Source organism: Aethalodelphis obliquidens, unplaced genomic scaffold, assembly GCF_003676395.1.
Source record: "Aethalodelphis obliquidens isolate GAN/ISIS:26980383/991018 unplaced genomic scaffold, ASM367639v1 scaffold4, whole genome shotgun sequence".
Taxonomy (NCBI): Eukaryota; Metazoa; Chordata; class Mammalia; order Artiodactyla; family Delphinidae; genus Aethalodelphis; species Aethalodelphis obliquidens.
In genome coordinates this window covers 53,080,914-53,153,002 of record NW_020837948.1, presented here as the reverse complement: position 1 = coordinate 53,153,002, position 72,089 = coordinate 53,080,914, and the positions used below count along the sequence as shown (strand labels likewise).

At 38.8% G+C, this 72,089-nt stretch overlaps 3 protein-coding genes across 5 annotated transcripts in view; 2 read left to right on the top strand and 1 right to left on the bottom strand.

Moving 5' to 3' along the window:
• Positions 1-3,889, top strand: part of CKMT2 (creatine kinase, mitochondrial 2) — a 12,639-nt gene extending 8,750 nt beyond the window's left edge. The window contains exons 8-9 of the mRNA XM_027100713.1: positions 762-887; positions 3,624-3,889. Of these exons, the coding sequence (XP_026956514.1) occupies positions 762-887; positions 3,624-3,743 (246 nt within the window). The 3' untranslated portion in view covers positions 3,744-3,889. The remainder of the gene's footprint in view (positions 1-761; positions 888-3,623) is intronic.
• Positions 3,890-21,335: 17,446 nt separating this feature from the next.
• Positions 21,336-30,554, top strand: ZCCHC9 (zinc finger CCHC-type containing 9). Of its 3 annotated transcripts, none has more exons than XM_027100711.1 (6): positions 21,336-21,715; positions 22,851-23,257; positions 25,910-26,060; positions 26,368-26,460; positions 28,417-28,485; positions 29,763-30,554. In XM_027100711.1, exons 2-6 carry the CDS (start codon positions 22,874-22,876, stop codon positions 29,879-29,881), a joined length of 816 nt encoding a protein of 271 aa, XP_026956512.1. In that variant the 5' UTR covers positions 21,336-21,715; positions 22,851-22,873; the 3' UTR covers positions 29,882-30,554. The 3 variants fall into 3 exon arrangements, with proteins under 3 accessions (XP_026956512.1, XP_026956511.1, XP_026956513.1); XM_027100710.1 differs by having other exon boundaries at positions 22,820-23,257; XM_027100712.1 differs by lacking the exon at positions 21,336-21,715 and having other exon boundaries at positions 22,548-23,257.
• Positions 30,555-39,290: 8,736 nt separating this feature from the next.
• ACOT12 (acyl-CoA thioesterase 12) lies at positions 39,291-67,826 on the bottom strand. Its single transcript, XM_027101255.1, has 13 exons — positions 67,794-67,826; positions 65,515-65,616; positions 61,177-61,312; positions 56,507-56,663; positions 54,831-54,950; positions 53,818-53,968; positions 53,264-53,319; positions 52,915-52,978; positions 52,156-52,239; positions 43,076-43,209; positions 41,206-41,334; positions 39,706-39,832; positions 39,291-39,440 (listed from the first exon to the last, which is right to left on the bottom strand). The coding sequence occupies exons 1-13, from the start codon at positions 67,824-67,826 to the stop codon at positions 39,291-39,293; spliced, it is 1,443 nt and encodes a 480-aa protein (XP_026957056.1).
• Between the last annotated feature and the right edge of the window lie 4,263 nt (positions 67,827-72,089).

Sequence of the window (72,089 nt, the reverse complement as noted above, 5' to 3'; positions counted from 1 at the left end):
TCCCCTTAGCGTGGTCACAGTCAGGCCTCACGCTCTAGCCTGTGGGAAGGCGAGAGAGCACGTGGGAGTGTCCGTGTAAAGATTTAAGATCTAGGCCTGGCAGTGGCACCCTTCACTTCTGCTTGTTCCATTAGCAAGAACCTAGCCAGTGATTATTTCCTCAGCTCTCCTGTGGAAGAAAGGAAAAAGGATTCTGGTGGGCAACTAAGAGTTCTGCCACAGCACACCAAGTGAATCAAATACTTTAAAACAATTTTAGAAAATGTGCTTTTGGCCAAAAAAAAGTATGGTAATATTTGTTATTCAAAATTCCAATGCTAAGAAAATTATTTTTTTTAATTTTTATCGGAGTGTAGTTGCTTTACAATAAGAAAATTATTTGCTATGATTTAATGTCATGATTTTAATTATAGCAGTAACAAGTGTTATATAGATGAATAATAAACTCACCAAAGCTGGCATCCAGATGCCAATATAGCAGTATAGAAGTTAATGACAGCTCTGCTACCTTCTACCTGTGTGTCCTTTTAGGCAAGTTAATTCCTCTGAGCCTTATTTTCCTCATCTGTGAAATGGGGGTAAAAGCAATACCTTCTTCATGGGATTGTTGTAAGTTCCAGCACAGGGCCCTGGTACATAGTAAATATATGCTTAATAAATATTAACTGTTATTACTTCTCATTATATGTATTTTCTAAGTGTGCCAAGGATGACAAATCTAGTTTGATTCTTAGGACACTAAGTATTATCCTTTGTCCCAGGATCCGCGATTTTCTAAGATCCTGGAGAACCTGAGACTCCAGAAGCGTGGCACAGGTGGTGTGGACACGGAAGCAGTGGCAGATGTGTATGACATTTCCAACATAGATCGAATTGGCCGATCAGAGGTAACATCTCTCTAACTTTCCGAACGTGAACTACCAAAATCAGCCTGGAGGAAAAGAAGCAAACTCAACAGCCTTTCCTTATTCACAAAATTCGAGACCTCCTCTTTGCCCATTGAGTCCTGAGTCATGTTAGCATTTCATTCTGTAGTACTTGTCCTCCACGCATAAAGGTAAGCACGATGTAAGCTGAGGATGTATAAGCAAGTGAAGGAATTCACAGTGGGACGGTTGTCACCTGCCTGCCCCCAGAGCTATTCCAGCAATCCTGAGCAGCGGGAGTTCTGTTATGCTAAAGGACAACAGTCTTTCATCACTGAGTCAGAGAACACTGTGCTCTCTCTGAGGGGGATGAAATAGTGGATTTTCTCTTGATTCTGAATTTCCTTTGGTGAAGGTCACATACTATCATCTTCACGTTGACGTTTTTAGATACTTGATAGTTTGTAAAATTTTATGTTTAGGGCTAAAGATGGCAAATAAGGTATGCATGAGGTATGTGTGAGACTGTGCTCATCAAATAATCCTTAGGATTCTGTGAATACACAGGATAAATGGGATTCATAAACTATAGGTAGACCTGGAGTGATGCATGAGAAAAAGCACAAAGAGCGCATTTAATGAACATGGAAGCAGAATCCTCAGCAAATCCTGACCTCATTAAGTCATCCCAGCTTATCTGGATGTGGTCCCATTGAACGTATTGTGCCCATCATTAATTTAAAAGCCGCTTATAAAACTCTTAATAACTCAGTGGCTGGTTATTAAATCTGTGGATTATTGGTGTTCGTTCTTCTTCCCTGCCATCTTTTGCATATTTCATTGCCAGTTGGTACTCCTACCAGTAAACTAAGGAAAGGAAAGGAGAAAACACTCAAAACAATTAAATCAGCTTGAGTGCTCCCAGCGCTGGTAAAGTATTGATACTTGAGGAAGAAGCAGATATAAATACTACACCTTCTGAAATTTGCTGAATATGGTGTAGTGAATAAAGAAAATCTGGGTCCTAGCCCTGTCGGCTTCTAATATTAACTAGATTTTTAATACTGGAAAGCAAAGTACTCATCGTTTTTAGAAAACTGTAAGTCAATAAGTGATCATCTATAGGAGCTAGAAAAATTCCCAAAAGTGTTAAAAAAAAAAAAAATAAAACCACTTGTTCAACCTAACAGCCCTGAGATAACCATTGTGAACATTATTCTAAATTGCCTTCCATTCTTACAATTATTCAAAAAATGTTTTTTACAGAATTTAGTATTATAACATATTTGATATAACACAGCTTTTCCCAGTATATTATAACATGAGCATTTTCCTATAATTTTATAATTCTTCAAAGAATATAAAATTCTTATTTTATAAATAAGATATATATAAATATTTTATAAATAAAATATAAATATTTAAATAAAAGAAATATAAATATTTTATAAATAAAATTCTTATAAAAGAATTTTTATAATTCTTCAAAACATATTGTTTAATGACAGCATAGTAAAGGTGGTCCATTATCTACTTAATATCTCCCTGATTATTTGAGATTTTGTTTGACTATCTCTGTACATAACTGTATGACCATCTCTATACATAACTCTAATCACAACTCTGATTAGTTAGTTAGGATATATTTCTAGGAAAGGGATTCCTGGGTTAAGGATGAGGGTCCCTTACTTATGACCAAGTTTCCTACCAGAAGATTTATACCAAGAGAGTTCCACAGGCAGTGAATGAGAGACCCATCACCACACCGTCATCAACACTGAGATAGGTCAGTTGGCTAAGTAGAAAATCAGTGTTTCTTTTATTAGTAATGACTAGCTTTCTGGCCCAACCCTTTCATAGGGCTTCAGTTTCCTTATGCATGAAAGTAAGTGGGGAGTGTACTAGACTCTGTCATGCCTAAAGTATGTTCAGCTGTAACACTTAACCATCTCTTCCATTATTGCCGTGCATTCTTGAGTTTTATCATGTATTTTAGTGCTGTCTAGAATTAACTAGTAATTCCTTTCTGTCTTAGTTTGGGTCCCTTTAGGAGCAGTGCAAATAATTTATTTGGGAGATGATTCCCAGGGAAAAATTCATAGGTAGATGTCCTCTAGTTTAAGGAAAACCAATATTTGTAAACAAAAGTTCTAACATATATTTTTTTAAAGCAGGAATTTTAAAAAGTATATCTTAGTATAATTCACAGTTTCCTTTAAGTAGCACACTTGCCTGGTACAATACAAGCATTATTTAATTGCCAAACATTTGGGTTTAAACAATTTTCAGAAAGCCGTTCATTGTGTAAATGATAATATCTGAACTATAGCATGTTTAGTACTCAGGTAGCTTAGTGGAAGGTCAGAATTCAGATCCGGGTCAGAGAACATCACAAGGGTGTCACTGTGTAGTTTTACTTTAAGACAAACTGTTATAACAGAGATTGATGGGGGAAGAAGTGTCTGAGATGCAAACTAATGGTTTTCATATTTTTAAAAAGTCCTTACACACAAAGCAGTAACTCCATCTTAACTGCAGAAAGATTGAGAGAAACCCTGTAACATCTCCGCTCCCCGTCCCTGGTGATAAACATCAGACACCTCTCCTCCCATAAAACGTTAGGAAAATAAAGAGAAGAAATTGTTACAGTCCATGTAACAGGGCAAGTTTTCATTTGTCCCAGTATTGTTCCTACGGATCAAAGCCTTGCATGTGTCTTCTATGCAAATTAATCTTTCATCTTTTTCACTGTCAAAGGTTGAGCTTGTTCAGATAGTCATCGATGGAGTCAATTACCTGGTGGATTGTGAAAAGAAGTTGGAGAAAGGCCAAGATATTAAGGTGCCACCTCCTCTACCTCAGTTTACCAAGAAGTGAACTTTCCCTTCCCTAATTTATGAATAATCTGTCTGCTGGTATGACAGACATAAAGAAATTTCTACTCTGAGAGTTTTTGTAGACTTGGAAAAATGTAAAACTGTAGGTCCTGTCTATCTTTACAATAAAACTCTCCTTAATATCTTCAGTTTGTTTCTCTGTTTTTTTTTTTTTTTAATGCTACTGAGATGGGCAAACACATCCAATTACAAGTAGTAGGAAGTAAAAATATTTTAGGACAACGATAAAACTAATATTTGTAAGGCGACTTTCACACAAATGTAGAAACCCTCCAACTATCTAGATGCTACTATAGTCAACCCTTCAACCAATCCCTACAGACACCATTGGAAAAGAGGAACTAATATAATCAATTTTCTGGCAAGTAGAGCAAGAGAAGATTCATTTCTCTTGAAAGTGTGGAAATAAAGACTATGCAAATGAGGACAAACAGAGACTATAGCAGAGGCTATTTAGGGCTTGCTATAGCAAGGGAATCAGCCACCAACACCTACTTGAATCTGGCAGAAACTCAAAGGCAGGCACAGGAAAGCTTTCTGGTGAAAAAATGGGTATGCTCGGGTGTGATCTGAGCCGGGTGGTAGGCATGGGGAAATTGGAGGCAGACTAACTAGAAGCGGGGTATCCTGGGTAAGTGGTTTGGGAAGCATATTTGGCTTTCTCTGGCTGGTCCTGAACTGGAAGCAGGGGCAAAAATGAGGGCAACTGGGCGTCCCTGACCAATGCCCAATCTCTGGGCTGATTGCTTCAGAGACTGTGGTTTGGCTTCTTGAACTGGTTGCTGCAGAGGTTGTGGGTCAGAGTTCTGTTGTCATGTATGGTCTGGCCATTTTGTATTTGTACATTCAGTCTCTCAAAAGCAATCCAAAGTGTGATGTCTCAAACACTGAAAATGTATTTAGTATAATTTGAAAGCCAAATTCGTCCCTCAGCACACAGATAGTTATCTCTCGAAACTTGTTATCCTCTTCCATCCATCCTGTGTTGTCTGTAACCTGAAGGGGCATATGACAGACGAGGTGGCTGCAGCTAATTCTGTAACTCTAAAAGTGTTCCACATAACAAGAAAGATACTGTTATCTAGAATAATAGGAGTGAGATCAAGTTCTGCATTTTGTGAGTAAATGAGTACTGTAGATGCTACTGTGAAAATACATCACAGCTATAATACAAGCAATTGTCTTCCCTCCTACTATATTGAGAAAAATAAAGTATAAAAAGAATACACTTGTGCTGGTGCTAATAGGCACCATACTAACTTTTGCGTGACAAATTAATGTCTTTGAATTATAGAAGAGGAAGCCACACCCAATATAATTCAGGACATTGTGCTAAACACCCTGAATGGGATGGGGTGGAGGGCCATTCTACCAACTAATCCCTGTAAAAAAAAGAGGGAACAGAACCTCGAGCAGTGACTGGCATTCTGGGGACGAGGGATGGAGGGTTGAGAGGACTGGCATCATGGCCAAGCATGTTGACTCTACAGCCATACTGCTTGAGTACACGTCCCAGCTCTCCCACTATATGACGTTAAGTGATGGACTTAGTCTCTAAGTTCCTGAAGTTCCTTTGTATAAAATGAGAACAATGATAATGCCTCTCTCATAGGGTTGTTTGGAGGATAAAATTAATATTTGTAAAGTTCACTTAGAAGTGCTCAACACATTTTAAGTACTATGTAAGGGTTTGCATGTTAAATAATAAAAAATGAATCACTATTATAATATGATAATAATCTGTCTTTGACTATCCCTTAAACCCATCCTTTAGGGCAGGGGTCCCTAACCCCCAGGCCATGGACTGGTGTCAGTCTGTAAAAGGCCACTGGTATCGGACTGATACCGGTCCGTGGCCTGTCAGGGACTGGGCCGCACAGCAGGAGGTGAGTGGCAGGTGAGCCAGCGAAGCTTCATCTGTATCTACAGCCGCTCCCCATCACTCTCATCACCGCCTGAGCTCCGCCTCGTGTCAGATCAGCAGTGGCATTAGATTCTCATAGGAGTGTGAACCCTACTGTGAACTGTGCATGCGAGGGATCTAGGTTGTGCACTCCTTATGAGAATCTAATGCCTGATGATCTGAGGTGAAGCTGAGGTAGTGATGCTAGTGCTGGGGAGCGGCTGCAAATACAGATTATCATTAGCAGAGAGGTTTGACTGCACAGAGACCATGATCAATTGCTTGCAGACTCATATCAAAACCCTATCAGTGAGTGGCAAGTGACAATGAAGGTGCGTCTGGTGGCAGGCTTTATAGTGGCAAGTGAGTTGCTGTACTTCAATTGTACACAGCTGCATCTGGTGGTAGGCTTTAAGTCAGAATCTGACACTTATTTTTGTCCGCATGTGGCCCACCCGTTATTTTATTTACCACTTCCGTCCACGCCTCTTTCCCGCACTGCACACTTGTCTCAGTCGCAGTTTTGGTAAGCCCGCAAGCTAACCCTAGCCAAATTGAGTAAAAACCAAACGTTGCTGGAGAGCTTCTTTGAAAAGGGGGAAAGACCCAATGAGGAGACAGCAGAAGACTCTAAGACTGCCAGCAAAAAGAAAGCTGCATTTAAAAGAAGATACCAAGAGTCCTACTTAAATTATGGTTTCATTGCAACAGGTGATTCACTTTCTCCAAGCCCGCTCTGTATAATATGTGGCGACTGGCTATCCAACAAAGCTGTAAAACCTTCAAAACTGCTTCGCCACATGGAGACCAAGCACCCTGCCTTAAAGGACAAGGCTTTGGACTTTTTCAAAAGAAAAAAACGTGAACACGAAGAACAGAAGCAATTATCGAAGGCCCACTTCATCAAATGTGTCTGCACTGAAAGCATCATTCTTAGTGGTTAACGGCATTGCTAAGGCTAAGAAGCCCTTTACTATTGGTGACGAGTTGATCCTGCCTGCTGCTGAGGACATCTGTCTTGAACTTTTAGGAGAGGCTGCATGCAGTTCAAAAGGTGGCATGTGTTCCTCTTTCGGCTAGCACCACAACTAGATGAGTTGATGAAATAGCAGAGGACATTGAGGCACAATTGTCAGAGAGGATTAATGAGTCACCGTGGTATGCAATCCAGGTCAACGAGTCTACCAATGTTGACAACAAGGCAACAGTGCTTGTTTCTGTGCAATATATTTTTCAGGAGGATGTGCATGAGGATATGTTATGTGCACTTTTGTTGCCAACCAACACCACAACTGCAGAACTATTGAAGTCTTTGAATGAGTACACATCAGGAAAACTGACTTGGTCATTTTGTGTTGGTATATGCATGGACGGAGCAGCTGCCATGACTGGACGGCTTTCTTATTTCACTACTTGGGTCAAAGAGGTCGCTTCTGAATGTGAGTCTATGCACTGTGTCATCCCTAGAGAAATGCCGGCTAGCCGAAAAATGTCACCTGAACTTAACAACGTTTGTAGGATGTGTTTAAAATTATCAACCACGTTAAAGTACATGCCCTTAACTCACATCTGTTCATGCTGCTCTGTGAGGAGATGGATGCAGAGCACACGTCTTCTCTTATACACAGAAGTGAGATAGCTTTCTAAAGGTAGATCACTAGCCAGAGTTTTTGAGTTATGAGAGCCACTCCAGAGATTACTTTTAGAAGAACAGTCACCACTGGCAGCACATTTCGGTGACACAGAATGGGTCACAAAACTTGCTTATTTGTGTGACACATTCCTGCTCAATAAACTCAATCTGTCAGTTCAGGGGAGAAAGACAACTGTGTTCAAGTCGGTAGATAAAGTGGCTGCATTCAAAGCCAAACTGGAATTATGGGAGCGACAAGTGAACATTAGGATTTTTGACATGTTTCAAACAGAGATTTTGAAAGGGACTGAACGAGGGCCTTCCTTCTCCCAGATGGTGCATGATCACTTATCTCAGCTTTCAAAAGAGATTGAGCATTACTTCCCAACCACAAAAGACCCCAGAACTGGGAAGGAATGGATCTGCGACGCATTTGTGAATAAGCCAGGTGAATTGACTTTGTCGGAGCTAGAAGAGGATCAACTGCTTGAGATCACAAGTGACGGGGGCCTTAAAAGTATGCTTGAGACAATGTCAAATCTCCATACATTCTGGATTAAAGTCAAGGAGGAATATCCTGAGATTGCCACAAAGGCACTGAAAAGCCTGCTTCCATTTCCAACATCCAATCTTTGTGAAGCAGGGTTTTCTGCAGTGACAGCGACCAAAATGAGATCACGGAGGAGACTGGACATAAGCAACACACTTCGGGTCACTGTCTCCCATCACCCCCAGACGGGACCATGTAGTTGCAGGAAAACAAGCTCAGGGCTCCCACTGATTCTGCATTATGGTGAGTTGTATAATTATTTCATTATATATTACAGTGTAATAATAATAGAAATAAAGTGCACAATAAATGTAATGCACTTGAATCATCCCGAAACCATTCCCCTCCCTCCCCGGTCTGTGGAAAAATTGTCTTCCACAAAACTGGTCCCTGGTGCCAAAAAGGTTGGAAACCACTGCTTTATTTTATCACCTGGAATGTACTCATGTGTGACTTTACTCTTTCAGAGCAAGATATTCATAACTAAATGCAGTCATTTAAACAAAGTCTGCAATGGATTCCTAAATACTCAGTCTGGCACCTCAGGTTTTGTTAAAACCTTCCATATTCATCAAATATCCTTCCCTGACAGCTCTTCAATTTTCAGAGCATGGACTAGCACTTAAATTGGATACAAGAATATTCTTTCTCCTCAAACATTGCCGGGTATTTGAATGATGTGATCCTCTTTGCAGAAGTTGTGATTTCTTTTGCTACAGGAAACAAGCACATGGGCGATGTTACAGTGAAAATAAGAGATCTTTTATGTAACAAATGGGTCAATTGAAAGAGATAAAAAGACTTAAATATTAGTTAAATTCTAATTGAATGCCATATCTTTCAGCCAAAGTAGTCACAGCATGCAAAGAGTTCCTGTTTACTAAGGTCTCGTTCAATCAATATTCATTGAGCAATGATGTGAACAAAGCATGGTTTTGTGTCACAAGACTTAAAATTTGCAATATTCCTTGTGTCTGGGGCAGAATGCAGCTAGATTAGGCTTTGATGGCTAGGAAACCATTCTGGCTATCTTCCTTGGGTCCTTCTCTTTGACTTCTGTGCTGCCACAGTATGTCTGCTTATGTGGAAATGGCTATGCCCACTTTCTGGAGAGTTTTTATTATAAATGGGTGTTGAATTTTGTCAAAAGCTTTTGCTGCATTTACTGAGATGATCATATGGTTTATATTCCTTAATTTGTTAATGTGGTGTGTCACAGTGATTGATTTGTGTATATTGAAGAATCCTTGCATCCCTGGGATAAATCCCACTTGGTCATGGTGTTTGATCCTTCTAATGTGTTGCTGGATTCTGTTTGCTAGTATTTTTTTTGAGGATTTTTGCGTCTATATTCACCCGTGATATTGGTCTGTAATTTTCTTTTTTTGTAGTATCTTTGTCTGGTTTTGGTATCAGGGTGATGGTGGCCTCATAGAAAGAGTGTGGGAGTGTTCCTTCCTCTGCAATTTTTTGGAAGAGTTTGAGAAGGATGGGTGTTAGCTCTTCTCTAAATGTTTGATAAAATTCACCGTGAAGCCATCTGGTCCTGCGCTCTTGTTTGTTGGAAGATTTTAAATCACAGTTTCAATTTCATTAGTTGTGATTGGTCTGTTCATATTTTCTGTTTCTTCCTGGTTCAGTCTTGGAAGGTTATACCTTTCTAAGAATTTGTCCATTTCTTCCAGGTTGTCCATTTTATTGGCATAGAGTTGCTGGTAGTAGTCTCTTAGGATGCTTTGTATTTCTGCGGTGTCTGTTGTAACTTCCCCTTTTGCATTTCTAATTTTATTGATTTGAGTCTTCTTCCTCTTTTTCTTGATGAGTCTGGCTAGTGATGTATCAAATTTGTTTATCTTGTCAAAGAACCAGCTTTTAGTTTTATTGATCTTTGCTATTGTTTTCTTTGTTTCTATTTCATTTATTTCTGCTCTGATCTTTATGATTTCTTTCCTTGTACTAACTTTGGGTTTTGTTTGTTCTTCTTTCTCTAGTTCCTTTAGGTGTAAGGTTAGATTGTTTATTGGAGATTTTTCTTGTTTCTTTAGGTAGGCTTGTATAGCTATAGACTTCCCTCTTAGAACTGCCTTTGCTGCATCCCATACGTTTTGGATCGTCATGTTTTCACTGTCATTTGTCTCTAGGTAGTTTTTGATTTCCTCTTTGATTTCTTCAGTGATCTCTTGGTTATTTAGTAACGTATTGTTTAGCCTCCATGTGTTTGTGTTTTTAGGTTTTTTTCCCTGTAATTGATTTCTAACCTCATAGCGTTGTGGTCAGAAAAGATGCTTGATATGATTTCAATTTTCTTAAATTTACTGAGGCTTGATTTGTGATCCAAGATGTGATCGATCCTGGAGAATCTTCCGTGTGCACTTGAGAAGAAAGTGTAATCTGCTATTTTTGGATGGAATGTCCTATAAATATCAATTAAATCAATCTGGTCTATTGTGTCATTTAAAGCTTGTGTTTCCTTATTAATTTTCTGTCTGGATGCTCTGTCCATTGGTGTAAGTGAGGTGTTAAAGTCCCCCACTATTACTGTGTTACTGTTGATTTCCTCTTTTATAGCTGTTAGTAGTTGCCTTATGTATTGAGGTGCTCCTATGTTGGGTGCATATATATTTATAATTGTTATATCTTCTTCTTGGATTGACCCCTTGATCACTGTGTAGTGTCCTTCCTTGTCTCTTGTAACATTCTTTATTTTAAAGTCTATTTTATCTGATATGAGTATTGCTACTCCAGCTTTCTTTTGATTTCCATTTGCATGGAATATCTTTTTCCGTCCCCTCACTTTCAGTCTGTATGTGTCCCTAGGTCTGAAGTGGCTCTCTTGTAGACAGCATATAGATGGGTCTTGTTTTTGTATCCATTCAGTGAGCCTGTGTCTTTTGGTTGGAGCATTTAGTCCATTCAAATTGAAGGTAATTATCGATATGTATGTTCCTATTACCATTTTCTTAATTGTTATGGGTTCGTTTTTTTAGGTCCTTTTCTTCTCTTGTGTTTCCCACTTAGAGAAGTTCCTTTAGCATTTGTTGTGAAGCTGGTTTGGTGGTGCTGAATTCTCTTAGCTTTTGCTTGTCTGTAAAGCTTTTGATTTCTCCGTCGAATCTGAATGAGCTCCTTGCCAGGTGGAGTAATCTTGGTTGTAGGTTCTTCCGTTTCATCACTTTAAATATATCGTGCCACTCCCTTCTGGCTTGTAGTGTTTCTGCTGAGAAATCAGTGTTAACCTTATGGGAGTTCCTTCTATGTTATTTGTCTTTTCCCTTGCTGCTTTCAGTAATTTTTCTTTGTCTTTAATTTTTGTCAATTTGATTACTATGTGTCTTGGCATGTTTCTCCATGGGTTCATGCTTCCTGGGCTCTCTGCACTTCCTGGACTTGGGTGGCTATTTCCTTTCCCATGTTATGGAAGTTTTCGACTGTAATCTCTTCAAATATTTTCTCGGGTCCTTTCTCTCTGTCTTCTCCTTCTGGGACCTCTATAATGCGAATGTTGGTGCATTTAATGTTTTCTCAGAGGTCTCTTAGGCTGTCTTCATTTCTTTTCATTCTTTTTTCTTTATTCTGTTCTGTGGCAGTGAATTCCACCATTCTGTCTTCCAGGTCACTTATCCGTTCTTCTGCCTCAGTTATTCTGCTATTGATTCCTTCTAGTGTATTTTTCACTTCAGTTATTGTATTGTTCATCTCTGTTTGTTTGTTTTTTAATTCTTCTAGGTGTTTGTTCTTTAATTCTTCTAGGTCTTTGTTAAACATTTCTTGCATCTTCTTGATCTTTGCCTCCATTCTTTTTCCAAGGTCCTGGATCATCTCTACTATCATTATTCTGAATTCTTTTTCTGGAAGGTTGCCTATCTCCACTTCATTTAGTTGTTTTTCTGGGGTTTTATCTTGTTCCTTCATCTGGTACATAGCCCTCTGCCTTTTCATTTTGTCTATCTTTCTGTGAGTGTGGTTTTTGTTCCACAGGCTGCAGGATTGTAGTTCTTGCTTCTGCTGTCTGCCCTCTGGTGCATGAGGCTATCTAAGAGGCTTGTGCAGGTTTCCTGATGGGAGGTTCTGGTGGTGGGTAGAGCTGACTGTTTCTCTGGTGGGCAGAGCTCAGTAAAACTTTAATCCACTTGACTGCTGATGGGTGGGGCTGGGTTCCCTTCCTGTTGGTTGTTTGGCCTGAGGCAACCGAACACTGGAGCCTACCTGGGCTTATTGGTGGGGCTAATGGCAGACTCTGGAAGGGCTCACACCAAGGAGTACTTCCCAGAACTTCTGCTGCCAGTGTCCTTGTTCCCACGGTGAGCCTCAGCCACCCCCCACTCTGCAGGAGACCCTCCAACACTAGCAGGTAGGTCTGGTTCAGTCTCTCCTGGGGTCACTGCTCCTTCCCCTGGGTCCCCGTGCGCACAGTACTTTGTGTGTGCCCTCCAAGAGTGGAGTCCCTGTTTCCTCCAGTCCTGTCAAAGTCCTGCAATCAAATCCTACTAACCTTCAAAGTCTGATTCTCTAGGAATTCCTCCTCCCATTGCTGGACCCCCAGGTTGGGAAACCTGATGTGGGGCTCAGAACCTTTACTCCAGTGAGTGGACTTCTGTGGTATAAATGTTCTCCAGTCTGTGAGTCACCCACCCAGCTGTCATGGGCTTTGATTTTATTGTGATTGCGTCCCTCCTACTGTCTCATTGTGGCTTCTCCTTTGTCTTTGGATATGTGGTATCTTTTTGGTGAGTTCCAGTGTCTTCCTGTCGATGGTTGTTCAGCAGTTAATTGTGATTCCCCTGCTCTTGCAAGAGGGAGTGAGCACACATCCTTCTACTCTGCCATCTTGAACCAATCTCTATCAGCAATTCTTTTACAAGTGCCCTGATTTGGATCAAGAAATTGTTTTGAGGTCAAAAGATCTACCTTAAGTTCAAGCTCAGCCACTAACCAGGTGTATAACCAAGGGCAAATGATTTAACTTAATAGAGTCTTCGTTTCATTTGTAAAATGGAGATAATTTGCCTTACAAAGTTTTTATGATGATTAAATAATATAAGGCAGTTACTTGCATTTTTTTCTTTCACTGTAACCTCTGGGAATAAATATATTTTACATTAGAATCTGGTACCCACATATATGAGTAAGCAAGTGAGTATGTATGTGTATGTATGTAAAACCCAAATAAAAGTTTCAGGTAATAATAGTTACTTGTACTATGTGAGATGCACTTGATGCTTTTCTATTCTATATTAACTTATTCTATTTCAGTTAAAAAAAAATTCTGATTGTGATCCTCTAAACTGATGTCACATTTATGGGATGAAATTCACATTTTCAAAGACACAGACCTAGTTACCTGACTCAATAAACATTAAATTCTCTCCTTCCCCCCCACCCCACGCCTTCTTTCAGTTCTAAATATTTTGTTCCACTACCTTCTGATTTCCATGGTATTTGGTGATTACCCTTTTCACAATGATGAATCTTCACCCGCTGGTCCCCAGACATAAGAAGTCTTTTATTGCTTTTTGAATGTCAAAAATATTTCATAACAACTTTTAAAAATTTGACATTTAATCATGCCTAATTTTTTTAATGTGAAAGGATACACAGTTGCTATTAATTTTAGTGGAGAAAAACTTTGGTACAAAGTATGCAATATCTACTGTATTTAATCCAATAATCAAGGTAGAAATGAAATAATCACCATCTCTCTACATTAAAAATATTCATTCTTTTTATCATCTGTGTAGGGAACTATACAAGGCTTTAGAATTTTATTGGGGAATAAAACATATCTGAGGGAGCCTCAAAACCCTCAAAAATGAAAAAAAGTAAATTTGCCATCTGACAACTAGAAAAATTTGCACATAATGGAGATTAGCCACCTGGAAGACTAAATCAAAGAACTGCCTGGGACCTAAGACTAAACCAAAGAACTGCAAGACTGGAATCAGATGATTCAGAAAAGGAAGCCAAATTAACTACATTTTACCCTTTCTGCAAAAAGCCTATGTGAAGAGAAGGCAAATGGTTATCATGGAACTTAGAAAAGGGGGATGAAGAGACCACATTTAGTGAAAGTGCCTTTAGCATCATTGGAGAAAGCCCCACTCGGGTGCTACTAATGTCCAAATCCTCTTCAGTTAGTTCCTATGGTGGGGATGGGGTTACATTGTTTGATCTTCTTGCTTTGGGTCTATATATTCAGAGAGTCACTTATGCTAGTACCGCGAAAATACTTGTACTAGAGGTCAAGGATTAGAGGTGCCCCGTAATTAATTGTGTTTTCAATCTGTAAGCTAAACCTGTATTTGACAATGAGTAAATCTAGTTTGAGAGATGTAATTATGGAATTCTAAGAGGATTTAAGAAGAGGTTTTTCTAAAAAATTAGTTTTATGAAACAGTTACAGTGGAAATGCAAAACTGATATTCATTTACTTTCTAACATATACATGAGACTCCCTACTTTTCAAAAATGCATTTGTCTCATATCTATATTCAGTCTGAAGATCTGAGGAAGAAATGTCATATTTTGGCATCTCCACAAAATCTTTTTTCTGTTTGCACAGAACTCGGTTGTTAGTATAAAAGCAGCTCTGAAAATAGAAATCTCTTTAAAATAATGTAGGTAAGGTCAAAAGGGAAGATGCTGGGCTCCTGGAATGTAAAAGCTGTGCTGTTGAAGACATGGGCAAACAGGCATAGAGTAGATGTAAATAAAGACATAATTTGTGATCACTCTGCAAACATGGCCTGAATTACTTGGAACTCATCAGTACTGATGAGGCACTAACTGCATTCAGGTGCACTTCAATCAGAACTAGATTATACCATTAAAATTAATGAAGCACTAGAAGACTTTAATGAGTAAAAGAGGGTTGGTTTTAAAGTCTTTTATGCATTTTGTTCACATGACAACAATTTGGTTCACAGTGCAATCACAGCTCTCTCTGGTAGACAGGTAAAAAATTTTGGTTATTAAAGGTTTTAAGTAACACATTATGTTCAACATACTCCCTGGCACATCTCTTCAACATTCATTTAAATGGCCTATAGGTTTAGCTTAATTAAAACAGAAGCTGAGTTATCTGTCTTTTGCTGTCCTGTTTTTTTTTCTTAAATAGAAACTAAATAATTGTTCTCTCTCAGATTCCAAATTTTCTCATTATATTGCTGAGATGTCAATTTTCCCTCTTTTAAGCTGCTAGCACTTTTATAAGCCAATGCGGCCCCTGCTTCTTTTAATCTTTTCTAGGAATGTATATATGTGTGTGTATGTGTGTGTGTATATATATATATATATATATATATATATAATGCTTGGCGAGGGAATCTGTGCAGTCAAGCATATATCTTGGTAAAAGATTAATGATAGTCACAAAGAACAGGTATCTCAAGTTAATGATTTCAGAGTTTCTCCATGTATGGGAAGATGCAAGAATCTGGGTTCATTAAAATTCTTCCTGAGATATACATCTAACTATGTATGGGGCCTGCTTGTCCAAAGCACAGAGCATACTATTATGGTCTTAATTTCCTCTCAGAGTGCAGTGTCAGTCAGTGACTGCCGCAGGTTACGACTTCATCCTTGCAGAATTGGGTGGTGAATAAAAACGCTGTTTGTTTATTCTGGTAATTAAAAGGCAGACATAAGGCAGATTAATAGGAAAAAAATCAAATGTATTACATATGCATGGGAAAATCCTCATAAATATGAAGAATTCCAAAGATGGCAAGATGAGGTATACCTGTTATTCTGGACTAAAGAGAAGTAGGTAAGGGTCTAGGACTTCAAAGGGAAGTAAGGTAATTCACAGGACGGTAAAAAAGAGTTAACGTTTGGTAAACAAATATTTGCTGGGCCATCCAAAGACAATGGGGCACAGAGACGACTTTGATCAAATGGACCTTGCTAGGTTTCTTCCTGTCTAACACTTTTAGTTCATATTTTAAATAGTTGTTATTTATGGTGATAACTCCTTCCTGGGACAAGCTTCCTATATTAAATTCTTTTAGGCAGTATGGGGGATGTTCAAACGGTCTTCTCGAGTATTCTGGGGCTTGCTTGTTTTCAGCTGAAAATAATCAGCATGCCTGAGTGGCACATCTTGGAGCAACCTGCCCTGAGCCCCATCACTGTACATTCGGATCAGTTCTTGAAAGAAATCCCTCTGTTTGGTTTGCTGTCCTGCTCCAGGACATGGTTTAGATATCTAAAGCAACATACACCCAATATAGGCAATTTCTATTTGAAAACTTGCTGGTGATTTCCATATTGCGCTGCCTTGGACATACCCGGGCACACCTCCGTATTTGCCTTCCTTCATTTACTCCTTGGGGGTATTATTGGCTTACTTTCCTGAATCCTCCACTAGATTACAGATTCTTCTGGGGGTATGGATGGTGCCCAGTTCATCTTCATAGAGCTCACCATCATATACTCACACCTTCCACAATAAATGCAATATGACTGTACATTTTACTGGTCCATAAACGTTTCTTAAAATAGTTGTGGGACCTCTTTTCCCATGATCATTTATTTGCTATGCCATAATTTTTGGAGGGCCAACTTTTTCCTACTATGTGGTATTCTTAAATTAATTATTATTATTTTTTTACCCAGAGACTTATAGGTAGATTACTTATAGTAGTCACTAAATCTGTACTAAATATTTTGGCCATCTGGTTGTGTTCACTTTGGTCTTTTATAAAGTATTACCTTAAATTCGTGCATATATGTGTGTGTGTGATCGCGCCCTATTTACATGAAGCATTTCAGCTTATTGAAGTGGATGGTTAGATTTTTTCTTTTTTATTGACTCCTCCCCATAACCTCCCAAATCCCTCTTTCCAGTTGTCTGCAACACATTCTATTGTGAGGTTTTCCAAAAATCTCCCAGGAAGAATGACTTTATCTGTAATCTGTACTGCCAGTGTAGTTCCTTCACTTACCACCTTACTAGTGGTTTAGGAGTCTGCATGTCTTACCCTCACAGGCTGTTGGCTGCGTAAAGGCAAGGACTGTCAGTTTTATATATTATATCTAGTGTTTAACAAGGTATTGGCAAACAGTAGATATAAAAAAATGCTTTTTCCTCACCTACCTCATTTTATAGAATTCCATTTGTAACTACAGACCTCTCACTTTTCCCTTGGAAGGGACAATCTAAGGCCCATATCAGGTAGCATTTCCTCAGGCCTAAGGAGGAGGGGAGAAGTACTCACTTCAGAGAAGAGAGCTTGCAAATCTTACCACTTACTTGTAATTTAGGTTTAAGTATTCATTTGAAGCACTTGACACTCTAACCACTAAAATGCTTGATTAGGAACTCAAACTTGAGAGACACACCAGAAGAGGGTGAGATGAGAGTCAGAAGACCACATCATTTTTGTGATTAATGTTTCCAGTGCTACTCTTTCTCATATTTAAGCAAAGAATATGAAAAAGATTCAAGCGGAAGAACACAAACTTCATATTATTTCTATTCCTTAGCCCTTAGCAACCTCAAGCAACTTCCACTAACAGGTTTCTCCTGTTAGGCACTTCAGATCTTGCTTGTAACTTTATTATTGAGAAAACCAACAATCAAATGAAAAACTAAAAATATAAGGCCATCTCTGTGTGCATATCAGGTAATAAAATTCTGTGTCCTATGGCAATCACTTCTCTGACCTGTAAAACAAGATTTTTAAAGGTATGTATTTCTACGAATCTATATGTAATTGGAAATTCTCATGTGCTGTCTCAAAATATCCATGGATTAAAAAAGCTCTTTAATAATGATTTTAAAGGTAATTTATGCTCATTAAGGAACATTTGTAAAAATAATATTTAAAGAAGAAAAAAGGAACTCATAATTCTATTACCCATTGGTGTTATTCTAAGGGCCCTAAAGCAGATTAAAAAAAAAATCACTGACAGATTTTTAATAAAGAAGCTGTTAGAATGTCACTGGTCTGGATCTCATTTTTATTTCCAACAGTAGAATCACTAATTCTTTTTCTCTCCTGTGCTATTTTTCTGTGTATTTAATGAAGTTCAGCAAGTGCCCAGAGGGTCCTGAGCACTGCATAAAGTACATTTTTCTACATACAACCCTCTTATGTATAGGTCTTCATTGCTTAAGCTCTAAAGGATAAAATACAAACACTTTGATTTGGCATTTTTAAAAAACCCTTTAATTTAGTAAAATCTGGTGCCAGCCCACCTTTTTTAGATGCACTAACCCTTCATTCCAAATTACTCTACAGCTAAATAGGTGTTCGAAGCTGCTCGTGCTATGTGACTCAACTTGAGGGCTGGCTCATCCGGGGTGGGTCTTGGGCACTCCCAGCCCTACAGCACCTACTGGTGACTATAGCCAGGCTGACAAGCGCTTCTTACTCTGAGAGAATCCAGGCAAGAATGAGGATTTAAAATTCTCATGGTAGTGGTTCCAATTCCAGGTAAGATGGAATGAGCACACCTCCACCCTGTCTCCCAGTGAGTCCAGCTATAAAAGATAATGCATACATCAGCTATTTGAGCACTCTGAAAACTAGTAGCAGGTAAATTAGGGAAGATCAGAATTCAAAGTACCACTGAATCAGTGCTAAATTTACATTCTGGATTTTATCCTGGACATTATGGATGTTATTTTATATATACTCTGAGTTCTGTTTTATTCCTTAGGGAAAAAATTTTTAAGCAGGCAATTAACTTGTGTAGGCTTGGGTTACAGGTTTGCCTCACTTTTTGTCAGTGGAAATTCAAATCTCAGTTTATTCTTTTAGCCTCCAAGTTTGTCTTGTGCATGTGGGTTCAGGGACCACCTTGAGATTTGTGAGGGATACATACACATACATCTACATCTACATCTTCATATACATATATATACGAATACAAAGAGGGCTTCGTGTGGCCCTCTTCCTTCCAGGATCTTCTCCCCTCACTCTCCAGGGATGGGTGTTGCCTGCTTCTTCCCCTGGTTCCTCCAACCAGAAAGTTGATGGTGGGGTTTCCATTGCAGTTTTAGCTGTTCATGTACTTTGTGACTGTGGCCCACTCTCATGGCAAAGACACAAACACACAAAGGGACACACAATCATGTGCCAATTGCTTCTTCATATTTTGACTCCCCTCCACAAATGTCTGCTTTTACTTACTCTTCAGAATCCTCAGGTAATTGTTTTTTATATTTTATCCAGAATATATAGTCATCAGGATAAGAGATGGTTTGTAGAAAGCTTATATCATTATAACAAACTACTTTTGTTTGAAACATTAAAATGTATTACCTCTGCAAAAAAAATTAATATGATTTGAAACAATTGTCAGCTTCTTAAACTGGGCAGTGTTTACATAAACATGTGCTTTATGATTACTTCATATGTCATATACTTTTCTGTATGCATCATACACTTCACAATTTTCTAAAAATGAGGTACTTCAGCCCTTCATAACCAGAACTTCAGTTCCTCACTTAACATTTATCCTCTGGATCATACTGTTTTGAAAATAACACATTTACAGTATTTTAATGATATCTGAATGAAAACATTTAATAAAAAGATAGTCCATTGAACTGTAAAAGTGAATACATTCTAAAAATAAATAAATAAAGTCTCATATGGGCAAGGCTAACTGAGTAAGTCTATTTTAAAGTGGGTTCAAGCTGGCAAACAATCCCCTATAGTATTTCAACATAGTGGAGCTCACATCTTTGGACTGAGCTTATGGTTCAAATCCTGACTCTGCCTCTTACTAAATGTGTGACCTTGGATAAGTTACTTTAGCTCTCTGAGCTTGTTTCTTCATTGTAAAGTGGAGAAAATAATAGTTTCTACCTCTCAGGATACTGGGTGGATTAATGAGTTAATGAATGGAAAGCATTAAGCACAGAGTGCTAGGTACCTATAAAACGTTCAGTGGGAGTTAGCTATAATTAGTACTAATACTTTCTTCTGAATCCCAAAGGATTTCTATGGCTGATTTGCTCAATTTCTAATTTTTATTTGATGCATTTCCACAAAAGCAAATTGAGATCATGTTCCTTCACTTCCAGGAATATACAACCTTCTACAGATTAAAATTCAGCACAATACTAAAGACGAGTTTTAGTTGAATGCACCCTCTAGTGGCATACATTATGTGCAAGAACCTGGCATCTACCAAAGAAAACCTCTTTATGAAATGTCAGGTTTTAGGTCCGCACTTAGAGCCTGAAGCCAGCTAGTTAAGAACATGATGGTATGAGTGGCACTCTCACATCTTTTAGGAAGCTCCCTCTCTTCCAGAGCTGGAGGATTTTTTAAAAAAATCTTTTAAAACATTCCCCACCATAAGACCTAGGATATTTGTGATATTTACCATACCAAATTCCAATATTCCTATAGCATTGACTTTAATCTTTCCTCTTAAAATAGAGTCATTTTCTAGCTTACTTTAACAAGCATTGCAAAATACTTATTCTTCATTTAGCTAACAAACCATACTGAGCATCAACTATGCACCAGGCAATGGGGATACAACAAATAACTTATTACACAATTCATTATGCAATTACGAATTTGAAAAGCGCCATAAAGAAGTATAGAGTGCCATGACTGTATACTAGGGATTGATCTAGTTTGGGGAGGGGGCTTTGGAAGGCTTACTTGAGGATAAAACGTTAAAAACCTTGAAGGGTGAGTAGAAATTAATTGGAAGAAGAGAAGGAGGAGTACCATACAAAGAGAAGAGCATATATAAGGGCTTGGAGATAGCAAGATGCATGTGGCATTTGACAAACTGAGGAGACTCCTATGCATGGAGCTCAAAGAAGAGGCGGAACTTGTGCAGCGTGAGGCTAGAGAAATAGGCAGGGACTTATCTTGTTAATGAGTTTGAACTTCATCCTAAGAACAATGGGAAACTATGGAAGGGTTTAAAGCAGGGAGCAACAATCTGATTTACATTTCAAAAGTTTGCTTCGCTAAGGCACGGAAAATGGATTTGAGGGAGTGCAACAAGAACGGATGCCTAGATCAGCTGCCAGTAATCCAGGCGAGACATGATGAAAGCTGGAACAAGGTGGGTAGCGGTAGCGATAAAGTGGACAGATATTTAAGAGGTAAAAGGGATCGAGCATCATGATGGGGATGGGAGCAGTTGTCCTGGTGAACTGAGTGGATTGCCAATTTTTCCACCAAGCACAAATGCTGGTGGTAGCCGGGTTTTTTTTGTTGGGGGGCGCGGGGGGAGGGGTGGCTAGTTGAGATAAAGAGTTGCTCAGGAGACTACAATTTCTCTCTTAAAGGAGAACGTCTTTGGCTCCACAGGGTGGTATTTCAATTGAACGCTGAACTAGCATTGGGCAGGACTATGGGGCACCGCCCTTCACCTAGTAGGGCCCCAAATGTCCTTTTTTACACTTCTATCACAGTGATCCATTCCCACTGCGCTAACAGTTTTACTTTACTTCGGACAGAAAAACGTAACTCCCTCCCGCCGCCAATCCCAAGAAATATTTGCTTTATCTTTCGAAGTCCAGTACAAAGATCATTTCTCAGGGAAGTCTTTCGGGCCTTTCCCACCCCACGGATCCTTCCATCCATCTCGCCCACTATGCTGTGCGTTCCATACAGCACAGATTGCGCACTCTCAACTTCGCGTCTCCGGGGTCCAGAGCGGGGCCCTTCAAACACTGCGAGCTTCACATTTTCTAATTAGCCACATTTACTGGCGCTGAGAGACAGCATAGCGCCTGACAGCCGCACCTCAGCGTGTGAACCAATTGCCCCCCGGAAGTGACGCGCTGTCAGGGATGACGTGCTTCCGCTCCCGACTGTCGCGCCGCCGCAGCGTGACGGGTTTCTCTGGCCTGCCAACTCTGCTGCTCTGGAGGATTCGTGCGTGGTAAGAAGCTGCGCGTGGGGGAGTAAGGTCGTGGGACCCCCCTCTTTCGTTCCCTGGGACGTGGCGGGAGGGTGGAGGGAGTGGCAGCTAGGTCCCCGAAGGCCCCCAGCGCCAGGTGGGGCTGAAGCACCGGGCTCCGCGGCGGGACCAGGCCGCCGGTGACGGGACCCGCCTCAGCTGTAGGAGGTTGGCCGCTTGGGCCGGCGCGGGCCAGCCCCACTGGGACCCGTCGGGTCGAATGGATACGGCCGACCGGGTACTCAGAGCTTCCCCTGTTCCATGTACTCAGGGGAAGGATAACCTTTCTCCTTTTGAACAGCTCCAGCCCCCACTGTGACAGTCACAGGATCTGCAGCGACGAGTGCGCGCGCGTGGTGTAAAGTGGCGTGCACAGCACCACACCTGTTTATTGGCTCCGCCCCGCAGCTTGTGCTGAAGGGATGTAGTGGCAGGAACTGAGGTTTTCCGCACGGGATCCTGCCCTAAAAGAGGGGCGTCTTAATAACTGAAAATTATTTGAAACAGCTGGGCTGGAAGTAGCTTACGCTCTGATTAATAAAAGGAAGACTCGGTATTATCACGTGACTGCAAACACATGTTTTGCTTATCAATCTGCCGGAAAGAGTTGTCATGACAGACTTCAGGTCAAAGGACAGGAGTTGTGTATACTTACTAATTTGCTGTGCAAATTATTTGCGATGAAATGGCAGACTAAGCAAGAAGATTGGAAGAAAGTAGACCTGGGACTTAGAGATAGGAAAATAAACCGCTAAGAAAACTGCAGAATTTGGGAAAAGTAACTTCATTTACTATTACTATGTGATTTAATTTTGGAAATAATTTGGTTTCTTAATGAATTGTTTTCCAGTTTGAAGCAAGTATTTACATCCTTGTGTTTTTTGTTGTTGCTGTTTGTTTTCTTACTGGTGTGGTAGCAAGGGCTAGATTTACATTACAGGCATATCTCTGCAACATGTTATAGAATTAAATATACAGATATATAAATTAAGTTAAAAAGTGTTTTAATAATTAAAACTGTAACATATGGGTACAGGTTATATAGTGATATAGCATGTATCTTTTTTTTTCATTTTTTTATTTGAGATGGTGACTAACTGGCCATGTTATCTTAAAGACGGATAAACATCTGATGAAGCCATGACCAGGTGGGCACGAGTTACTACCACACAGAACAAAAGACCCTTCCCTGCAACATCATGGGAGGACATGAAGAAGGGGTCCTTTGAGGGAAAAAGCCAAAACCTACCAAAGAGTAAACAACTTGAAGCCGATAGTCTGTCCCTTAAAAATCATGCACCCCAAGCAAAACACAAAAAGAATAAAAAGAAAAAGGAGTATTTAAATGAAGATGTGAATGGCTTCATGGAATATCTAAGGCAAAACTCACAGATGGTTCGCAATGGGGAGATGATAGCAGCAGACAGTCAGGAAGTCAGGGAAGAAATTGCAGTTGCTTTAAAGAAAGATAGTCGCCGGGAAGGAAGACGATTAAAAAGACAAGCAGCAAAGAAAAATGCAATGGTAAGATTATCACTTCTACTAAAATGTTACTTTGTATGGCTAGAAACTACTATTCATACACTCAGATATGTATTTTAGCAGAGTCTGATTGTGGTTATGTACTAGACTTATACGGCATCTTTTTGAGGGCTAGTAATGACACTAGGACTTTTTTTGAACACCTTCTGTATGCTAGACACTTGATGTACTGATTAATTATCACAACATACAAAGATGGTGGCATTATTTCCATGTTTTGGGTAGAAAACACTGGTGTGCAGCTAGGTTAAGTATCTTGCTGAAAGCTACTTAGCAAGTAGCAGAGGAGAAATTCAAACCCAGGAAAAGGTGTTAATATTTGATTACTTAGAATCATGGTTGGCACTTTATAAGTATATGCGTTATTAAATAAATGTGAACGTAAATGAGCTGCTAACTCTATGTAGTTCAGCCAAAAGAAAAAAAGAAGATATTTAAACCCAGAGTCTGACTTTAAGACCTATGTTCTCACCCCTTCCAGTAGCCCTTTCTCAAACAGCCATTTTTAGAAAAGTAAGGGGGAAGGTTAAGTACAACAGGTTAGATATGTGTGGTTCCCATTAGTTGGAAAGGATGTCTCCTTTTATCTTTATCCATGAAAAACTGATTGCACAGGAAGGAGATCTAATAAGAATCATACTGGTTAGTAACAGAGCAGAGTAATAGCAGAGTTAAAACTCCTTGAGACTCTCCCTAGTCATTGCTCCCTCCTTCCCCATGTTACACTGAGAGGAGTGCTGGGGGCTACAGGTTTATTTCCGTGGTGCCAAGACCTAGATTTTAAACTGTGTCAGACACAGGAAATGAAATACTTGGTATAATTCTTTCCCTTCTCTAGCAAAGGATTCTTCTAGCAGGATACTACATAAGAATCAGGATTTGTTGCTATTTTACAGTTTTATTTTTTATCAGAATTACTACATGTAGAGCACTGTTTGCACCAGTGTAGATTTGAAATGTTACAGCCTCCATAAATGTGGCTTCTGACTATTTGCAGGATTAGTTTTATGCAGTGTCATATTTAAAGATTCTTTTGTGATAATACTGATAAAATGTTCCTTATGGATAAATTGGGATAGAAAAGATAATCATTTCTATTTGGATCAAGATAGTTTTGTTTAAATTATACAATTTTTAAATATTTTAAAGTCAAGTTAATTTAATGTAAAGATAATTTCATTGACATAGGTGGTGTGGTGAAGTGCATACTTTTTGAAAAAGTTTAGTATTGTGACCTTTTAAGAGAAGTTTTATGTTTTTAATTAAGGGGAAGGACATTGTTTTTCCAAAAAAAAAAAAAAAAAGGAATTCTTTATATTAAAGCGTGTGCTTTAAATAGTATATGGCTTGTTGAGACCCTTCAACTAATTTTCTTGTTTTTCTTTTTAATACCTCAGACTAAGCAGACTAAGCATCAGTTCTATTGTTAATAAGTTGACATCTAGAAATTTACCAGTCCACTCTCCACAATCCCATCTACATTAAATTTAAGGATCATTCAAAAAGTTTGTATTTGGTGAAGATTAGGTTTTTACAGATAAAACCCCAGTCAGTAAGCTGTCAGGTTACTAGAGACAACTTTGACTTCACCAAGAATACAAGACTTCTTATATTGGTGATCCAGTTTTGGGTAGTAACTTTTCCTGCAGTTGTAGAATAAATGAATTCTCTTTGTTTGCACTAGCTCATTTTAAATGTAAAAGTTAATAAAGACTAAAGGGACTCATTCTTTTCCAGTATGTTATTAAACAGGAAAAAAAGAAAGTGAGGGCATAGTTGCAAAATATTATTTTGCCTACTGAATTTGCTTTTTAAAAACCTTGTGCTTATTTCGAAAAAAATTAAATGATGAAATATTTGTTATCCAAAAAATGTACCTTTTTCCAGTTTAAATAAAATACTTTAGCTCTCTACCATCTTTGATTATGACTGATATTCTCATTCATTGCAGCGAAAAATATCCTGCAAATTGCTAGGTAGTGTGTAAAGAAACCAAACCATTGTTCAATGTTAGGCTGGAGCCAAATAATTCATCTTAGAATTATACCTTGAAAATATGCATATATTCTAAAATGAAACATCTATCTATTTATGAATACTAAGGAATATGCATGAAAGATATAAAAATTTAAGTATACATTTTGGTATGAAATATATCTTATGATTCAAATCATAATTTCAATGGAATCACTTGACCCAAATTCATTCAATTATGTGAACTTTAAAAGTGAAAGTATTAATTTTGAGTGATAATTTTTATGGTCATTGTCCATCTCCTCCAGAAAACTCGGTGTTTCTAGGTACAGACAACCCCATTAATGAAATGAATAGTCCATATTTGCTTAATTCATTTAAGCAATTACCTCCTACAAAGACATTTATAACTTGTGTCTGAGACTGAGAGATTGATGGATTGAGGGTTTTCAAAAGCACTGAAACTCTCTGATGGAAATGACATTTCTTATGGTTTAGGAATATGTGAAACACTTTTTTCTACAGATAAAATACTGAGATTTCAAAAAAAGAACTAGATAACTTTAAAATGAGGAATGTTTTAAAGACATTTTTGATGACTAGAATTAATAAAGCCAGTGTAGTGTTGCAGTGTGGAAACTCACATTTTTGTTTTCCTAGGTATGTTTCCATTGTAGAAAACCTGGCCATGGGATTGCAGATTGCCCAGCTGCCCTTGAGAATCAAGAAATGGGCACTGGAATATGTTACCGGTGTGGATCCACAGAGCATGAAATAACCAAGTGCAAGGCTAAAGTAGACCCAGCTTTTGGTATTAATGTATCTTTTTTTCTATCAATTTTTTATTTGGTTAATGGGGAAAGTGGCCAGTAAGTAGCCAACTTGGTTTTTTCATTGTTGACAGGGTTTGTTATGAGTGTGTCACTTAATATTTTGAAATCAAATGAGATTAAACTTTAAATCATGTAAAAACAAATATGTTTTTTAAACACTTTGAGAATACAGTGTTTTAAAATAATATGAATTACATGATGTGTGTATATATATATATGTATATATATATATATATACATATATATATATAAAACTAACTTAACAGGAACTGTTGATTGTTACAGGTGAATTTCCTTTTGCAAAATGTTTTGTTTGTGGGGAAATGGGACATCTGTCCAGATCTTGTCCTGATAATCCCAAAGGACTCTATGCTGATGGTGAGTACTTTTACTCTTATGTCGAAAATGGTGAGTCATCATGCAGTTGTGATTTAGTTTATACTTAAACTTACTCAAGAATTATTTAAAAACTAAATTTATTTAGTTTTTAAATAAATTCTTGAGTAAGTAGCAAAATTTTGAGAATTTCATTATCTTTATCAAGCACTATTCTATGTACTAGACTTTTTGTGTAATGTAACTTGGTATTATTTTTAATACATCAAATCAGAAAAAACTGACATGTATATTTAAAAATATCTGTGCTTGCTTCAGCATCATTTGTGAGAGTATAAGTATCTACTTTTAAACATAACAGAAGCAAAGGGATAATTTCTCAAACTAGGAGAAGATTTAAAAAATAGTGTTGTGAATTTAATCTCAGTCTAGCATACCATTTTGGGTAGAAGGGTTGGTACACACTATTCATATTTGTAGTAACTTTTGTTTTTGAATGTTTTCCTTAGTTAGTTGTCTGGCATGGGAATCAAGTAACTTTCTTAACTTTAGCTCAACTAATGGCTTAAGGTGCCCACAGGAAAGTCTGTGATGTTTAAAGCTTTAAGGAGGAGGTTGTCATCTGTTAATGTGAGTCATTTGTTAATGTGATGCTGGTACCATCAGGTTCTAGAAACCTTGTGTTGTGACTGGGTCCCCTTGCAGAAGTCCAGTGAAAAAGCATAGCTTTGGAGTTAGACCAGTTATAGCCTCAGCACTACCACTCACTAACTGTGGGACTTTGGCCAAGTTAACTTCTCTCTTCTCAGTTTCCTTACCTGTAAAATGGAGATGAGAAAATTGTATTTCATTGATTCTAAAATGCACGTTTTGTTCACATTTTAGTATCTCTGAACTCATTGTATCTTACTATTGGGGCGTGTCACATAATTGGAAGTTTTTTTTTCCAGAGCAATGTAAAATAATGATACATCTTATAATCAGTGGTATCTTAGATTTGATGAATTATGGTATTTTACCTTGAAGAGTTATGAGGATTAAAATATATTATTCAAGTGCCTCTTCTATTTCACTATGGCATCTACAATAGTAAAGAGTCCTGGACCTGGAAGATGCTCAAAAGTGCCTTTCAGTTTTGAACTTAAGAAACAGGTCATATAATATGACTAGTGAGCAAAGATGCCTTTGTATGGTCAACCAAAATGACTAGATATAAAAAAGTGCAGCAAGGGGAGTAGGTCACATAGAAGTGAGAATTCATCCTATTAGGATCATTTTTCTGAGTGAGTCACTTAACATTATGAGCATGATCGTGATAATGCTTGACCGTTAAGCAATAGTGTTCGACCATTCAGTGAAGACTCATTTTAGAAACCAAATGTGTTGTAATTCACAGTCCTGGAATGTTGCTTAAAGAAGGGCAATAGGCATTTTTACTCGAGTTAGGATGCCTGGCAGATAGAAGGTACTGAAACAAAAGTTAATTTCATTCCTTTTGTAATTGCTCACCCCCATCTGACCTGTACAGCAGAGCAGTGGTTCCTAACCCTTTGAGGACCTCATAGCACCTCATGGTTAAACATTCTGATCATTATAAAGAATCTGATTAAAAACTGTGGGCATTCTCCTCAAAAAATGCATCTGCCCACAGATTTTTCAGAGTTCACAAACCCTTCCCTTTCTAACCGTGGTTAAGATCCAGGCTTCTGTGCAGTGGCTCTTGGACACTCCAGAGGACACGTACCTTCCGTCATATCTCACTTCTTTTTCCCACATATGCCCTGAAGGCCAGGGGCAAGAAATGCTGGGTAGGTACAGTTTAGTGCTCTTTGAAGTCAAGAGGAATGGAGAATGGACTTAATAGGAGTAAGTTCCTGGCTCCAGCTACCTTTGCAACTAACAAGGTTGTGAGGACCAAATAAGATATGAAAGTGCTTTGAGACCTTAAAAGCCCTATGTAAGTATTAGAGGTTTTCAATTACTCTGTTCTTTTTATAGGTGGTTGCTGCAGACTTTGTGGCTCTGTGGAACATCTTAAGAAAGATTGCCCCAAAAGTCAGAATTCAGGTGAGATCTCTGGGCCTCCATTTAGAAGGGGTGAGATTAGTATTCCTCTGTGTTTTTGCTGGATTTTGTTATTAATAACTTGTTGATGTACAACTGATTTTAAGGCTGCTTGGTTTCCTACTGCAGTAATGACTTCATCATTTCTTTATCAGCAGTACTAACTGAGCATCAGCTGCTGTTCTCAGTTGGGGAAAAAAATGACCAGTAAGCCCCAGAGGACCCTGATTTTATAAAGCATCTTATTCATAAATATTTTTATTTGCTAACCCATGTATTTAATAATAGAGCCAATCCTGTCACTTGAAGAAAAGTATGAGAAAAGTATTTCTCACTAAGAGAAAATAAGAAATTTGAGAATAACTTACAGTATTCTTATGATTGAGTATCCTCATGTATGCTGTGAAACCAAAAGGATTCAGTTAGTTGCAAAAACTGCCGAAAATATTAAAATTGTGTTCTCTACACAGCATATGGCCAGTTATATTTTCTTCCTAGTGAAATATTACCCTCGGTCATCGAAAACTTCATAAATGTTCACCAAACCTAAGGCAGATTTTTTTGGGATGTGGAGACCATTATTACATTAGTTTACCTAGCTTAAAATGATGATAATCCTGAGTGAAAGAAAGCAATACAGTAGGATAGCCCACTAGTGCTTCTTGGGGAAAAAGCACATTTCTATTTATATCATATAGTCATAGTACCACACAAATAAGTCTGCCCATTCTTACTTCCTACCCCTAGCATTTGAATCTGAAAACCAAGAGTTCTTGTTTACAATCTTGTCTAGAAGAAGATAGTCTTTACTACACTGTAGGCAGTGAGATTGAAATGATGAAGTGGAATTTGAATTCTCCCTCCTGGGAGGATTGCCTCTTCCCAAATGACAAGACTGACAGCAGATGTTGTATAATTTCACAGGTGGAATCTTGTTCATTTGAAACTGATGCTTCATAAGTCTTGCTGTTTACAGACTCTTGGAATTCATTGACTCTATAATGATGAACTTTGGGAAAGAATGAAAGAGCTTTCTCATCAATTTGTGCATTGCAAAGCAGTTGCTGCATTTCCCTAATTGGGATGAGAAATTGCCTGTGGTACTCTGAAATCAAGGGTTATAATCAATTACAGAATTGCTCACTTTCCTTTAGTGATGGAGTCTTCTCTCTTTGTGATTATTCATGTCAAAACTAGTTCCTTTGCTAAACCAATACCAGTCTAGGTGATGTATTTGATGACTGTTTCTCTTACATTCTGACTTTTCTGTGTCTTTACAGATCGAATGGTCACGGTTGGTCGCTGGGCAAAGGGAATGAGTGCGGACTATGAAGACATTTTGGATGTGCCTAAACCACAGAAACCCAAAACAAAGATACCTAAAGTTGTTAATTTTTGATTAGTGCTATCGTTTGTTAGCACCTCATTGTTAAACATTCTGAACTGGGCCTACTTCGTAAGTTGGAGCTGGACTCTCCCTTGGAGTCCTGTATTGTAGATATCAGTATAATCTAGGTGTGGTCAAACCAGTTCCTGAGTTCTGTCCATCAGGGAGCACTACTACAGTTGTTTGGAGAAAATCACTGAAAAAAAGTATAATACGTTCAAAATGGATTTTCTAAAAGAATATATTTTTAACCAACAGAACTTAGGTGTAACTAAGTGGTTATATACCTGATTGTAACAATCATCTTTTTCTAAAAACAAAATTATGCATTAATATGAACTATCCCTAAACATGGGGTACCTGCTTTGCATTTGGAAATGAATTTTTGTTATATTGTTTTCTTGGCTCAAAGCATCAATTTATTGTTATATTAGAAATTAATTTATAATTGCCAAAAAATCTGTATTTTAAAAATATTTAATAAAAACTCACTTGCTATTTACTTATTTTTCTGAATACCTAATTTTGGATTGAATGAGCCATTGTCCATTAATGTCCATGTAACAATCCCTTTGGAAACAGTCTTTATGAATCCTAGATGAGCTTAATTTTTATTAATTTTTGTTTTAGTTTTGACATAAAGAACAAATTAATGAGGTTAAAATAGAAGAGTATCTCAACTTAACAGCAGGTCTTTCTTTGCCCCTGATTTTCAAGAGAGAAATTCTAGCCAAAATTCAGTTTGTGCTATTTAACCAGAATGATGATGGCACATAACAGATTGTCTGTCAAACTTAATAGCATTTTGTTCACATGTTTTAGATGAGTCAGGATGAGATGCAAGCATCATCATCATCAAAACAGAGTTAGAACACTAATCAGAGACCATTAGCTTCTTTGTTTGATTTGATGAATACATGCATACTTAATACATATATTTCACAAGGCTTAAGCCTCCCATTGTAGTGTATAATGGAATGACTGTTGGATTGTGTGTTTCATTTGGAATTTTACCTGATTGGATACATTTGTAATGAAAGGAAACAGCTGTGATTAGTTACTGATGTTTCAAAAGCAAAATATTTACCAAATAAGAAAAGGAACACTTTTCTGTTTTAATGTCTGTACCTCTGAACATTTCTAATCTTAATAGGAGCTGTTCTTTTTTTTTTTTCAGTGACAGGAAAACATGAACAGACTATGGCTCAGCATCCCAGAACTTAAGGAGATGAGTGCCATTTAAAAGGAATGGTACAAGTCATGCAGCTGGAAAAGGACAGCAGTGCTGCCCTGGTCATTTAGTCTGAACACACCCAGATTTATTTCACCTGTCCTATCAGGAGCAAAAGGCTCTGGAAAGTCAAAAACCTGTCAGCTGCAAGTTAAGTCTAATGTTTTTTATGTAGTCTTCAATGCAGGGATGTCCATTTTGTCTTCTTTGGGGTTACTTTGTTTACATTTTAATGGTCTATAAAGTAGACAGTGAAATCATTGGAAATAAATTGCAGGTGCTGAATGTAACATTGGAAAACTATGTGGACACTTTGTTAAAGAAACTCACCAGAGACAGAAATTCTGACATCCTGAGAGATTGTGTATTGCTTGATGTTGGTTATTTTCTTAACTAAGAATGCCAAAAGAAGAAGGCACACATTTACTTTATTCATTATATATTTTCCAAGGACCTACTATGTTCCTGGTCCTCTTTCAGGCACTTGAGATTGTGGCAGTGAATAAGACAAACAAGGCCACCTGCATTCTGCTGGGGCTGAAGAATGGAGAGGAGACTTAGGAACAAAAAATACGTATCAGAAATATCAGTAAAAATAATATCAGAGAGGGATATTTTATACATTTTATAAATATTTTGTTGAATCCCCGAAGACTTAGTGGTTAGCACTCTTTTCTTCCTTTAGTCCTTTGGAAATGTCATCTCTCTTTACAAGCTTATCTTTCACTTTTCCGTGGCTGACTCCTAAATCTCCGTCTTGCCCTAAAATCCCTGGTTTCGGTTCTGTCTTCTCACCTGCCTGCTGGACATTCTTACTTGGATGTTGCACTAACACCTCAAACTCATAATAGCTTTAAATCTCATCACTTCCCCTGAGGGAAAAAATGGGCTAATTCCCTTTGTCTCCATTTTATTCAGTACAATTATATTCCAAGCCTGTAGGCTCGCATCTCAAGTTACGCTTTTCTTGACATTCTCCCCACCACACCCCAGAGTCGACCCTCTCTTACTTCGTTCAGGCGTCTGTTTATAATCTGCCTAATAGAGTCTTTTATGACCAGCCTTAATAGGAAATAGCTTTTTCCTCATCCCAATAACTTTTCATTCTCTTGCTGTCTAAATTTTCTCCATAATTTATGTCCCTACATAACACTGTTTGTCCCCTCTCCACCGGATTATAGGTTACATGAGGGCAGGAATTTTGTCTTACTCATTATCCTCAGAAGTGCTTGGTGCATACAGAGCATTCACACTGTTGAATGAATGAGTGAATTAAATGAATATGTGATAGAATTAACACACAGATGATACAAGAGGCTGGGTAGCTACTTCAGATTGGATAATCAGGGGAAGCCCTCTGAGAGGAAGACTTTTAAGCTGAAATCTGGATGACAAGACGAAATCTGTTGTGAAGATAATGAGGAAGAGCGTTTAGGGAGAGAAAATAGTCAAAGCCATGAGCTTGCCATATTTGAGGGGCAGAAAGAAGATGTGATCTTTTTGACTGGCTTCCTTCACTTAGCATGTTTTCAAGGTTCATTTGTAATGTTACATTGTATAGTACACAGGGAGGTATTAGGGAGAAAGCCTTGGATATCTTGATGTGAGGTAATAAGTAAATGCAATGATACTGAGGAAGGAGCCTGCCTGGTATAGTTGGAAAACAGCAAAGAGGCGAATATGGTTGGAAAAGAGAGGGATAAACTAGTAGAAGATCAGAGAGTTAACAGGGGTCCTATCTTACAGCCTCTACCAGTTTCTGCCACATAAAAACCACAAACTCTCAGAAGCATACACGAATAAGCGGTTATTTAGCTCATGCCTATGAGTCAGATCTAGACTGGGCTTATCTGGACAGCTCTGCTCATCTCATTTGGGCTTGCTCACATCCATAAGAAGTTTGGTTTGGGGTCAGCTGATCTAAGCTAGACTCAGATGAAGAAGCTCTATTGCATGTGTCTCTCTTCCTTTTCCTGGGACCAGCAGGCTAGCCCTGACATGTTTTTCTCAGGACAATGGCAGAGATGTAAGAGGGCAGGTCCACTTGCAAAACCATTTTCAAGCCTTTGGTTGCATCATGTCTGTTGAAGAGTCACACAGTTGAGCTCAGAGATAAGAGGTAGAACAGCGCGCTCCATTCGTGGAGGTGGGGATGGTGGTGAGGGAGTGAATACTTCTGAAAAATAATCCAACGTACCACAACATACCCCAGACCATTATAAAGCTTTGGCTTTCACTCCCAAAATTTTTCACATGTTTGGGGAGAAATGTGACATGATCTGATTGCCGAGTTGAGAGCAGAGTGAAGGGAGGAGCAAGGATAAAAGCAGGTTATAATTCAGGTGAGAGAAGATGGTGTGAATGAGGGTTGTTGTGGTGGAGTTGTTAGAAGGGGTCAGGTTCTGATTATGTTGATATCTTTAACATAAAGATAATAAGATTTCCTGAAGGAAGGAGAATTTATGGAGGGAAAGGTGGCAGAATTAAGAGATCTATTTTGGAAATGTGGACTTTGAGATGACGATTATCTTAGTGGAAATGTCAGATAAGTAGTTAGATATACAAGTGTGGAGTTCAGGAGAGTTTAGGGCTTGAGACACAGATTTGGGAGTTATTGGCAAGTAGATGTCTTTTAAAACCCAGAGGCTGGGTGGACTCACTGAGGAATGGAGATAGAGGAGAAGAGGCCAAGAACAGAGCCCTGGGTAGTCTAATATTTAGAGGTCTGGTGGAGGAAGAAGAACTTCAAGAGGATTTAAAAGTGTGACTGGTCACACAGGAGGAAAGCCAAGAGTGTGACATCATGGAAGCCAAGCGGAGACAATGCTGCAAAAAGAAGGAACTAGTCAACTTTGTTAATGCTGCTCAGAGGCTAAATAAGCTAAGAACAGGTCCATTAGTGTGGCAGTGAGAGGTCTTTGTGGAGTAACAGAGGGAGAAGTACAGTTCGGTAAATGAAATAAGGATATGAAGACCACATTTATAGATAATTGGAGTAGAGATGGTGGCCTTTAGGAAACTGGATCAGGTGAAGTGTTGTTTTGCTTTGTTTTGATTTAAGATAAGAGATAATAGTGGCTATGAAAATAATCCAGGAAAGACTCCTGAAGTAGAGAAAAAAAGAGAATTGGAGGAGGGAAGCCTCAGAGAAAGTTAGAGAAATGGTTTTTTTGCTAGGGTAGAGATGTTTAATTCATTGTGTTAGGAGGGATGGCAAAGATGGGGAATGTACATAGATGGGGAGATGAGACAACTTCTGCCTAATGGTTTATATTTTCCTCGAAGTATTTTCTAAATTTCATTAACTGAGAAAGGGTAAGAGACATGAGAAACTTGAAGGAAGAGAAGGCAGTGTGAAATAGCAAACATATAGGAAATGTAGTAGTATTATCAGAGCCCTTTTGAAATCTGTGGTCATAAATTTCAGGTGAGACCCAGCCACAATTTTCAGATGCTTAGTGCAGGGGTGAGGTATTACAAATACTTTAACCACAGTTTTGAGTTTGCCAGACAAGTAGAATGAAAGGAAAAGGTACAGGTGTTTTCCAGGGTGTGATATTAATGATAGACCATGGAATCTAAGCCAGATGAAGAAAGAAGGGAGGACATGGAGAGGGATAATGAGCTATGGAAATGATCGAAATATTAATTTCGAATCTATTTTCAAATGTCCCTAAAAATGTCACAAAATGAGGAAGGGAAAGATGGCATCAAATGTGTAATTTTTATATGGTACTTTATACCTTCAAGTACACTGAGAAAGACATTTTATAATATTTCTTTGACTTTTGAATCTGGAGGTGGGTTACTATCAAGAACTGTGAAGGGTCTGAGGTTCTTAATACACTAGTCTGTTACTGTTTCATGGATGTCGACAAGGCATGAGAATCCTGGTTCAGAGACAAAAGATAGTATTCATGGCACAGCAAACACCGTGAGTATCAACTTATTTCTGTTGCTTCCCTTTTTCCCTTAGTCCCCACAGGGTGACATGATGGGCCCAGATGGATGCTATAGACATAGCCGGTTTGTGTCACAGCTGAGGAACAAGTTGCAAATGCTGTAGCACAGAGCAAACAAGCCAGCCTTCCTACGCCCCAGAGAGTGAGCCATTACACTGAAGTCAAGCTGTGGTCACCTTGACCTACTTAATTGCCTATGGGACTAGCATTTGCCTGTGGATAAATAAGTCTTGCAGTTTGGCCCACTCAGCAATAATATGCAGGCCCCTCTGGGACCATGGTGAACTGTCTGTCCCAGTAGTTACACTACCTTCAAATGGGTAAAATGAGTCATGAACAAGGTTCATAGTTTACATTTCAATAATTTATTCTAAACATAAAACATTCCTTAACATACACATTTTCAACATATATTTTCAAAACTACTCCTATAAATATACCAATAAAAATTTCCAAGGTTGTCTCTGAAATGTGCAATAGGAAATATGAACAAAACCATGTGATGGTATATATAAAAATACTCTGGATTTCTCTAGGTTTAATTAAAATTGTTCATTATTTCCTAGAGGTGTTAGACCATAACGGTAAACTATATTCTAAACTGTATAGATCAATTTTTACATTTTTTTCCTCTAGAATTCTTTAAAAATATGATAGAAAAACTGAATATAAATCAGAAACTCAGTTGCATTAAAACCAGGAAGAATTAACAGGGAAGAACGTCCTTTCTTAATCAAAAAGCTTTCAGTCCTGTTAGACGCACTTGAAAACCCTTACTATCAAGAAAGGTATGAAATCTTTAGTGTTCCTGGAGGATATTTTGACACTCCAAAGGAGAAAATAAGCATGACTACATTTTTATGTTCCCTCTGTCCTTAGTCTCCAGCGGCTTGAGGGTGAGTGCTGATGAACGAGCTTTGCTGCTTATCCTTGGTTCAGGCATGTTTGCTTAAAGTCAGGGCACCAAAGAAATCCAGAAAAGCCTGTCGTTAATTCATCTGTCTTTAATTACCTCTCTATTCCAGCCTCTCCAGCGTCTGCTTTTCCTGGAATGTGCCAGAAACACATTCCCATCTCAAAGGCTGTGCCTGGGCTAGTTCTTCTGCAGGAAACATGCTATCTCCAGAGATCCTCATGGTTCAGTCCCTCTCTGCCTTCAGGTTTTCACTGAAATATCCCTCAATGGGGCCTACTCTGACCACCCTATCCACCAGGCCATCAATAACCAAAAGCCCGAATCCTGGATGTATATATTGCTACATTCATTATATAGAATATTTACTATCTTTCAGTGTGAACTCCCCCCCACACCTTCTTGTTGTTTGACAAAAGTCATGTTTCATGGCCAGAAAAATGTTATTAAATTTTATGTCTTTAACTTGCAGTTCCCTTAAGGAGTAGATGTGAAGCTTCACACTTCTGACCCCTGGTCCACATGCCTGCAATTCCCAGGCATGAGGGCAACTCCTGGAACTCCTCACAAGGCCCCTCCAGCCCTGGTCCAGCTGGAATGTGGGTGGCCGAGGTAAGGAGTGGGGGGGTGGGGCGTCCTGCAAAGTCAGCGGGGCTGAGGGACCCCGGTCTCTGCACTGAGCCATAGCACTGGCCTCCCAGCCCTGGGGAGGGGGGCCCAGAAGCAGCAGAAGCATTTTCCTGCTGCTTCTGGCAAGTGGCCACCCTATTTAAAATATGAACAACTACCTCCAACACCTCCCCAGCACTCACATCCTTTACCCTGCTTTATTTTTCCATTTAACACTTATCTCCTAAATATTCTATTTATTTATCAATATTTTATTATGATGTTATCAGTATGCTTCTGTTCCTTGCTGAACCCACAGTGCCTAAAAGTGTCTAACACAAAGTAGGTTCTTAAATATTTATTGAATGAGTGAAAGAGCAATCAAATACATTTCCATTAAAAAAGGAAATGTAGGGCTTCCTTGGTAGCGCAGTGGTTAAGAATCCGCCTGCCAATGCAGGGGACACGGGTTCGATCCCTGGTCCGGGAAGATGCCACATGCTGTGGAACAGCAGAGTCGTGCACCACAACTACTGAGCCTGCGCTCTAGAGCCCACAAGCCACAACCACTGGAGCCCCTGCACCTAGAGCCCGTGCTCCACAACAAGAGAAGCCACTGCAATGAGAAGCCTGCGCACCACAACGAAGAGTAGCCCCTGCTGTCTGCAACTAGAGAAAAGCCTGCATGCAGCAACGAAGACCCAACACAGCCAAAAATAAATAAATTTATAAAAAAAGAAAAAAAAAAAAAGGAAATGTAAACCTAAGGGCTGTTGTTGAATTTTGCAATAGGAATGCCCTAGTCGTGTCATGGTTTGAGGCACAGATTTTAAACTTTTTGAGGTGCCCTATGTAGAGCCTGAATGCATTGCTATCTTTTCCAGTGTCATGCCCTTTTAAAGTCTCTTTAGTCCAGTAGTCTGAAAGTGAGCACTTCAAATTAGGCCTTGATGACCACGTGACTGATAATATTGAAGTGGGGCTAGTGTGGCTGATGTTCAAATTTTATTTAAGTTTGATTAATGTAAATGGTCACATATGGCTAGTGCCTACCATATTGGACAGTGCTTGACTATGCCTGTGTTACAAGTTAGAGTGGGCAACATCTTTATATCTAAAAGTGATCCAGCCAAAGTTACTCTATTCCTTCAACCTCACAATGTTTCTGTTACTGTTCAGGAGAAAGATTCAAAAAAAATAAATAAATTCAGAGGTGTAGGAGAGGCAGCAGTTAGAAGTGTTTCAGTTGTAGGAGAGGGCTGAAATTTTAGCATACAAAACTCTAGTGTACTGTAACCCTCTTTATTGCTCCTTTTTTTCACCTTTTTAAAATCTAAAAATATTCTCAAAAATCTTTCTACTTTTGGAATGTAATGTACAAGCATGTTTTAATTGACATATCCATTCTTCTTATTGTATATAAATGTTAATTCATAAAATTGGGACACAGTCCAAAGTTCATATAAATAACCTGCTGGCACAGATTAATAAAAATAATTACAGCCAAATTTGGACAGAAGTAAAGATTTGACAAACTAAAGCAGGATGTAACTAATCTCTTAAGTGCTTTAAACTCTTAACGGAGAAGTCCTTTAACTTTTAGAAATTGTCCTGTAGAGGAGGCTAACTTGACGTATGCTGGTTTGTCTTATGAGTTAAGACAAATCACAGACAGAGTAAAATAATAAATGTTAAAGCCTAGGGGGACTTCCTTGGTGGTGCCGTGGTTAAGAATCCACCTGCCAATGCAGGGGACACGGGTTTGATCCCTGGTCCGGGAAGATCCCACGTGCCGCGGAGCAGCTAAGCCCATGCACCACAACTACTGAGCCCACGTACAACTACTGAAGCCCATGCACCCTGGATCCCGTGCTCCACAACAAGTGAAGCCACCACGGTGAGATACCTGTGTACCGCAATGAAGAGTAGCGCCTGCTCGCCGCAACTAGAGAAATCCCATGCACAGCAACAAAGACCCAACACAGACAAAAACAAAATAAATTTTTTTAAAAAGTCTAGGGAATAAAGTTCTAATGTAATGATTATTAAAGTAGAGCTTTCTTAATGCTTTCTCTACAATATCACATTTTGCAGGTACTTTGTGAGTGTAGATAGAGCAATAGATACTAAATTGGTCAGCTAACTTGATATATGTTAAATGACACTAGGAAAGTAGTTCCTATTACTAAAATTGATTGGATTCCATTATGTTTTAATGTCTTCCTAATTTAAAGCTCTAAAACATAATACATCTTGTCAGATGCTCTTGACATACAGATACCTGCTGTACATGGAACAACCCCATACTATTAATCAACTAGCCAACTTATCATTTCTGATTTTATAAAATTTTGTAAACTTTCAAACAGAACATGTAGCCTAAAAACGTTTTGATTATTTTAACCTAACTTCCACCATTTTACAGAACACACAATATTGCATGTGGGAATTTTCCATTGCCTGTGCCCCTGGAAGGGAGCAAAGCCACAGGTGATCTAAAACAGAGTTTTAAAGCTCTTTTAATGTTAACCCAAATCACTGGTATTGGACTTGGGATGCATTTTGTTTTTTAACCTCTTCATAACTGCATTTTGCTTAGACTGATATTAAATTATTTGTGGCCCAGAAGCTTGTCAAGTGTCAGAGCTAAGGGTGCTTGAAATTGAAAGTGGAAAATAAAATGACAGATAATTTAAAGTTTATCATTTAAAATATGCTTATCAACCCATCATCAGTAGTGTTCTCTATGAATTGTATACAGGAGGCTGCTGTCTCTTCAATGGATTTTGACCAGCCACCAAGATTTCCAGCAAAGTAAGGAAGGATGCTAGCAGAAATCTGGTTAAAGTAAGATACCTGTTTCAAAAAACAAAGCAAAACAAAACAATATTTTAATTTCTTACTGACTTGGAGCTTTTTCAAGCAGGGATCTCAATCTTGTTGGTGTAGGGGAGGCTATGACCCTAATCTTTTGGGAATGGATCTGAAAGGATGACCTTAGGATTCCCTGGTGGGTGTGGGTGGACACATTGCAGAATTAGAGTTAATTAGTAAATCCAGGTAAAAGGTTCCTCTGTATCTGTAGGAACAAATTAATCTGCAGATGTTTCATCAAACTTACGGTACATGAACTGCTGTCAATAGCACGGATGAGAAATCCAGCACTTATGATTTCACTTCTGCTGTACTGTGGAGAAGGTGGGACTGATGGCAGAATAACTGACCTCACTGCCACCGTGTAAGTGTGACTGAAAGATAAAAGGACATTTTCAAAGTTCTTGAGAGAAACAAAGAATAGTTGTTAGAAAATAAATTCCTACAGTTAATGCAACTTCTTTATATAGTAGAAGTAAAACTATAGACACCCAGATCTTTTAGATGAGTGGTATACATAGGAAAAATTCTCTGTGGATACATTCAAGTATAGCAAATAATAAGGGCCATAGGTGTTTTCTGCCTAAGAATTACATATACTTTGTATAACTCCGCAAAGCTGCAGTCAACCTCCAAACTGGTTTTTTTTTTTTTTTTTTGGTGCCCTAATGGGTTGTAATTTCAGTCTCTTCTTTTTTTAATGAAAAATAATACCATTGTTTTAAAGAACCTTCAAACAATAGAGAACCCTATACATTAGAAAATAGAAGTCATCCTTCAGTCCACCATAAGCACAATACATGCTTATCCTAGAGATGACCACGTTATATTGTGATCCTCCAGATCTTTTTATAAATATATAACATTTATGTAAGCAAATGGATGTATGTAGATTTTTACATAAATATAATCATTTTACAAATATTGGTCTATAATTTGATTTTTCACCTAATGGTAAAACTTTGGAGGTGTTTCTGTATCAATGCCTCTGTGACTACTTCATCCTTTTTAATGCTGGTATAGTGCTCTGTAGTGTGGTTCTACCATAATTAATAAGATGGAGCTTCAGTCTATTTCTAATATCTTTTGCCATAGTAAATGATACTACACTGAACATCCATGTGCATTAATCCCACACGAGAGGGATTATTTCTATAGGCCAGCTTTGACATCAGAAATAATGCTGGCTAGTTCCAGGGGTAGACCATAACTGCCCTGGCAGCTTCCACTTCTTGTCCCTTTGAACACCTGCTCTTGGGCCCCGACCCTTCCCCTTAGAACCTAGACACTATTCTCTGAGAAGCCCAATGCCCATGGAGAAGCCATGAACAGACACTCTAATTGACAGCCAGCCATTTTGGGTGTCTAGCACAGTTGAGTCTTTGTAAATTCTGAACCAAAACCAATTCCTGGTATTTTATTTGGCTTTCACTGCATTTTTACAATAACGGAATATTTTGAAGGTTTGCTAAATATCCGTTTTACATCTGCATAGAGCAAAAGGAAAGGGAACTGCTTTACGAGTCTCACAGATGCTTTGCACATGGCTGGCACTTAATAGATAATTGTTTCTTTCTGGTTCTTTGTTTTTTAATGATAACTAAAGCCTCATCTAGAAAAAATTCACATGAACATCATTCAAGACCAGAAATGCTTATTCCATTGACTTCCTTGTTTTCATATCAACTTTTTCTTTCTACTCTATATTATAAGACATTGCTATAACACTTGAATTACATATACTCACCCATCTTTGAGAGGCCTTCTTCGTGAAACAAGTACTACCAAGTCTTTGGGTTTGTCATCATTCACCACAGGACAAGTGATATAATATATCTGATCATCTTCACTTACCCAGTCTATGACTTCACAGGACCTATGTAAATAGAACAGTGACAGAAAGTCTGCATTTTACTACCTGGTAGAATAAGGCATTCGTTTTGTTTGTTTGCGTAACTTCATTATTGGTGTCCATATTCACCCTTCTGCTCACATAACCATCCCCCCAAAGCCAGCATCATTTCTTAAAGTCTGTTTTTAGAGTTGTTTGGCCAGAAGGAATAATTCTGCATGTGATGAAAAGAATGCTGGCCATCTGACTCTAAGGTCACTGCCCTCAACACTGAAGAGAAAGGCACTTTTCTTTTTTCCACAAAATTATTTTTCTCTAGGATCAAGTAATAATATTTTGAAGACTAGTGAATTATATAGACAATCCAACGACTCTGAGGTAAAGGAATATGGTATATTGGGAAAGAGAACTAAGCTTGGAATCAAGCAACTTGCCTTTGAGTCTCAAATTGCTTAGTAGCTATGTTATGTTAGGCAAGTCACTTTTTTTTCATCTATAAAATGTAGATAATAGTACCTATGGGGTTATTGTGAGGATCAAGTGAAAACACCTGGCACAGTACCTGAATCATGATAGATGCACCAAAATAGTAAGTGGAATTAGAATTCATTCATTGAAGTTCAGTTAGGCTAGAATGTCAGGTGATATAGAAAATAATGGGAGATACATTTGAAAAAAGCAGCAAGTTTAGGCATTATTCTTGCTAAAATCTTTGTACTTATAGAGTTATCTACAAAGATCTACGCAAGAAAATCGTCAAGTGTTTCCTCTTCTCTCCGAATGTTTATTATTGTAACATTAACCAGGATGTATCATTCTGGCCTCTATGCAAATGTAACACATGAGCCCAGAGATGTTTCACTTTAATGGTGTTAAATTGTCTATTACATGCTGTTAATCACAGTGAGATTTGGACATTTAAAAGATGAAACTCTACTTCATCCAAATTAGGAAGTAAATGGTAATGCTGAATATAATAGGTATAATCTTACTAATCCTTTCCTTCAAGCAAGGTGTCCATGAGGCCTGAGCCCTGCAGCCCAGGAGCTTGGACTCCTTGAAGAAGGGGGTGTTACCCTGACAGTGCAGTTGACAAGATGCCCAGCTCTGCATTCCAGGAAAGGAGGGAGAGTGGAGAAGATTGGATTAGGGATGTGGGAGACAACGAGTAACAGAAGAGATGTAGGCTGACAGGAGTGGGCCCTGATCAGACATGGAGAGCAGGAAGGAATGTACTCATAGAGCTGCTTCTCCCAGCTTCTCACCAGGGAGTGCTGCTTCACAGAAAAAGAGGGGACTATCAAATAAAGATCAAGAGTGGGAAGTTGGAGGGACTATTTGATAATCACTTCCTCAAGAGCAATGAGACTGTGTATTAAAGTACAAGAGTGTAGAATTCAGAGCCTGACAGACCTGGGTTCCAATTCAGGTTCCATTGCTTTACTGCCTGTGTAATGTTGGCAAGTCTTGGGATCTCTCTCTTGTTAAATAGGAATAATATCAACTTTGAAGAGTTATTGATAGGAGTACAATAGATGTGGGTAAAGCATGTCAACTCAATATAGATGAAAAATAGATGATTATAATAATTTTTGTGTCTCTCAGTAGCACCTGATGCAGTTTTCCATGCAGAGCAAACTTTAGCAAATACTGTTTAATAAAACAATAGGTCATACATTGGGCAATGGAGATACACTGCAATGTAGAGGTTATCTTTTACATGATGTCAGGGTTGAATAAGAAAATATTTAAAATTTATTCTTACATGTAATGGGGGTCCCACAAAGGTCGCTTGGTAAAGTCAGACAAGAGATGATAAGCCAAGTGTGCTGGTCTTTCCACATGCTTTTCAACACAAACAGATAAAATATTGTGCTCTTCCAGAGTATATATTTTTATCTAAAAGAAAATAACAAGAAAAAAATTACAAAGAAAATTAGGTGTTTTTACATTAAAACCACAGCATATGTACGTAGTCATAGGCGGATTGCACTAGCTAAGGCATCTTGGCACCTGGGTAATAATGAAGCCAAATGATGGCAAGTTCACTTTAAATACTTGGATGTCTAGAGCTCAGACCAGGATCCTATGCCCCTGTGTCATCTAAATAATATGTGACTTGAGGGTGGTTTATTATTGTGCAATAGTTTTTCTCATGAAAAATTAAGAACATAAGCCTTTCTTTCTTTATCCCTTTGTGGTATTTCCCTGCCTCTATCCAGGAACAGCAGAAATTATAACCAGACTGCTGGGCAAGTCAGTGCTTCATGTCCCCCTAAGACCTTGGAGCCAAGGCTGCAGCCTAACGTACTTTCTCAGGATGTCAGGCATGCCTTCACGTGGGCTGAGGGAGCCCAGGGAGTAAGTCAACACCTCTAGAGCCAACTCAGCCTCTCAACAGGGCCGCTGAAGCGTTTCTTCAGCACAAAGAATTCTTTCATTTGTGAATCACAAGAGCTCATCTTTCAAGGCGGCCAATTCCTGGGTTTCTAGTGCCTATTATTCCTTAGATAAGAGGAGGCTTGTCGTGGGGATCCATTTGATGTATACTTAAACATTCATGTATCCCTTGTTACTCTGAACTTTCCTTCTACTCTGCTTTGGCCAGTAATCAGAGATACATGTTCAGCTAAGAGCATATTTCTATCCTGCCCATTTTCTCCATCTCTTTCAGGGTGCTTTGAAGACAGTGTTGAAATTTGCCATCTTATAATCATTCCCATGGCAACAAGCTGTGAGAAGACAAACAAACATAGGGTTAAGACTTCACTGCAGGAATCAAGCAGATGGAAAAATCAGGCTGTGAGGGAGAAAACCTTTATTTAAACATAAATATCTTTAGGAAGAGAATGAAGAAATGAGAAACTGACTAAAAGCAGCTTAGAAAGGTGAGAAGTGACTATTTGCTTATGCTTTTACCTCTCTAATTGACCTCAGTGCGAAGCCTGTCTTTAAATTGAGCCTGCAAAGGGGGACATGATGTAGGCTGTGGGCACTTATCAAAGAGAAAGAAAACCATGAATGCAGCTGTAGTTGGTGGCTGAGACTCACCCCAGCATAGACATGCCTACCTTTGCCCCCATACAGCAGAAGTCAAAGCAGGTTCATTGGTGTAAATCCAGAGGGAGGTCACCTTATCAAAGCCTGGTGTCCATGTGGCTCTTAGCCAGCCTGTTGGGGCTCTGCAGTCTCAGAGGAGGCAAGGGCAGGGGGCCAGAGTGAATCCCATCACCTCAGTCAGATTCTGGCCATGGGGCAACCATGGTTAACCTTGGTGGAACCAGGGTGGAGTAGGATATAACACTGGACTGAGCATTTTTTAAAGGTTGAATTGTGTGTCCCCCGCCCCTCAATTCATATATTAAAAGTCCTAACCCCCAGTAGCTCAGAATGTGACCTTATTTGGAAATAGGGTCATTGCAGGTGTAATAAGTTAAGATGAGGTTATACTGCAGTAGAATGGGCCCCTAACCCAATATGACTGGTGTCCTTATAAAAAGGGGCAATGTGGACACATAAACATACATGCACACACACTGGGAGAATCCCATATGAAGGTGAAGGCAGAGGTCAGGTGGTGCATCTACAATCCAAGGAATGCCAAAGATTGCCAGCAAAGCACCGGAAGTTAGGGGAAAGACCTGGAATAGATTCTCGCTCACTCCCTCAGAAGGAACCAACACTGCCAAGACCTTGATCTCAGACTTCCAGCTTCCAAAACTGCAAGGCACCCAGTTTGTGGAACTCTTAGGGCAGCCCTAGGAAACTATCACAGCACTCTTCCAGGTTGCAAATACATGCTGCTGCTTCCTATCCTGGAACCAAAACAAACTTCACGCTAAGTAGCCATCATTAAATTCTGCCCTTATAAAACTCACTTGACTTATCCAGTGCCAAGTGCAGTATTGGATGAGTGGATGATATTTTGATCCTTTCCCCAAAGTTAAAAGTAGCAGACAATCAGAGTTAATGACATTGATGCAGACACAGCAGACAAGGAAAGGCAGCAGTTGTTGTTTGTTCTCTTTAAACTGTACTATTTTAGGAAAGCCAACTTTGGCTTAGTGTAAAAATTCTCCAAGACCAACTCTCCAAGAAAACGAGTTCCCTTTCATGCTTGGAAGAAGACAGGTTAAATTCCATTTATCATCTCAAATGTTTTATCATTTGGTGCCTGGAGAATTTTAGTCACGAAATGAAGCTTATAGTAGGCCCAAAATCTGCTGGAGCTTGTTAACATTTTACTAATGATATATTTTTTCATTCTAATAAGATTCTGTTTAATGGGTTTGGATCTTATATAAATAGCACAAGAGGAAATAACTCAAAGTTTTAGAATTTTATACTATCTGTTGACAAATATGTTATTGATACTATATTGTGGAAAGGAGGACAAAACTCGTTTTTACAGAGTCATGGGGACAGGGGTAGAGTCCTTGGAGGTAGGTTACCCCCTGGGCTAAGGGGAGGAGACATGATCAGGTGGAGCTCTGGGACCAGCCCCAGCTTCAATGAGAATAGCTCTTCTTTGGTCTGTTCCCTGTGGGTTTTGTCCTGTGTGAAGGTTTTCACATGATCCTTGCCATTCTGGCTTCCAGTACACTCTCAGCTACTCCCTAAATAAAAAGCTACTCCTGTCAGGTCAATCTCTTACCCATGCCAGTTCCAACCAGGAAGGTTTGGCTCAAAGCTACTCACTGCCTAGAAAGCACCCTTTACCCCTCCAGCAATTTACCCTTACACTATCTTCAAGGAGGAAAGAATCAACTCCTCTCCAAAGTTGTCTCTAAACAACTGTCTTCCCTGACTTTGAATTGCTAAGAGCTGACCTTTGCGGTTTAAATACTACAATGTCTCACTTGTTTATAAACTACCTTAAAATTATCCTTCAGCTATGATATGTATATATGTGATGCTTTCAAGATAGACTATAAGCTCCTTTAAGATGGGTGTTCATCTTTTGCTCCTTGTATTACTGGTATTATTAATTCCAACACTATACATTGAAAATGAAATATGGGTTAAAATAGTAAGTACTGCCCAATTTCGTTACAAATACTAGAAATTTTAGAATTTTGCCATCTATCAAAATTTATATCAAAATGAGTATAGATTTTTATAACCCAAAATAAGTATAATTCTTAACAGGCTGTTTTGTTGTAAGAATTTATTCAGCTAAAAGGTGACAGAAAAAAATGTGAGCTGTATTTTTAAATTAAAAGCATATAATGGTGAAGGTGGTTAAAAAAACCACATAAAAGCTTTAAAAAGTGGGAGAGAAAAGGGGGATAACTCAGAAAGAAAAAATTAGATTTTTATTATAAATACAATCTAAAAAAAAAGGAGGGCTTCAAATTCAACAGAGATAACATAAGAATGTTTAATTATACAGTGTTCTCTAATAAGTATCTGTACAAAACTTAAGAATTAATTATTGATGGCTCTCCTTAGACACTAGCAAATATACGTTTATTTGTTTAGATTGGTTTCTGGCACAAAACTCTTTAAGAATTGAAATTTTAATGACTTCACTAAATATGTTCTCGTCCTTCATTCCAGACGTGAGTTTGTCCTTTGCTATGCTGCTCATGAATGCTCGGATGCCAGCAATGATGCAAGAAACAGATTTCATATTAGTAAAAGAAAACAGTCTTGAAGCAGCTTTTATGAGGGTTAAAGAGAAGCAATTAACTTAGTTATGTTAAACCTGTATTTCTGCATCACTGAACCAAACACACAGATGGAAACCTAACTGGATCCAAAGAAGGTAAGGAAGACCCTGAAAGGATTCAGAATTGAGCACCAAGACATAATAAAAGCAAACAACCAAAGCCAAAACACGCAGAGGAGGTCAAAGTCAGAGCTGAAAACAATAAATGAAGTAACTGAATTTGCTTTGATTTCAGGGTAAGTGACCATATAACTTATTATCCAAAGTGGAACACTTAGGCACTGTTAATAATTATGAGGGGAAAACCAGGACTGTCCCAGGAAAACCAGAACATATGGTAATCATATTTTAGAGGCTACTGTTTCATTGATGATGAAAAACAGTACACACTGAAATGTGAGCATAGACAAAATGTCAGCATTATTGAGCATCTCCTGAATGCCAGGCAGTGCTGTGTTCTGGGACTATAGTCATGAACAAAATGGTCCTTAAAGAGCTTATAATCTGTTTAGTGTGGACATCAGCCTCAAAGGCTCTCCTGATATACCTTTGAAATTAGATAAAATTAAAATCCAAATGATATACATTAATTTAAATTTGATGACATGCAAAACATTGTAAAAGGTGCTGAGAAGAAAGATGTCAAGACAAGGCTTCTTTCTTAAGATGTTTATAATCTAGGGAAAAAGACCATATGTAAAAAGTTAAATTACTATGAAAGACAAATACTAACTCAACATAGCTGTGGGAGAAATGTCATGAGATAATGCATAATTAATTGACAAGTTAATCATAAAGAAGTAATTGTTAAAGGAATTCCTAGAGGGATAAGTTCCTTCAGTCAGGAGTGATTGGCTTTATGGAAAAGCATTTGTCCTGGGTCATGAAGACCAGGTAGGACTGGGGTAGATAGGAGAAGGAGAGAGAGGTGGAACATGAGAACTAAGCTCAGAGGTAGGAATGTGTAGGGCGATTTGAAGGACCCTAGATCAGCCAGTGTGGAGGAGTAGAGACAGGGCTGGAAAGATACTTGACTCTTAAAAAAATTTCCCTCAAAGATTTTTTTACCTTTTAAAAAATTGAAATACAGTTTATTTACAATATTATATTAGTTTCAGGTGTATAACATAGTGATTTAATATTTTTATAGCTTATACTCCTATATATATGAATATATATGTGACTATATATGAATCTATATAGATGTACATATCTATATTTATACATTAGATATATACCCAGTAGTAGAATTGCTGGATCATATGGTTGTTCTATTTTTAGTTTTTTGGGGTACCTCCATACTGTTTTCCAAGTGGCTGTACTAGTCTACATTCCCACAAACAGTGTACTAGGGTTCCCTTTTCTCCACTTCTTCACCAATATTTGTTATTTGTGGTCTTTTTGTTGATAGCCATTCTGACAGGTATAAGGTGATACCTCATTGTGGTTTTAATTTGTATTTCTCTGATGATTAGGACTGTTGAGCATCTTTTCATGTGCCTGTTAGCCATCTGTATGTCTTTGGAAAAATATCTATTCAGGTCTTCTGCCCATTTTTTAATCAGATTGTTTATTTTTTTTGATATTGAGTTGTATGAGCTGTTTATATGTATGAGCTGTTTATATGTATGAGTTGTATGAGCTGTTTATATGGCCCCTTATTGGTCATGTCATTTGCAAATATTTTCTTCCATTCAGCAGGTGTTGATGGTTTCCCTTGCCGCGCAAAAGCTTTTAGCTTCAAAGCTAAATGCTCTGGGGGCTTTTCCTCCCGATGCCAGACCCCCAGACTGGGGAGCCTGACATGGGGCTCAGAACTCTCGCTCCTGTGGCAGAACCTCTGTGATATAATTATTTTCCAGTTTGTGGGTCGCCTACCTGGTGAGCATGGAATTTGATTGTATTGCAAATGCACCCCTACTACCGTCTCATTGTGGCTACTTTGTCTTTGGATGTAGAATATCTTTTTTGGTAAGTTCCAGTCTTTTTTGTCGATGGTTGTCGATGGTTGTTCAAAAGCCGCCAGGCTTTTGTTGATGGTTGTTATTTTGGTGTTTTCATGAGAGGAGGTGAGCTCAAGTCCTTCTACTTCACTATCTTGTCTTCCTCCCCTTTATCGTTATATAATGCCCTTCTTTGTCTTTTGTTATAGACTTTGTTTTAAAGTCTATTTTGTCTAATATGATTATTGCTACCCCTGCCTTCTTGCTGTTTCTGTTTGTATAAAATCTTTTTCCATTCCCTCATTTTTGGTCTGTGTGTGTGTTTAGCTCTGAAGTCAGTCTCTTGTAGGCAGCATATAGAAGGGTCTTGTTTTTTATCCAGTCAACCACCCTCTGTCTTTTGATTGGAGCATTTAGCCCATTGACGTTTAAAGTAATTATTGATATTATTGCCATCTTATTACTTGTTTTCCAGTTTTTTTGGTAGTTCTTCTTGTTTATTTCTTTTTGTTTGTTTGTTTCTGCCCTTGTGGTTTGATTATTTTCTTTAGTAGTGTGCTTGAGTTCCTTTCTTTTTGTTTTTTTGCATCTATTTAAGTTTCTGATTTGGGGTTACCATGGTGTTCATATATGTTGTCATGTAACTATATGCTTGTTTCAAACTGACAGTCCTTTAAGTTCAAACACATTCTAAAAGGTCTACATTTTTTTCTCTCCTCCCTCACATTTTATGATTTTGATGTTTATCCCTTAACTGTTTATTGTAGTTATATTTTATTTTATTTATAGTTTTTGTCTTTTAATATTTATACTAACTTATTTAAATGGTTGATCCACAGCCTTTACTAGTGGGGTTTTTCCTTTCCTATGACTTCTTACTTCTTGTTGTAGCCTTTTCTTTTCCACTTAGGGAAGACTTTAACATTTATTTTAGGGTTGGTTTAGTACTGATGAACTCCTTTATTTTTTGCTTGTCTGAGAAGTTCTTTATCATTCCTTCAACTCTAGATGATAATCTTGCTGGGTAGAGTATCCTAGGTTGTAGGTTTTTCCCTTTCAGCACTTTAAATATATTATGCCACTCCCTTCTTTCTTGTAAAGTTTCTGCAGAAAAATCAGCTGATAGCCTATTGGGGAGTGGGTGTCTTGTCCTTGTATGTGTCTCTGTTTTTTCTCTTGCTGTCTTTAGAATTCTCTCTTTTTCTTTAACTTTTGCCATTTTAATTATGGTATGTCTTGATGTGGGTCTCTCTGTGCTTCCTGTACTTGAATATCTGTTTCCTCTTTCAGGTTCAGGAAGTTTTCAATCATAACTTTTCCAAATACATTTTTGACCACTTTCTCTCTTCTCCTTCTGGGACCCCTATAATATGAATGTTAGTATGCTTGATGTTGTCCCAGAGGTCCCTTAAACAAACTAGTTTTATTTTTTTTAATTTATTTTTCTTTTTGCTGTTCTGATTGGGTGATTTCCATTATTCTATCTTCCATGTTACTTATGTGTTCTTTATTACCTAGTCTGCTTTTAAATCCTTCTAGTGTGTTTTTCATTTCCATTATTGTATTTTTCAGCTCTGACTGGTTCTTTTTTTTTTAATTGGAGTATAGTTGATTAACAATGTTGTGTTAGTTTCAGGTATACAGTAAAGTGTTTCAGTTATATATATACATATGTCCGTTCCTTTTCAGATTCTTTTCCCATATAGGTTATTTCAGAATACTGAGTAGAGTTCCCTGTGCTATACAGTAGGTCCTTGTTGATTATCTCTTTTATATATAGTAGTGTGTATACGTTAATTCCTGACTCCTAATTTATCCCTGACTTGTTCTTTTTTTAATATTTTCTAGTTCCTTGTTAAAATTCTCACTGTATTCATCTATTCTTTTCCCTAGTTCAGTTAGTATTTTTATTACTAATGCTTTTAGCTCTTTATCTGGTAAATTATTTATCTCTGTTTCATTAGTTGTTTTATCAGGGTTTTTTGTTCTTTCATTTAAAACAAATTCCTCTGTTTTCTCATTTTGCTTAACTTTCTCTGTCTCTATGAAATTAGGTGAAACAGCTACTTATCCTGGTCTTGAAGGGTATCCTTGTGTGGGAATGTCCATATGCAGTCCATATCTGCCCTGTGGCTTTGGTGGGAGAGCTGGATCTGACGTGAGCATGAGTCACATCTTCCCCCAGGGTGTGCTGGCAGCTATCACCTTGGTGGGAGCGGGGGGCTGGATATGGAGGGGCTAAAGCCAGAGCTAGCTGTGAGCTAGGGCTTCTCCTATGCTTAGTGGCCATTACTGCCCTACTGGGGGCAGTGAGGGGGTCCCAACGTGCTGGCACAGAAGCCCTGAGGGTTGGGTCCAAGCTAGTTCTGTTCCATCTAAGTGTGCGCTCTCCCCTGTTCCAGCAGTGGCACCATCACCGCAGAGGGGAGAAGTGCTGGAGCAAGAAGGCCCAGAGTGGGTACCCGGTGTAGGCTGGGGTATGTGCTAGGCAGTCTTGGCACACCAGTCAGAGCTCCAGACTGCTTGTGATCCACCACCTTCACGAGCACCAGTAATGGCCACCCTTGCCCTGTTCAGATGCAGTGCCTGGTCTGAGCTGGCTCCATTTCTGCCAGCTGTGCAACCTCCTCAGCAGTGGCAACCTTCACCCTAGTGGGGAGCTGCAGTGGAGCTAGAGGGGCTGGAGTGGATGCTTGGCATGGGCCAGGGTGTGCACTGTGGTGGTTGCAGGAAACCAGCCAGAGCCCTGGGAAGTTTCAATCTGCTTCCTTTGCCTGGTTCCCAGGAGTAAGGAAGCATGTGTATGCTCTTTAAGAGCAGAGTCTAGGTTTCTTATAGCCCTCCTGTTAGTCCCACTGGTTTTTAAACAAGCTAAGGGGACTCCTTCTCCCGGTATCAGACCCCAGGGCTGAGGTGTCCTCTCCTAGGGCTGCAGGTCCTGACCTGATTGCTTCTCTTCCCCTCCTACCTGACTCCATGTGGATCTTTCTCTGCAGACTTGTTTGTTGTATAAGAGTCTTTCTGCCACTCTCCAGTTTGTTTTCAGTGTGAATTGCTCCACATGTAGATGTATTTTTGATGTGTTCGTAGTGGGAGGTGAGCTCAGTGTCCTTGTACTCTGCCATCTTGATCTCCATTTTTTCCTTCTTAAAAGTAGCAGAACAACCACTACCATGACAACTTTCATTTGTGATGGGCAGTGGGTTGTGTGTATACCTGGATGCCTCCTACCTTTTCCACAGCACTGGTAACCTCCCAACCACTTTTGGCCGCCAGGCTTTTGAGAGCCTCCACATTGCCATTACTCAAGGATACCTAAAACACAAATATTTGAAATGCTGTGAGTTCAGTGCAGATATGTGATCAAATATTTTCTGCTTAGAAAGTGGGCACTGTTAGAGCCAAAGTGATGATGCTGAGGTTAGAACTAAGTTATAGGAACATAATTTCTGTCTCAAACTCTTAATGCCGAATTCAAACAGGTAATGTGAGTCATATATGCTTAGCAGATTAGTATCATTTTAATTAGCATCCTAAGCAAAGACAAGAACACCCTTCAGTATGACTTGTAATCAACGGGTAATAAGTAAACTTGGATTTCCCTTTACATTTTATGGTCAAAAACATTAAAATGACTAATACTTCTCTATTGTGTTATAAAAACGCAAGCCAGTGGGCATGTCATTCAACACAAGCTATGATGAAACACCAGATCTCAATGTCCTATGTTGCTTGAATGCATTTGATGGCAGAGCATCCAGAGTCTGTATTCAGGAACGATACATATAATTCAAACAAGGCAGTGAAGCAGCTGGCTGAAAACTAGTTGCTGATAGCTTGGTTTTGTTTCATTTTTGAGATGACTGGTTGCTATAATTCACCTTTTCATCTAACCTGTGTAGGCACAACATGAGTCAGTTAAATGAGGGGATTTCCATTTTTGTAATGAAGTGATTTTACATGAAGAGCTTCAGATCATAAAACTGTCACCTGGTTGCCAGTATCCCAGTGTATGCAAAGTGGAACCTCTCCTTTGTGGGAAATAATGTATTTTCTGGAAAAAAATTAAAATATTAAATAACAGTTTTCTTCCCTGTATTTAGCACACAGCAATAACTATGACAGTTTCTTGAACTGAAATCAGCAGTTTTAAAAAGCTGCCTTTACTGGTGGAACAATCAGAAAGAACAATTTCCATCACAGTAGTCTCCACAGTCAAAAAGCATCAGACCTTCTCTTTTTACGTTATGTGGGAATAGAGACACAGAGAGGGCTCTTTGCTATGTAATTTGTCAGATGAGAGAAGATTCCATAAAATCCTTACACCTAAGTCCCTTACCTGCCTAGGCGAATTCTCTTGCGTGCAAGAGCTCCACGATACCGTCTAAAATCATCCTTAAATAAAAAACAAAGTAAAATCAATAAATTTCTAATATTTTAGTGCTACAATCCTTAAGTTTCTCTCTCCTAAGTCAGTTGAAAAGGCTAATTGGGACAAGGGGTCTCTACGTGAACTATCTTCAGGTCAGAGTTGGCAGCTTATTCCGAAAGGCTTAATTCCGATGAGTGTAGAGCAGCATAGAGAACTGGGTGTAAGGTGGGAGAAGAGACTCAGAAATGAGACACGGAAGACGATATGCTCCCAACAGTAGCATGTGGCTGAGTAGATGTGAAGTCTTCAGGGACTTCATCATTTAAAGAAATGACTAGAGTGATTTGGAAAAAGAAGAAAAAGACCATTTTACTTTGTGATGCAGAAAAGAAAGAAAACCAAAGGGGAGTAGACATGGAGGTTGTTGCCAGTTCAGGGAAAGATTCTGTGTGGAGCTCTGTACCCACAGCTTCCCCAGAATAAGTGGTCTGATTACTGAACCACACATGCTAATAACTGACCTTTGACATCGGTTTGATTCTGGGGAATGTGATCAGTTCTTCCTTATCATCGACAGCATTATAAATGAGAAACGCACTGTTGATATGACGGCCCCGGCCCCCAGACCACTCCTGGCAGTCAAAGGCCTCCACGCGCACTCCCACTTCGACACTGCAGACGGGCGACAAGGGCAGTGGGCAGAGAAACTGAGCATGCCAGGCCTACTCTGCCCACTGCCCCACCACCTCCTCCAGGGAAGGAAGAGAATGAGGACCCTGGGTTGTTTCATTGTCATCTGCTAATCTATGCAACTGTTAACATCCATTTCATCAGGTCGATTGATCTGATGTACAAGCTCCTGGGAGCATTTCTGCTTTACTTTCCCACTTTCAAGTGGTAAAAAGGCCATTGGAACTTTATATACCTTCATGAACATACTTTGGTAATGGGGGAGGGGTGGTTAAATTGTGCCAAAGTCAAGTTTTCTCTCTTAAAAACAATAGTCCTGTAATTTAAAAGCATCGAACACTGAAACTGGATAGGAAACACAGATGTTCTTTTTTACATTTAAAAAGAAAAAAATACTAAATTAAATCTTTTCTTTGTGTATCAAGAATAATAAAAATAACTGGGAAGTGGTTTGGACTTCATGGTGATAAATGATGGGTCCATTATGAAGTGGTTGACCACACAGTCACTGGGACTCTTTTGAGAGTGAAAGGAAGAATGAATAATTATGACAGGTGCAAAAACCAAGACCATCCTGGATCAAGTAGGACATATAGTCACACTTATTATGAGACAAAAACCAACTTATCCTAACAGTGTAAGGAGGCCTGAAGTGGAACAGAGAGTTAAAATGTGTGTCTGTGGATTTCGAAGATTAAGTGAAATTTAAAAAAAATTAGAAGGAACTTGATTTTTTTAAAGTAGTCACTATACTTACCTCCAGATTGAAATAAAACAAAAAATATTGCTTATGTGCAAGTTTGAATTCATTTATAGCAGCCTAAGAGCACCAGACATGCTTTACCAGGTCTGAAATGTATTGTTGACAATGGCATTGAAGACAAGACGATCTCCAACTGTAGATGGTCCCCGGAACTTAAACATGTCCACGGACTTCAGAAGGGGATGCGCTCGACACAGGCGGCTGATGAAACGAAGGGAAGGAGAGAGAGAAGAAAGTGATCATTCTCCAAAATATTTTCAGGAACTGTTGCTTTGCTTAATGGATGCAATAGGCCAGTGTTCAGGGTGCTTTCTAAATGAATATCTCTTTTAGCTCAAGAGGGAAATGAATAACTGGATTGTGTGTGTTGAGAGTGGTCCTGTACATTACCTGCAAATATTTTAGGAAATGCCACACGTCCCCAGGCCGTGGGGTCTTTACCAAGATGCTGGTGCTCCTGCTCTTGTGGTGACAGTCCTGCTCTTGTTTTGTGCCCTATGGAAGTATCTCCAAAAAACAAACCGCTGTCGTTTGTTCTAATTTGAGGGATTTTTTTCCCTCCTGACAGCTCATGACTACAATCACAGAAAGCTGTGACTCCCAGGTTGGAGTGGGGCACAGTGAAGAGAACTGTCAGCTGGTGCCATTCACATGCATTCCTTGGCTTCACTGTTACTTGAGTTCACCCGCATGTCAAAGACTAATTTTTTTCCCCTAAAGAAAAATTACCTGGATTGCTGCACAAAGCCTGAAAGGCTACAAAGAATACATTTTACAATTTTTGTGGTGTGCGGAGTTTTGAAAATCGATAAAGAAAATTTAATCTCAGAAAGTTACTTCCATAATTTTCTACATTTTAGATTCCCACTGTAGTCTTCCAATTACTCTAAAGAATTGTGCCAACAATAAGTGAACAGACTCTGCCATAGTTAATTATATTGTAAGCCTTTACAATAGAACAGGTTCAAATGCTTTATTGTCATTAAGAGTGACAATGTCATTTTAAAAACAAGCTCTTATATTTGTGCACAATTTATAGGAAGGATAACCACAGGTTTCTAATTATAGTCGTAACTGTAGACATATTACTAATAAAATTCCTTTAATTTGGGGGAAATAAAACCTTAACAATTTTCAGTGGTTACAAAAATTGTCGGAAGGGCAGATCCTGTTCAAATGCATTTTCAGAGAACACAATGTTCTTTAAAGCTGCTCAATTACCTACATGGCTTCGTTAAGAATAAAGGAACCCTTTTTGAAACTGAGGAGCATTTAAAAGTACTTTTCTAAGTTCTTTCCTCTTTCTCATCTTATTTTTCAGTTAATCCTTTGGCCATGGTGATTCTAACCAGCACCTTCAGAGATCAGACCTAATTGTAAACCGCCTTTATAGAAGTTTGTATCTTGACCGTTTTTAAGTGTAAAGGCTATCTTCTGTTTCTATCCTGCATCTACTTTGTCATAAGTAATGTGACAAGGAGTTGCAGTGTCATAAGATCAACAGTCATAATTCAGAATCAAGTATAAGAACTGTCATTTCGTTTTTATTTTTAAACCAAGAATTTAAACATTCACCTTCAAAAAAGGACAGAATAATTCTAAGGTAAACAGGAAAATGACTTATCATTTTCTCATTTTGATAAAAGGCAACATTGTTCTGTACTTGTTTCCTTGACTGCCCAATAGCTGAGCCTCAGACCCTTCTATCCTCTCCCCACTGGTCTCAAGATCACAAGCCAAAGGTCCAAACCAAGAACCTTGCAGAAATAGTAGCCACTGTCTCCATCCAAGCCATGATCTGGCCACCAAATGTATTTCCATGATGGTTTGCATGGGGTGGGAGGACAAGTTCAATGCTCTGCACAGAGGTGCCCCTCGTGGAAACGGTTCCTTCTTCTTCATCACAAGTGGGATCTGAAAGGTGGATGTGAACAAAGATGGTGGAGTTAAATGCAGAACCTGAGGCTACAGCCTTTCCTTCAACTCATGGGAATTTTTAGAAAACATAAATTATTACCAAAGACTTAAAACTCCTGAAGAAATGAATAGACTTTATTTACAGTGAATTGGATAAGACCACAGATCAGAAAGGGCATTTTAGAGATTGTATTCCAACCTGTTTTACAAGTCAACCAGAATTTTTTTTTTTTTTTTTTTTTTTTTTGCGGTACGCGGGCCTCTCACTGTTGTGGCCTCTCCCGTTGCGGAGCACAGGCTCCGGACGCGCAGGCTCAGCGGCCATGGCTCACAGGCCCAGCCGCTCCGCAGCATGTGGGATCTTCCTGGACCAGGGCACGAACCCGTGTCCCCTGCATCGGCAGGCGGACTCTCAACCACTGCACCACCAGGGAAGCCCTCAACCAGAATTTTGATTAAAAGAATGTTTAAGTTTAAGTTTGAGTTGCTTCAGGTGGAAGAGGGGCAGATCAGAGCAGGTCAGGGCAGAAAGAAATTTGGGGATTGATGGATATATTATTATCTTGATTGTGGTGATGGTTTCATGGGGGTATACATGTCTCAAGACCTATCAAGTTGTACACTTTAAGTATGGGCCATTTATGGTATGTCAATTAAGTTATTAAAAAAGAAAGGGATTTGAGCTGTAAAGGGCCACAGACACTGAAAATCTGGAATAGTTTGCTGTATGATAAACTTCAGAATGGGAATATGGCCTCCCGTAGTTACTGTTTTGCAAGGAATGCAGTCACAAACAGAAAAGACACAAAACATTGTACTTCTTAGTGTCATTCTGCTTCTTTTGAATCATATCTGCTTCATTTACTGACAAATTGGTTTTGACTCTCAACAATGGAGAAATTACTTACTTTGGCGGCAAAGCAGTAAAATGTATTCAGTTATATTGCCTGCATCATCAAGGGAATTACCAGCTAGGCTTATATCTCACGTACTATTGTTGAAGAGGTGGGAGAAAGAATTACAGAGTAGGGCACCATCCTGGTTGTACCGTCAGAGGCACAGCTGAGCTTTCAGTGTGAGAGCACAGACATGCCCGGCTGTTGTTGGTAACTGGGAATGGAGCCTTTCTTATCACAGTCACATATAAGTGAGCAGAAAAGAGTGGTTACAGAGATTTAACTCCATTTCCTGATCTAATTATTATATTTTTCATTAATTGATGGTATTTTTCTTTTATGTTTTTTCCCCTTCATTCCACTGATCATTTCAGTCCCCTGCTTAAAAACATGCAGTGACTTCCCCTTGGCCTATTAGAAGAACCTAAATCATTCCTATGGCCCCAAGCCCTTCCTTTCCTGTCTGACCTATGCCTACCTCTCCAGCCCCAGCTAGTCTGATTTGCTCCTAGCACCCCTTCCCCTCTCAAGCTCTCTCTCCCTTTGTTCCAACCACAATAGCCCTTTTTCAGTTCCTGTAACTAAATGTTGCCCTCAACATCAGGGCATTTGTACGTGGTGCTCCCTCTGTCAGCGTCAGTTCCACTGGCCACCCACACTTTCTTCCACTTACCTCCTATTCTCTCTTGGCCCATCTCAGTCACTACTTCCTCAGGAAAGCCGCCTCTGACCACAGCAGCCCCACTATTATGAGCTCCCACTTGTACCTTTCTTTCACGGTTATAATTTTATGTTTATTTGTGTGATCTTTGATTATCTGACCCCCTATATCCTAAGCTCCTTTGGGAAAGGACTGATTTTTAAAAATTCTAATAAAATTCCAGAATGTGGGTGCTCAGTCAATATTTATTGAATGAATAAATGGATGAATAAACTTAACTTTGCTGATTTATTACACGTTCACAGTCCTTACTAACAACAGAATATTTTTAGGTAACAAAATGATTGTACTGATTTATACTTCTGTCTGTTGTTTATTACAGTTCCTACTGCTCCCCATTTTCACTTAAATAGTATTGTGGACTCCTCAATTTTTCCAATTTCATGGGTGTGAAATAGTGTCTCATGGAGGTTATAATTTGCATTTCCCTGATTAATAATGAGGTCCAACATCTTTTCATATGTATATGAAACTTTCATGTTACCCTTTAATGAAATGTCAATGTTGTTTGCTTCAAATGTTACTTCTCCCCCTTTCTTTTTCTCCTCTCTTCCTGGAACTTTGATTAGATGCTTGTTAGACTTCTTACTCCATTCTCTATATCTCCTAATCTCTCTTATATATTTCCCATTTCTTTGCCTATCCATCTGCATTCTAGGTAACTTCTCCAGATTTACTTTTCCAGTTTACTGTCTTAGATGCTGTTTAATTCATCCATTGAGTTTTTTTTTTAATTTTTGTTTATTTTTTTTGTTTGCATTGGGTCTTCATTGCTGCACGCGGGCTTTCTCTAGTTGTGGCAAGCCGGGGCTACTCTTCGTTGTGGTGCACGGGCTTCTCATTGTGGTGGCTTCTCTTGTTGGGGAACATGGGCTCTAGGCACGCGGGCTTCAGTAGTTGTGGCGTGTGGACTCAGTAGTTGTGGCTCACAGGCTCTAGAACGCAGGCTCAGTAGTTGTGGCACACAGGCTTAGTTGCTCCATGGCATGTAGGAACTTCCCAGACCAGGGATCAAGCCCGTGTCCCCTGCACTGTCAGGCAGATTCTTAAGCACTGCACCACCAGGGAAGTCCCATTCACTGAGTTTCAAATTTTAATTATTATATATTCTTTTTATAGAAATTCCTTTTGCTTCTTTGTCAAGTAGTCTAGGTCATTTTCTTGTTCCTATATAATACTTTTGATACTCTTTTCTTAAAATATATTAATGTTCTTACTGCACATTCTTTATATGGTAAATTCAATATCTGTAGTCTTTGTGGACCTCATTCTATGGTCTGGTGCTTTTTTGGATTTAGGTGACTTATTTTTGTCTTTTGTGATTTTTGACTAGGAGCTCACATTCCTTGGATCTTTATCTGTGACAGTTCTTAAGGGCTGGGCTTAAAGTCATTTCTTCACAGAGGCTTTGTATTTGTGGCTGCAGATCACCCGTGGGTACATAGCACAGTACCACTTCACACTAAGTATCACTTGGTCTGTTTTGGGCCAAACAAATTATGTGAATTCTGACACCAAATCTGCTTGAGAATGTAGTTGTGATTGAATCCTCAAAGAGAAACAGTTTTTTTCCATTCCACCTAGGGCTAAGTGGAAAGCATCCCTACCAGAGCTCTCTGAGGGGTGGGATTTTTCCAGTTGACCCACTGAGGGTATCATTTTGGGGGTGTTGCAGCTCCAGGTATGGTTCCTTGATCCAACCTTCCACCTGGCTGTGTCTCCTGAGCCCTGGCAGGCCCATTAAAACACAGCTCTAGGTCTGGCACATACAGGTTCCTCCTGAGTAAATGCCAACTCTTGTATCTCCGTACACTGCTGAATTTGTGTTTCTAATCATTTGTGGACTTCAAGCCTTTCTCTTATTTTTTTGCCTGCTGAGATGTGTTTGCAAAGATGTTTGTAAATATTTCATCCAGAAATTTTAGTTTTTTTCAGACTCCAAGTCCACCATAGTGCTGTAATCAGAATTGGATTGTTTCCTAAAGTGATCCTTAAAAAGCATATGAAGTCTTAAATCCCTTCCAACTTCTTTTTTAAGTACTGATTTTGTTAGATAATTTTCTATAAACATCCAAAACCAGTATTGATTGAGACTTTTTGAGGTTAATTTCTCTTATTCAAATGGTACTTTTTTGTTTCAAAATAAATTAATATAAATTATCTGTAAACTATATTGTTAAATGAAAAAAAGAAAGGTGCATACTTGTTTGAGTATTGTGTTACCAGGATAAAAATAAAAAATTAAGAGGACCTTATACTGTGAGAGACATTGTAAAGACTCAAATATAAGGCAACTCCTTTTCTGAGGGATAATTAAAGAAAAAGCTACTTGATTCCTATGAAGACATACATGGCCTACACTAGGACACATAGAGGAGATAACTAGGGCAGGTCATATGTGTATAAGCATCAGCTATGACATCTACGCAGAAATATATTGAGTATAGGGGACCTTGGTGCAGAAGTATGCCTATTTGAGGTAATTGCCAATCAATGGGGAAATAGGGTTCTTCCAGGTTTAGAGATCAGTCTAGGCTCACAGCTCTGGCTGTGTACCCATGTTAAGTACAATAAACAAATGTCACCCTTTCTACAGGCTTCCAAATAGGGGCATACTCATCTGGAGGTCAATTTCAATTCTTGTACTTTGTATGTTCATTAAGTATTGTGTCATTCTGCTTGGACAATTTTACATTTATCCCGCATTTTCTGGTCAGGAACTCTGACCTGAATTGAGGTTATTCTAGCTCTGGTTTTCTTTCTCATTACTGGAAAGGATCAATAAACCGCAGAATACACATTCTTCTCAAGTGCACATGGAACATTCTCCAGGATAGATCACATGCTAGGCCACAGTCATATAATTAAAGTTCCTGTAAGTAGATTTACTGACCATCAAACTTGCCACTTTCCTTCATCAAGTTTTTAAAAGTATCTTCATGTTGTAATCGAACTTTCCTTCTCTCAGAAGCCAGATTATGTTCCACATGATCTTGTTCAGTTAGAAGTGTGACTGGTTTTAAATGAATCTAGAGAAAGAAAAACAGTTATCTTTCATTGCCCTGTTAAACTATAAAAGCACATCATGAATTTTGCAAAAACAAATGATATGCTACATTGTTTTCTAACTCAAAGTAAATAGAGCATTTATGGGTGTTTATATATGCATTTTATTTTGACTTAATTTTTTTCTTAAAATATTTTTAAACTAAAAAAAATCAACATAGACTTAATTATTTGTTCATATAATATGTGCCTTAATAAGTTTTCCAAATATTAATTTTCCCTGATTTAAAAAATTTTCAACAGAACTACAAAATTAAAAATTCTTCAGATTAATGAGTGAGGGGAGGGACTTTGACTCCACTAAATTCTTATCAAGAAATGCTTTCTACCTTTTGCAAAATTAATCTATCAAAGGGAGAGAATAAAGATGTTCTAGAGAAAGCTATCATGTACCAAGAGATATTCCCAATTTGGAAATTTCAACACATGGTGAAAACATTGTCTAATAAGCAAACTGAAAAAATCAATAAGTCAGAGTAAAACTCTAACTGACCTCCAGAAACCTGGAAATGTGATGCAACAGAATGAAATAGAAACAAAGAAAACAGTAGCAAAGATCAATAAAACTAAAAGCTGGTTCTTTGAGAAGATAAACAAAATTGATAAACCTTTACCCAGACTCATCAAGAAAAAGAGGGAGAGGACTCAAATCAATAAAATGAGAAATGAGAAAGGAGAAGTTACAATGGACACCGCAGAAATACAAAGCATCCTAAGAGACTACTACAAGCAACTATGCCAATGAAATGGATAACCTGGAAGAAATGGACAAATTCTTATAAAGGTATAACCTTCCAAGACTGAACCAGGAAGAACTAGAAAATATGAACAGACTGATCACAAGTAATGAAATTGAAACTGTGATTAAAAATCTTCCAACAAACAAAAGTCCAGGACCAGATGGCTTCACAGGTGAATTCTGTCAAACATTTAGAGAAGAGCTAACACCCATCCTTCTCAAACTCTTCCAAAAAATTGCAGAGGAAGGAACACTCCCACACTCTTTCTATGAGGCCACCATCACCCTGATACCAAAACAAGACAAAGATACTACAAAAAAAAAAAATTACAGACCAATATCACTGATGAATATAGATGCAGAAATCCGCAACAAAATGCTAGGAAACAGAATCCAACAACACATTAAACAGATCATACACAATGATTAAGTGGGGTTTATCCTAGGAATGTAAGGATTCTCCAATATACACAAACCATTCAATGTGATACACCATATTAACAAATTGAAGGATAAAAACCATATGATAATCTCAATAGATGCAGCAAAAGCTTTTGACAAAATTCAACACCCATTTTATTATAAAAACTCTCCACAAAGTGGGCATAGAGGGAACCTACCTCAACATAATAAAGCCCATATATGACAAATCCACAGCAAACATCACTCTCAATGGTGAAAAACTGAAAGCATTTCCTCTAAGACCAGGAACAATACAAGTATGTACACTCTCACCACTATTATTCAACATAGTTTTGGAAGTCCTAGCCACGGCAGTCAGAGAGGAAAAACAGGAAAGGAATACAAATTGGAAAAGAAGAAGTAAAACTGTCACTGTTTGCAGATCACATGATACTATACATAGATGATCCTAAAGATGACACCAGAAAGCAACTAGAGCTAATCAATGAATTTGGTAAAGTTTCAGGATACAAAATTAACGCACAGAAATCTCTTGCATTCCTATACACTAACAATGAAAGTTCAGAAAGAGAAATTAAGGAAACAATCCTATTCACCATTGCAACAAAAAGAATAAAATACTTAGGAATGAACCTACATAAGGGGGTAAAAGACCTGTATGCAGAAAACTAGAAGACACTGATGAAAGAAATCAAAGATTTCACAAACAGATGGAGAGATATACCATGTTCTTGGATTGGAAGAATCAATATTGTGAAAATGACTATACTACCCAAAGTAATCCAGAGATTCAATGCAATCCATATCAAATTACCAATGGCATTTTTTACAGACCTAGAACAAAAAATCTTAAAATTTCTATGGAGACACAAAAGATCCTGAATAGCCAAAGCAATCTTGAGGGAAAAACGCAGAGCTGGATGAATCAGACTCCCTGACTTCAGACTATACTACAAAGCTACAGTAATCAAGACAATATGGTACTGGCACAAAAACAGAAATATAGTTCAATGGAACAGGATAGAAATCCCAGAGATAAACCCATGCACCTGTTGTCAACTAATCTATGACAAAGGCAGCAAGGATATACAGTGGAGAAAAAACAGTCTCTTCAATAAGTGGTGATTGGAAAACTGAACAGCTGCATGTAAAACAATGAAATTAGAACACTCCCTAACACCATACACAAAAATAAACTCAAAATGGATTAAAGACCTAAATGTAAGACCAGACACTATAAAATTCTTAGAGGAAAACATAGGAAGAACACTCTTTGCCATAAATCACAGCAACATCTTTTTTGACTCACCTCCTAGAGTAATGGAAATAAAAACAAAAATAAACAAATGGGGTCTAATGAAACTTAAACACTTTTGCACAGCAAAGGAAACTACAAACAAGACAAAAAGACAATGCTCAGAATGGGAGAAAATATTTGCAAATGTATCAACAGACAAAGGATAAATCTCCAAAATATATAAATAGCTCATGCAGCTCAATATTAAAAAAACAAACAGCCCAGTCCCAAAGTGGGCAGAACACCTAAATAGACTTTTCTCCAAAGAAGACATACAGATGGCCAGGAAGCACATGTAAAGCTGCTCAACATTACTAATTCTTAGAGGAATTGCAAATCAAAACTACAATGAGGTATCACCTCACACCAGTTAGAATGGGCATCATCAGAAAATCTACAAACAACAAATGCTGGAGAGGGCATGGAGGAAAGGGAACCCTCTTGCACTGTTGGTGGGAATGTAAACTGATACAGCCACTATGGAGAACAGTATGGAGCTTAAAAAACTAAAAATAGAATTACCATATGACCCAGCAATCCCACTACTGGGCATATACCCAGAGAAAACCATAATTCAAAAAGACACATGTACCCCAATGTTCATTACAGCACTATTTACAATAGCCAGGTCATGGAAGCAACCTAAATGCCCATCAACAAACGAATGGATAAAGAAGATGTAGTACATATATATAATGGAATATTATTCAGCCATAAAAAGGAATGAAATTGGGTCATTTGTAGAGACATGGATGGACCTAGAGACTGTCATATGGAGTGAAGTAAGTCAGAATGAGAAAAACAAATATCGTATATTAACGCATATATGTGGAATCAAGAAAAATTGTACAGACGAAACGGTTTGCAAGGCAGAAATAGAGACACAGATGTAGAGAACAAACTTATGGACACCAACGGGGGAAAGAGTGGGTGGGGGGGGTGGCAGTGGGATGAATTGGGAGATTGGGATTGACATATATACACTAATAATGTATAAAATAGACAACTAATAAGAACTTGCTGTATAAACTAACTAAATAAATAAAATGTTAAAAAAATAATGCTTAGACTAAATGCAGATCCTCCCCTAGGCACTCTGACCCTAAAAAGAAAAGCCAAGAAATTATGAGTAAGTCCGCAGCAGACAAGGGACATGCTGCTCTGGGCCAAAGCAAGGCAAGCCCACTGGGCACCCACATGAGGCCAACATATTTCTTTTAAGGGTGTTTTTACCCTATATATGCCCTGCAGCTTATGTTTAAACTTCAATAACTCAGCAACTTTGACATTATTCCTTTAGGTATGAAAAAGTGATTGGACCATAAGACACAACTGCTAGCTAAAATGCACTTGCTTTAAAAAAATATTTTAACTCAATTTTGAGTTATATAACCACAAAAGAAAAGAACTAAACCAGCAAGCAATATTATGGGGAAACAGACATGACCTTCAGATCATTTAAAACACGTGTTTTTCTCTTTCACGAACTGGCTACATCTCTCATTTTCTCTAAGGCAGTTAATACTATGATATTACCACATAAATATTGGTGAAAATTACGATAAGTATTGGTGAGTAACAAATCTTGGGAAAGTATATCTCACGGTAAAAAGAAACGTCCCTTATTCCATAATAATTCTGATGCTTATACTTCTGTTGATATGTCCCTGAATTACACGCTAGATACTCTTCACAAAGAAATTTACCTTTTCTTTTCCAACTGGTTTGGCTACAAACGTAGAGAAAGCCACACTAACAAGTTTCTCAATGCCAGTGAACATGTCCTGTACTGTGACCTTGATGCTGATCTAAAAAGGAAAGAAAAATAAATTCAAAACTTTTCAGCCGTCTAGACAACAGATGAGACTGCAGCATTCAAAATTCATTTATGTACTTCACCATTGTTTTGTTTTTTGAATAAAACCAGCATTTCAATTTACTTTTAACCAATACTGTCCTCTCAATGATTTTCTATAAAATTGGAAAAAATTTTCTGATTATAGAAAAATATATATTTACCATGGAAAATTTGGTAAGTATGAAAATAGATAAATGATAAAGATGGAATCTGACAATCAAGAGTAAATATTATCAGTAATTCCATGACTCAGATTAATAGTTGCTAACCTTTATATAAAATTTCTTCCAGTTTTATATATATACATATGTATGAAATGTATCTATATGTATATAGTTGTGTCTGTGTGTGTGTATACACACACAAAAGATTATCATACTGTATTTACAATTTTATATTATAATGAAATATTTTGGCATTTTTATGATAAGCATTTTCTAATCCCACTGTTACTAAATGTGCTTTTGAAAACAAGATATTAATGAATTCCTTATAGCCCATCAGAGAGATGCACCATAACTTTTTTTTAATCTTTAGTCTGAGTTTTATAACCAAGATGACATGGACAGAATGTTATTTGCAGTCATGTTATTTGCAGCTTTGTTTTCTCTTTCAGGAGTTTTATTTTTCAGGAATAGCAAGAAAGTAGTTGAGACATTTTATGGTGACACCACAGTGGACTGGATTTCCCCATGTGAAGAACTCTGAAGCTCTGGTCCTCATGATCACACACTGCAGAATTGTAGGTAAACTCGGGAACATAGCCCAGAGAAATAATACTACCTTCTTGAAATAGTGGGCAACCTCGGGGCATCTTAGTTCAGCACTGTGTTATCAATGATAATATCTATTTCTCCATCTTCGCCAAGTACATCATGCACAAAAATAATCATCAATCGGTGACTCACTTAACTTATGAAACCAAATTAGTATTTGCATGGTAAACATAAGTTAACTAGATGGTGATTAACCAAATTTAAACCATCCATTTTCAACTCCCAACAACTCTCAACCCCACACAGCTTTCTACTTTCAGAAAAATAGGCAAATGAAAAATAGAATAGACAACTAATAGTAAAAACAAAGCAACAGTTCTGGAGAGTTAAAACAAGTTCCAAACATTGTCTTCTATTAGAACAGTTAATTTAGTTATGTACGAAGGCCAAATGTCTCGAAAACATATGCCAGGGAGAATTTCACTTTGTGTCATTACAGAGTGGGTCAGATTGGAATTACATCCTATGAAAACAACTGGAAAATTGGACCAAGTATAGGAAGCAACTATTTTCACACATAGGACAACAGACAACACAGACCTGCGATCTCCAAGGAAAGGGAGATAAATGAAGGGAGCACTTGCATTTCCTGGGTTCTCAGCATGCACATAATTCCCAGACTATGACCAAGGAGGGGAAATGGAAACTTGCTGAATTGAAGAACCAGAAATCAAGGAGATCAAGGCAGCTGAGATTATCCCAGAAAGGAGGGAGCTGCAAAAGGAAAGAATTCCAGGTATGTGCATATTGTTCCTGTTGAGTGTTTGGGTTGATACCAGTCTGAGCATGTGTAGGGTGAAATCCGACAAAGCCAGAAAAGAACAGCTTCTGAGGAAGGAACAGTTATTGTAAGGTAAACAGTTCCAAGAGCTCATACAGCGCTAGGAATCTGGTGTTCCCTCCAGCCAGACCTCAGTGAATACACAACACATTCATAGAGGCCATAGAAGACCACAACTTAGTAGAGGAGCTAAATTAGCCCTAGATGGGGCTAGCATTTATTTTTCTTAAGATAAGAAATCTGTGCTTTCAAACTCACCAGGTTCTTTTTTCGTAGCTTTTAGTCAAACTTCCTCTGGAAATTCTAGCTGCTGTCAGGGAATAGGAAGAAAGGAGAAAGAAAGGGAACTTTCATCTGTGTATGGGCTGAATATAAAGGACAGTGCTGTCTCTCAGGGGAAAGGCTAGACCCAGAGGCTACTGTGAGGCAAAGCTCAAGAGCCCCATACCTGAGGAATCAGGATCCAGAAGCACCATCATAAACTGTCTCTGACAGAGCTCATTTTATCTACAAGTTTTTATTACCTTTCTGATTTCTTCAAGTTTTTTTCTATTCTGTTTATAAACATACTGGGGGAAAGTGACTAAATCGGGGTAAAGCCATCACCATAGGTGTGGTTATTGCCAAAATAGTTCTTCTATGGGTTGATTTGTGTCCCTCACCAAATCTGGTACCTCAGAATGTGACCTTATTTGAAAATAGGGTGTAATTAGTTGAGATGAGATCCCTCTGGAGTAGGATGGACCCCTAATCCAATAATGACTGATGTCCTTATAAAAAGGGAAAATTTGGGGGGGTGCCTTCAAGATGGCAGAGGAGTAAGACATGGAGATCACCTTCCTCCCCACAAATACATCAAAATTACATCTACATGTGGAACAACTCCTAAAGAACACCTACTGAATGCTGGCAGAAGACCTCAGGCTTCCCAAAAGGCAAGAAACTCCTCAGGTACCTGCGAAGGGCAAAAGAAAAAAGGAAAAACAGACAAAAGAATAGGGACGTGACCTGCACTTTGTGGAGGGAGCTGTAGGAGGAAAAATTTCCACACACTAGGAAGCCCCTTCACGGGCAGGGACAGGGGTGGGGGATGGGGGGGGGAAGCTTTGGAGCCACGGAGGAGAGCTCAGCAACAGGGGTGCAGAGCGCAAAGCGGAGAGATTCCCACACAGAGGATCGGTGCCGACCAGCACTCACCAGGCCAAAAGACTCGTCTGCTCACCCGCCGGGGGGGGGGGGGGGTGGTTGGGAGCTGAGGCTGGGCTTTGGAGGTCACATCCCAGGGAGAGGACTGGGGTTGGCTGCATGAACACCGCCTGGATGGGGGCTAGTGCGCCACAGCTAGCTGGGAGGGAGTCCAAGAAAAAGTCTGGACCTGCCTAAAAGGTAAGAGACCATTGTTTAGGGGTGTGTGAGGAGAGGGAATTCAGAGCACCGCCTAAATGAGCTCCAGAGTTGGGCGTGAGCTGTGGCTATCAGCGCAGACACCAGGGATGGGCATGAAATGCTAAGGCTGCTGCTGCAGCCACCAAGAAGCCTGTGAGCAAACAGAGGTCACTATCCACACTTCCCCTCCCGGCAGCCTGTGCAGCCCGCCACTGCCAGGGTCCCATGATCCAGGGACAACTTCCCCGGGAGAACACACGGCGCACTTCAGGTTATTGCAACGTCACAGTGGCCACTGCTGCCACAGGCTTGCCCCACCTTCCATACCCCACCTACCCCCAGCATGAGTGAGCTAGAGCCACCTAATCAGCCACTTCTTTAACCTTGTCCTGTCTGGGTAGGGAACAGATGCCCTCAAGAAACTTACACACAGAGGCGGGGCCAAATCCAAAGCTGAACCCCAGGAGCTGTGCGAACAAAGAAGAGAAAGGGAAATTGCTCCCAGCAGCCTCAGGAGCAGCGAATTAAACCTCCACAATCAACTTGATGCACCCTGCATCTGTGGAATACCTGAATAGACAACAAATCATCCCAAAATTGAGGTGATGGACTTCGGGAGCAGCTGTAGATTTGGAGTTTGCTTTCTCCAAATAATTTGTTTCTGGTTTATGTTTATCGGAGTTTAGTATTTAGAGCTTATTCTCATTGGTAGATTTCTTTATTGATTTGGTTGCTCTCTTCTTTAATTTTTTTTTTTTTTTTTTGCAGTATGCGGGCCTCTCACTGTTGTGGCCTCTCCTGTTGCAGACCACAGGCTCCGGACGCGCAGGCTCAGCGGCCATGGCTCACGGGCCCAGCCACTCTGCTGCATGTGGAATATTCCCAGACTGGGGCACAAATCCGCCTCCCCTGCATCGGCAGGCGGACTCTCAACAACTGCGCCACCAGGGAAGCCCTAATTTTTATCCTTTTTCTCTTTTTGTGAGTGTGTATGTGTATGCTTCTTTTTGTGATTTGTCTGTATAGCTTTGCTTTTGCCATTTGTCCTAGGGTTCTGACTGTCCATTTTGTTTGTTTGTAACTATAGTTTTTAGCGCTATAACCAACTTTTTTGGTTTGGTTACTCTCTTCTTTCTTTCTCTCTTTTTTAAATTTTTTATTTTTAATAACATATTTTATTCCTTTTTTCTCTCTTCCTCCTTCCCTCACTCCATCTCTTCCTTCCTTCCTTCCTTTCTTTCTCCCTTTTCTTCTGAGCCGTGTGGCTGACAGGGTCTTGGTGCTCTGGCCGGGTGTCAGACCTGAGCCTCTGAGGCGGGAGAGCCGAGTTCAGGACATTGGTCCACCAGACACCTCCAAGCCCCACATAATATCAGATGACAAAAACTCTCCCAGAGATCTCCACCTCAAAGCTAAGACCCAGCTCCACTCAACGATCAGCAGGCTACAGTGGTGGACACCCTATGCCAAACAACTAGAAAGACAGGAACACAGACGCACCCATTAGCAGAGAGGCTGCCTAAAATCATAATAAGTTCACAGACACCCCAAAACACACCACCAGACGTGGTCCTGCCCACCAGAAAGACAAGATCCAGCGTCATCCACCAGAACACAGGCACCAGTCCCCTCTACCAGGAAGCCTACACAACCCACTGAACCATGCTTACCCACTAGGAGCAGACACCAAAAACAATGGGAACTATGAACCTGCAGCCTGTGAAACGGAGACCCCAAACACAGTAAGTTAAGCAAAATGAGAAGACAGAGAAATACACAGCAGATGAAGCAGCAAGGTAAAAACCTACCAGACCAAACAAATGGAGAGGAAATAGGCAGTCTACCTGAAAAAGAATTCAGAGTAATGATAGTAAAGATGATCCAAAATCTTGGAAATAAGAATGGAGAATATACAAGAAACGTTTAACAAGGATCTAGAAGAACTAAAGAGAAAACAATGAAGAACAGCACAATAAATGAAATTAAAAATTCTCTAGAAGGGGCTTCCCTGGTGGTGCAGTGGTTGAGAGTCCTCCTGCCGATGCAGGGGACACGGGTTCGTGCCCCGGTCCGGGAGGATCCCACATGCCGCGGAGCGGCTGGGCCCATGAGCCATGGCTGCTGAGCCTGTGCATCCGGAGCCTGTGCTCCACAATGGGAGAGGCCACAACAGTGAGAGGCTCACATACCATTAAAAAAAAAAAAAAATTCTCTAGAAGGAATCAATAGCAGAATAACAGACAGAAGAATGGATAAGTGACCTAGAAGATAAAATAGTGGAAATTACTACAGAGCAGAATAAAGCAAAAAAAAAAAAAAAAAGAGAATTGAGGACAATCTCAGAGACCTCTGGGACAACAATAAACACACCAACATTTGAATGATAGGGTTCTCAGAAGAAGAAGAGGGAAAAGAAAGGGACTGAGAAAATATTTGAAGAAATTATAGTTGAAAATTTCCCTACTATGGGTAAGGAAATAATCAATCATGTCCAGGAAATGCAGAGAGTCCCATACAGGATAAATCCAAGGAGAAACATACCAAGACACATATTAATCAAACTATCAAAAATTAAATACAAAGAAAAAATATTAAAAGCAGCAAGGGAAAAGCAACAATTAACATACAAAGGAATCCCCATAAGGTTAACAACTGATTTTTCAGCAGAAACGGCAAGCCAGAAGGGAGTGGCAGGACATATTTAAAGTGATGAAAGGGAAAAACCTGCAACTGAGATTACTCTACCCAGCAAGGATCTCATTCAGATTCAACAGAGAAATTAAAACCTTTACAGACAAGCAAAAGCTAAGAGAATACAGCACCACCAAACCAGCTCTACAAAAAATGCTAAAGGAACTTCTCTAGGCAGGAAACACAAGAGAAAGAAAAGACTTACAATAACAAACCCAAAACAATTAAGAAAATGGTAATAGGAACATACGTATCAATAATTACCTCAAATGTAAATGGATTAAATGCTCCAACCAAAAGACATAGACTGTCTGAATGGATACAAAAACAAGACCTGAAAGAACAAGAAATGTCTATTTAGGTCTTCTGCCCATTCTTGGATTGGGTTGTTTTTTTTGATATTGAGCTGCTTGTATATTTTGGAGATTAATCCTTTCTCAGTTCCTTCATTTGCAAATATTTTCTCCCATTCTGCGGGTTGTCTTTTCATCTTGTTTGTGGTTTCCGTTGCTGTGCAAAAGCTTTTAAGTTTCATTAGGTCCCATTTGTTTATTGTTTTTATTTCCATTTCTCTAGGAGGTGGGTCAGAAGATCTTGCTGTGATTTATGTCATGTAGTATTCTGCCTATGTTTTCCTCTAAGAATTTTATAGTGTCTGGTCTTACATACAGGTCTCTAATCCATTTTGAGTTTATTTCTGTGTATGGTGTTAGGAAGTGTTCTAATTTCATTCTTTTACATGTAGCTGTCCAGTTCTCCCACCACCACTTATTGAAGAGGCTGTCTTTT

Coding starts and splice junctions, on each gene's coding strand:
- ZCCHC9 (XM_027100711.1), top strand. CDS start 22,874: ATGACCAGGTGGGCACGAGTTACTACCACACAGAACAAAAGACCCTTC. Junction 23,258..25,909: donor CAGCAAAGAAAAATGCAATG/GTAAGATTATCA, acceptor TTGTTTTCCTAG/GTATGTTTCCATTGTAGAAA. Junction 26,461..28,416: donor CAAAGGACTCTATGCTGATG/GTGAGTACTTTT, acceptor TTCTTTTTATAG/GTGGTTGCTGCAGACTTTGT.
- ACOT12 (XM_027101255.1), bottom strand. CDS start 67,826: ATGGCTTTACCCCGATTTAGTCACTTTCCCCCA. Junction 52,240..52,914: donor ACTGGGATACTGGCAACCAG/GTGACAGTTTTA, acceptor TTTGTGTTTTAG/GTATCCTTGAGTAATGGCAA. Junction 39,441..39,705: donor TTGACAGCAGTTCATGTACC/GTAAGTTTGATG, acceptor TTTTTGAAACAG/GTATCTTACTTTAACCAGAT.